Source organism: Vidua chalybeata, chromosome 7 (genome assembly GCF_026979565.1).
Source record: "Vidua chalybeata isolate OUT-0048 chromosome 7, bVidCha1 merged haplotype, whole genome shotgun sequence".
Classification (NCBI taxonomy): Eukaryota; Metazoa; Chordata; class Aves; order Passeriformes; family Viduidae; genus Vidua; species Vidua chalybeata.
The window spans coordinates 27,458,577-27,522,288 of record NC_071536.1 but is presented as its reverse complement, the minus strand read 5'-3'; the positions used below and the strand labels follow the sequence as shown (position 1 = coordinate 27,522,288).

The window sequence follows — 63,712 nt, the reverse complement described above, 5'->3', positions numbered from 1 at the left end:
CCTATTCCTTTCTGGCAAGTCTTTATCCACAGCACAAGAGTACCTCAGTGGGCAAATGATTTGTGTATTAGAGACTTGAAATTGGTGATTTCAGTCTTAAAAAATTGGAAACTACAGTATCTTAAACCATTGCCCTGGGTTGTGTGGGAAGGTGCTGAAATTGTCACATTTCTATTGGTCCCACGCAGGTTATTTTAAAGTTATATCAACGTGCCCACTGTTATGTGGAAAATAAAGTCTCTAGATTAGATATTAGGATATCAGGAAAAGGTTCTTCCACTAGAAGGTGACTGGACACTGGAACAGACTTCCCAGGGAGGTGGTCACAACACTGAGTCTGCCAGAGCTCAAGAAGTGTTTGGACAATGTCCTCTGGCACATGGTGTGATTCTTCGGATGTCCTCTGCAGGAACGGGAGCTACACTCGATGATCCTTGTGCATCCCTTCCAACTCAGGATATTCTGTGTTTCTGCAATTCTTCCACGTGCACATTTTTGACATTCCTGTAACTCCATTACTTTTTGTCAAACAATTCTTAAGTTTATCCCTGGATGCATAAGAAGAAAGTGAAATTACAGACTTCAGTACTGCACGTCCCACCTTGAAAGAGATGGCTTCTCCCTCGTCCTACTGTATAGCTGCTAAGGAGACCTAGACTGAGCCTCATCACCCTGGGATTTATTCACACACCCACCATTGTCTTGGTGATGTCAGTTTGCCCTTAAGTTTCCTGCAATGTGAGATGACTTGGTCATTACCTAATGGTGATGGGATATTTGCATGTGTAAGGTGCCTCCACACTCCGTCCCATCATATGAAGTTAATACAAATGTATTAACTCATCAATACAAATGTGTTAACTTGCCCTACAGGACTTGAAGAGACAAGAGATGGCACCTTGTATAAGCTGAAAATCTGGGATATCCTGGGGGAGAAAGAAATATTGAGGAAATAAATGCATTTGTAACTAGCAGTAGAGGTCAGTCTCCACTCACCTCACCTTACCTTACCTTGTAGGGAACTTGGGAGGCTTCATTATTTGACTAGGGAATTGCTCTGCAAAGAGAATAAAAAAGAGTCTTAGAATTTGTTTATAAAAATTAAGGGAGTAACGTGTTATTAGAATAATTGTACAAATTACTGTCATTGCAAAATTGCTTTTATGTACAAATATTCCAGTTGGGAATAATTACAGTCAGACTACATGTAGCTAATAAAAGAAAACCACACCCCCTTTTCCAGTCTATCTTCTTAGTTATGAATTTGTTGTGTGAATCATCTAACTAGAGCATTTCTATAAGAAAAACCTCATTTGATGGAAGCTTTACTTTGAAGCTAAGAAAAAATATTATTATAATAATAATTATAATAATTGCCAATGTATTCTTGTATTTTGAGTTTTTAAACATAGGGTTTGTGAAGGACTATGATCTTGTAAGTTGTGATTCTGCTGGGGTACTATGCATTCTCTGAATTAGGAACTATTGAAAGGTGTTTTGAGTACATGAAGCATCTTTAATTGTTTTCCTCTCAAGGAATTTAAAATGTCTCTAAAGTGTTTCAGGGAAAATGAGAGACTGTAATGTATTTCATGCTTAGTGCTGTCCTACAACAGATAAATGCCCTGGGGTGGAGCATTTGAGTACTTTCTACGTACTCAACTGTGTCTAGTAATTGTCCTGGAATTATTTCATGTCTGAAGAGTTTACATTGGAGAGGATGTGGCTACTTGACACTGTTACTTTGCCAACTCCAGATTATAATAAAGCCTTTCCTCTAGAGTTAAAAATAACCACTTTTCAGCTGGCTTTTACATAGAAGTCTCACTGGGGCAGGACAGCACATGCAGTAGAGCAGCATGCAGACCTTTTACCATGAGTCTCTTCAGGAAGTAGGAACTGTGGACATCCCACATGTGCTAGGGCATTACACATTTGGTAAAGACCTGGACATCGCCTTGAACAGGAAGGAGATTATGGAGCATGTACACTAAAACCTGGGTCAGGACCATAGTACCCCTTGCAGGATTTCATAGACTTGTTGAAATGTTGGTGGGAAGTGACCTCTGAATGTCTCTAATCTAAACTCCACCTCAAAACAGGGCTGGAACCTACACTGGGCTGCATCAACCATGGCTCTGCTGCTGTCATCTTGAACACCTCCAAGGATGGAGATGCCACAGCCTCTCTGGTAGCCTGTTCCCGTCCTCTGGTGAAGAAGTTTTTGCTAACGCTCAGTCTAATCTCCAAGTGACAGCTTGTGGACATTGCCTTGATCACTGCTGCTAATGAGAAGTGCTTGACTTCATCACCTTTTTTAATGCCTTTGTATAGTGGGCTGCTATTAGGACCTGTCTTGACCTCATCATCCTCAGACCCAGCAAGCCTAATGCCTTCAAGCTCTCCTCATAGGAGAAGTGGTCTATGCCCTGAATGTTCCAGCAGTTCACCTGCTGGATCTGTCCAAATTCTCCACCTTGAGGAGGCTCAATACAGGTGCAGTTCCACCAGCACCAAGGAGAAGGGGCGATAGCTTTCCTTGATCTCATCCATTACGAGGAAAGGTTTGCCTCATTTGTGGCAAGGGGGAACTGTTGTTTTGTACTTAATCTTTCAACAACACTTGGGTCCTCCTCATTAGGGCTGCTCTGCAGTCAGCTAGTTCCAAGCCTGAACTGATGCTTGGGGTTACTCCAGCATGGTGCAGTGCAAAACTCAGTGAGGTTTCTCATGGCCTCAAGTTTCCCAAGGTCCTGCTGATCAAAGCACAGGTGCTCAGTATACCAACCACCCCACCCAGTTTGGCAGTGCCTGCAAATCTCCAGAGGGAGCCTTCTACCTGTTGTTCAGGCTTTTAGGACTCCCTTTCCATGAGTAGAGAGGACACAGCCTTGGTCTGTGGGATCTATGGACTAGACATCTTCTGGCACCTCTTCTGCTTTCCCACACCCACCCTTGGCAAAGCTGGCTGAAGCAGACAGTTCCTGCTGCAGCCTGGCTCCTGGCCTCTCCTTTCCATGCAACTTCTCCCTGCTGACACCAGTGTTTGGGGCAGGGTGGCAGGCCAGGCTGGTGGGCGGATGTGGGATACACTCAGCCATCACAGATATTTTTGGCCCAGCTACAATTTTTCAGCTATAAAGCAAAGCTTCCTCAGGCAGCAGAGCTGTGAGCAGAGCTGGGCTGTTGTCAGCTCTGAGTGACAATGCTTCACCTCCTGCCACTGCTCTCCCCAAAGCACCAGGCAGTGACAGTCTGCCCTGCCCTGCCACCCTGATGTGTGAGGGTGTGATGCATTCATGCTGCTCCAGCCAGGACAGGAGTGCAGCACAGACGGTGACCTCGGGCAGAGGGACCATAACTAACCCCCAGCCATGTTCTGGGCACAGCTGTTTGCAGAGTCAGTGTCTGCTGCTGGCCAAAAAGTACATTTATTTTTCTGCTGTTGTTTTTTTTTTTTTTTTTCCCTAAGTCATGTGCTGCTTTCTTACTTGTGCTGTTGGCTCCAGAGGTCTCTGTTGCAGCAATGTAAACACGGCTACTGTGTGTCCCCACGATTGCAGCCTGTAGCTCACAATGAGACAGCCAATGCCAATAGATGTATAATGAGCATTTAAAAAGCACTTATTTTGTCATCCAATCATCCATCTTCCTCATTGTGTAAATATTTTTTTTGTTTCCACAACAAAATTACTTTAAAATAAATGTTCACCAGGAAGAAAGAAAATTTTGATTCTGGTGATAAAATCAGGACAGTCAAAATGATTAATATGACATTGGGGAGAGCTTGCAAATGAGGCTTAATTTCTGTGGCAAAAAGACCTCGTGGATACATCAGTGCTATGTTGTGCCTAGAAATTTAGTGGCAGCTGGAAATTTGATGGTGACCTCTGATAAGTAAGAAAATGGTGAGGGTTTTACTGAATGACTTGAATAAGAAAATAAGCCAGTCTGTGTGGTATTCTTCCTGATATTTGTTTTGCTATTAAGTTCAGTTAATGTGGTTCTCATTGTGTCAGGATGATTGTGTTGACAGCACATCACAACATATGAGCATCAGGGCATTTTGACCGTCAGGGAAGGGGACACATTGCTCCACACTCACGAGGTAGAGCAGGGAGGTGACTTTAATAGGATGGCTTTTGGAAGCCTTTGGCAGGAGACAGTCAGAGATTGTAAAGATAGAAAGAGTCCTGGTGAGCTTCTTTGCTCTCCTCTGTCAAACTGGCCACAGGACCTAAATGAATCCCTTTCTGTTCAACTTTTTTTTTTTTTTTTTTTTTTTTTTTTTTTTTTTTTTTTTGGGGGGGGTAAAAAAAATAGATTGTAATTATATCTAGGAAATAGGGATGGCGGGAGATGGCTTTAACCACAAAGTTTGGGAAAGTTATACTCATGGTTGGTTACATTCACTGCAGTCTGTTCTTAGTCTCACTTTATTAACTTGCAGTGTTTATTCTGTGGCTCTTGTATCTTTGTTTTGAGGTTCAGGAGCATATTTTATGAAATATTGATTTTCCATGTGAGTATTTATAAACAATGTTTGAGTCACCTGTTAATCTTCCTCTTGTAAAACCAAAATAAGTTCTGTGTTTCTGTCAGTATAATGCACACTTTCAAGACCTTTTTCAATCTCAGTTTTTCTAATTCAGTGTCCTCCTCCTTGGCTGTAACACCACAACTACATTCACACTCCTGGTGATAGCCACTGCCCAGAGCTTCTGTTCAGTAGAGGGCAATGGGAACACATCTAGGCTGGTTTCCATCTGAAAAGTGAACCAGCATGGAATAGATGAGGAGACCTTGAGGGTCAGTGGGCTACCTGTGAAAGCCTGTACTTGCAACTGGAAGCAGTCCCAAGCCCTGTCAAAGGCAAAGCAATGTATTTCCTAATTTAAAGGAATAAGGGCTGTGTAAAAGCTGTTCCTTTCTTCATTCATAATATCGCAGTTGATTAAAACCTCAGCTTTGCAGTCCTTTCTATTTTCTGGTGCCTTCAGTATTTTCCAGGGAAAGTTGAGCAAATTTAGCCAGTTATAGCCCAGTCACATTTCTTGGTTATATTGCAGAGCTTCGTTCAATATAACTCCCCAAGGATCCCCAAGCCAAAGGCTGGAAACCTGTGAGCTAAAATATACAGAAAAGCAACACAAAAGGCACATGCTGACTATTTTTTGTAAGAGCATATTCAGTGCTTGGGTGACCATCTCAGTAAGTCTCTGCAGCTCATTTCAGATCCCTGCAGTTCATCCAGATTCTATGGTCTGTGCATCAGGAGGGAGGTGGAGTAATCCCTGAATAACTGGCTGCTTTTGGGAGCACTTTGGTACAGTATAACGTTCACCCTTGATCCTTTATCTGGGGCTTTGTGAATGCAAAATTGCTAAACTGATATAGAACATCCTGTTAGACTTCCAGGATGTTTGTGATGGAAGTCATAAAGGTATAGAAATGTTCTGTTTCTTTTCAGTTTCATGCAAGTGAAGTGTTTCACTTCTTTTACAGATCTGTAGCCATCTCTACAGTGTTATAATGCTCACATCCATTTAGACCCTTGGCTAATGGGAACATTGTTCTTCCAGAGCAGAAAGGGAACTGAATATGTGACTATATCTCAGTCACTTCACTGCAAATTCCGCTAGTTTGGTTCCAGGTGCTGAAAAGCCTCTTGACTCTCCAGTGAAGCAGATGAAAGATATTTCCCACTCAGTGATTAGCTAAAGGGATTGCAATGAACAGTGAAGCAGCAGAATGAACTTTTGAACTGAACTCACTGGCACACTACTTGGGTTTTCAGGTACAAACATCCACAGGAAAAGACACTTTTTTAAAAATACCTTTTTTCAACACAAAAAGTATCCCAAGGTCCCTTCATAGCATTATCTCAAGTACGAAAATCCATCAAACAAAATAGTCAATCAATCCCTTTTAATCATATGATCAAAGTATTTTACCATGGCAAATTGAATAAGCATCTAAAATGAGAGATGAAAAGCATTCAGCACAGGAAAGAAATTACTTTAATCTGGGAGGAAGTAGGAGAGTAAAGGGAAGTTTGGATGACAAAGCCGTGGTGGAGAAGACTTCTTCACCAAGGGGTTGTGTTAAGATAAGAGGAAGAGCAGATGCTGGGAGCTCCAGAGAGGAGCAGAGGATGATTTGGCCTCTGTGATGTGATGGTTTCTGAAGGCCAGGAGAAGCTATTTGATGTTGTGGTACAAACTTCTGCACTGGGGGACGAGCAGCAGTTAGACCATAAAATGGCTGAGATTTCTTTCAGGAGAGGCAGACAAGGAAAAAAGAAGTCTTTTTCTTCATCAGATTTGGCTTAGAAAGGAATGGGAAGAACAGGAATGTTTAGAAGACAGAGCTGCTGCCAGAGTCTCTGTAAAATTAATTAGTAGATTTCACTTTATTTTCTGCATTCATCAACAGGCTAGAGAGGAAATGAGTGAGATTATTTTAAAGTAATTTTCACTCCAACATATGTACTTTCTAGAAGGATAGTAAAGAAAATATATCATACCAGACTTGATGGGATCCTTTGTTCCATACAGTGTGGCAATTTACTTTTACATTGGACTTCATATTTCCCCAGTAGGTGCAGCAAACTACTTAAACTGTGGAAGGATATTTACTATTTAGAAAAGTCCTTGGACGGCTCTGCAAACTTTGCCTTGTTTCTCTGTCCAAGAGCTATATATAGTCTTTGCTTAATCAAGGTCTCAGATGTTGTGTGAGCAGAGCTAAATATTTTCGAGTATAAAAAAGATAACTCCAGCCATTTTGCTTTGCTAGAGCCAGTGTTTGTCTAACTGTGTAGTAACCGAGGATACCATAAAGGACATTGATTTGTGCAATTTCTTACTCTGAAATTAATAGAGACAAGCAGATATAAGCAATGCATCCTAAAAACTTTTAGACTCATAACATCTCTGTAAAGCTGCTTAGTTACCTTTCAGGCTACCTTGTTTACCTCAAGATACAAAAAACCAATGCCTTTAGTTATATTGCATCTGACTCTATTGGGCTTGACCTAACTATGATCTGTAAATGCTATGACAATAGCAATATTCTATAATCATGGCAGAAGAATAGAAAATTCATCTGTCTGAAAAAACTCATCCAACGGTGAAATCTGACAGTCAATGCTGACAAGTACTATGAGTAAAGTGCCTTTTTCTCAGCTGAAATTTGACCAGGAACCTCAGGGGTAGGAAGCCTTCTCCTAAAGAACTGACTGAAAGATATTTAATGGTTCAGAGTAACTAAGGATCTGTTTCAATTTCTGCTGGTGGATAGACAGTGTGAAATGACTAAACAGAGAGTTCCTCTACCCTTTTGTTCCCCCCACCTCCAAACTATCAGACCAGAGAACAACTGGTGGGACATGAAAGTGCCCTGAGAGCACGTGGTTAGGAAAATGACAGCCTTGGGCAGCTTTGTGGGTGAGGATCAGGATCTGCAATTTGAAATGGAAAAGAAACAGATTTCTCCGTACTGTGTGGGGGTTGAGATAGAAAGGACAGGAGGGTTTCAATGGGCGAGAGGTGAGCTTAGTTTCTGACACTATTCTCCTCTTCATCCACCTCCTCTGGCAAACTTTGCCTCTTGCTCTCTCAATTGGAAAATACCCCCTGACACAAAGGGGGTTAACATGAGGCACAGGGGAGAGGAAGAGACAGCAGGGAGCTAAAGCCATCAACTGTGGTTCATTTAAAGAAAACAGGGACCTCCGAGGAACCTGAGCAGGACTTTCACACTGGTGTAGGATGGAGCGGCTCTGTTTTAATCACAGCTCAGAGGCCAGGCGGCAGCTTCAGCACAGCCGGGGATCGCCCCGGGGTTGCCGTGCCCGCCCCCCTGGCCCCTCACGACCCCTCACAGCTCGCTCCGCGCCAGGCCCGTCCCTCGGGGCCGGCGCTCCGCCCCGGGGCTGCGCGGCCCGTGCCCGCCGGGGGCCGGGGCTGGCGCTGGGGCGGGCCGGGGGAGGGCTCGCCCGGCTGCGGCGCCCCGGCCCGGCCAACCCGCGCCCGCCGGGGCTGAGCCATAAAAGCGCCGGGAGCCGGCGGGGCCGCGGCTCCAGCTGGCGGCAGCCGTGCCGGGCACCCGTGGGGTGGGCAGCGCGGCCGCCGCTCCTCAGCGCAGGGACCGCCGCCGGCCGCCCCCAAGATGCTGTTTTGGCACACGCAGCCGGAGCATTACAACCAGCACTCGACCGGCAGCTACCTGCGGTGAGTCCGGGCGGCAGCAGCCCTGGCACGGGGTGGATGTTCGGTCGGGTAACCCCGGCCGCCTGCCCGCCGGCTTCCCTCCCGGTGCCCCGCCGCGCCGCTCCCTCTGTCTGAGACACCGTTTTCCTTTTTTTGCTTTCTTTTGTTCCTTCTTTATTTATTTTAGCGCCTAGTTAGGCAGCTCTCTACAGCGTTGCTTTTTGGCTTGTGCCCGGTTCCTTCTCCGGGCTGGGTAGCGCAGCTCCAGGGGAGGAGGTGCGGCAGCGGCGGAGCGCTGTCAAAGGTCTGAGGAAAACGCCTGTTGGCAAATTGAGAAGGCAACCAGTTTTCTGGGGATGGGATTTCTTTCTCTGCGTTTTAGGACGATGTGTGAAAAGCGCAGAATTTCACTTTCTGAACTTGCCTAAACCAGCTTTTTCCTGCCTCCGCACAGTTGCGTTCAATTAAATGTGCCTAATTTAAGTACAAGGGCTGCTAAACAATAGTCTGTGACATGTGTAGCGCAAACCCGTGTTTCCTCCCTCCAAACGATGTCAAAGCAGGCAACTTTGGGAGTTCCCTTTTTGCTGAGTGCTTGTGAATTATTTCCTTTCTGAAGATGTAAAGCTCAGCCGTCAGCTGGTGGTAGGATTTTGCTGAATTGTGGCAGTGGAGAACCTGGCTGTGGCCCAAGAACCCTGACTTTCAAATGTACCCCCAAATAACCACTCTTGAGAGAACATTGAGTTTGTCTGGGGAAGCACTTTGAATGCAGATAATACTTCTCTCAAGGAGACATGCTATCTTGACTATTCCTGCTGCCTATCAGTGTACTTGCAAAGGAATTTTATTTTGGACTAAATAATAATCTCCCATTATCAAATGATATAATATTGGGAGATCCTTGCCTTCTGGCAGCTTTTTCATTTCTTCGTACAAGATTCTTCATCTCCTCCCACTATGTCAATAACTCAGTTTCACAACATGTATGTGGCAAAAGTCTTGTTCTCTTGCTTTGCACTTGCAAATCTGATTAGTTTAGGACAGTGAAAATGGTACGAGCAGAGGAGCATCAGCATATTCTCCATTAGAGAGTGTTTACGGTGGTCAGGCTGCTGCATTAACTCCATGGATTTGTAGCAGGAGTGCTACAAGATCATTAGGTCTAGGTCAGGCTTTACTCCACAATTTAAATTCTCTTTAATGGGCCAGAAAACATATTGGCTTATTTTTGCTGGCTTGATGCTAGCTGGGAGGTAAAGGCTATCTGTTCTGTCAGGAAAGCTGCTGGTATGGAGGTGACCTGTTGGTGTTTCAGGAACAAACTTCAGCTTTAGTGAGTATCTGCCTCTGTTAACATGGTGGGTTTGATCTGGGATTAAAATCCCTGTAACTACTTTTATGGCAACAATGCCCCCAGGTGTTTTCAGGGGAGGTTGGTTGAACAAGACCCTTGTTTCTTTATGTAGAGATGGCTAATTCTGGCCAATTCACTTTCCATGAGACTGTGTCAAGACATGCATTTTTAACGGGGGCATTTTTCTGCTGAGCAATGCCTTTCTGAAGGCTTTCCATACCCCCTTGTAGTGACTGTACAAGAAACTGAGATAGTACAAGATTTGACATTACTGTAAGAAAATTTTGTGTAAGTTATATTTTGCAGAGATCGAGAGCTTTCTGTCTATTTGAGACATCTGTGTAAGTTCTGCTGTACCTCAGTGGTATTTGTAGCTGGAGCAAGATGATGCTACAGAAAAATTCTTGCAAATTTTCATTCATTTTTAATGGAAATGCAGTATGTGTTTTACCCTCTGTTCTGTCAGCTGACTGAACTCTCAATTAACTTCCTTTCATTCCAGGTATGCAAACTAATTGTTGTTTAAGTCCAGAACTGTAAATCTTTAGCATAAAGGTGAAAATTGGGAGAGTTTTAAGGAGTTCAGTGTTTCATTTCTTTTAAGGATAGGAACTGCTGTAAAAGCCTGTTTTTCCCTAAACTTGATTTCCAACTTTTGAGTGAAGAGTTGAATAAGTGTTGTGATGGCTTATATACTTAAAAATTCTTTTGACCTTATTCTAAGTTCCCAACACTTATAATAAGGTCGAATGCTTAAGAAGGTCTTGACCCGAAGCAGTTATACTACAGGCCATTAGTTTAAATGCTTTAGGAATAAAAATATTATTAACTTGTGTGGCTTTGTTAGAGCTTTAATGTGGTGAAGTTTTCCAGAAACCAAGTCATGGATTCCTCCATGCTTGCAGAACTCAGCAATCAGACAGCTGTGCTGGCAGGTGTAGGGGTGCAAAGAGCCTGATGTGAAATATGGTATTTAAATTTTGACTTCCCCTTGCCTAAATATCTCGGCTGTTTCAGGTGACTGTATGTACAAATTCCTCACCCCTAACTGTTAAACCCAGGCCAGATTTTGTGCACTGTTTCTGCTGAACTGCAGAGGTTCTCGGGCGCTGGAGTTTTTGACCTGCTCTCATCTGTAAAGCCATAGGCATTCAGAGAACATTGTGCAGAGCAGGTTAGGAGCAAATGTTGGCATCCTTAGGAGCAAATGTTGGCATCCGGGCTGAGTGAGATGACTCCAGGCTGAGTGAGATGACTCCGGAGCAGTATCAGATCGTGCATGTGTGTGGAGCAATGCTATCTATTTCAGAAATCTACTGCAGGCATTTCTGTCACTTCATTGCTGTAGTAAATCATCGCTAAGGGAAAAAAAACCCTCTCTGTGGCAGCAGTTAGGCAAGAGCTGTGATTATGTCAGTAATGCCAGGAAGCAAATGGGGCTGGATGCCTTCGAGTGGCTGATAATACTGGGGAATTGGGGTTGGAAGAGAGAATGGAAACAGAGATGGGTGTTTCTTTTCTTCTATCTGCTCCTAAAACGGCACAATTTGCTCTCTGGCATTGTTTTCCATTAAACAGGAGTAACTGTGTTTGAACCAGGCACTTGAGCAGTTTACTCTAAACTGCTGCACTGTTTCACTGATGACCTGGGTAACCTTCAAGGTTGTGAGTGCTATGAATGGATCATTAACTGAACAGGCAAGGAAAAAATTCATAATGTCCTTTCAGGGTTGCGTGCCTGTACGTGCTGGATGGTTTTTCTTAGAGCATTTTGTGTATGGGGTTGTCAAAAGGAGCAGAACTGCAGCCTGTGTAAAGAGAATCTCAAGTCTTCACACATGTGGAAGAAATAGAGGAGAAAAAGAATCACTCATTCTGAATTGTCACCGTGTTCAGTATAATCCTCCTAATTTGGAAGGGTATTAATGTTTTAAGTAGGTGGACACAATGAGCAGCAGCGTTAGTGGCATAGGAAGGCTAATGTGGTTCTTCAGTATCAGACAGGCTGAGATAAAGATGCTTATTCCTGGCATCTCATTTTGTACTAATCAACTCCTCATTTGTTGAGCTCTCAGCCTTGCTAATACCAGTTCTGCTTGGGGATTAGTGTGGGTTGGGATCAGCCTGGGACTAAATCAGCAGGCAGGCCACTATCAGCGTTTTGTAAAGAAGTGGGAGCTGGGGCTTTGTGCATGTCCTAATGAAGCTGCTCCCACGCACCTGTGTGTGCCTTTACAAAGGTAGCCCAGTGCTGACTTAAGAGCTTTGTGATTCCTTGGGACCAGGTTTACTAGAATGCAGGGAGATATTATGAATAAATTAATCCAGCCATTCATGCCATCATTTACCTGAGTATCTCCTTTGTACACCAGAGCTGTGTCTACTTCTCACCCATGGCTGCTACTTGAAGACCTTTTACTGATCTGACATTTGGCTGTCAAAGTGCCTTTTCCTGCCTTTTTTTTTTTTTAAGGCTTTTATCTGAGAACTCTATCAAATATGTCCGCTAGGATGAAGGATCTATTTTGATATTTTTTTTTTCCTCATCAAGAAGATTGCTTAACTGAAAAGTAAATCTGATTTATTTCTTAAAAACTTGCATTAATTCTCAGACATACTCTGTTTTGCCAGGGCTATGTTCTTCTGTGTGCAGTGCTGATACCCTAGATGCAGAAGTTGCTTGGTTACATTAAACAGGCCAAATTCTTCCTCTTTTAGCCATTTTAACCAGGTGTTTCTCCAGAGACCACCCCCATTATCTCAGCTAATGAGAACCAGATGCAGATTGAGGCTAGAATAGTCCATAAACTTTTTTTGACTGTGTATAACTTGTACATTGCAGAGATGTCCTTGCGCTGCCGATCTTCAAGCAGGAAGAGCCACAGCTGTCTCCTGAGAACGATGCCAAACTGCCACCCTTCCAGTACGTCCTCTGCACAGCCACCTCCCCCGCTGTGAAACTGCACGAAGAAACTCTGACCTACCTCAACCAAGGTAGGGTCTGCAGTGCACTGAAGGAGAGGATATTTCCTGGGAACAGTTCATGAGATTTGATCCCATACTTTGCCTTACTGGGAGGGCAGTAGGATTGGAAAAGAGGGATAGAATTGGGGGGGGAGGGTGGAGGAAAGGAGGAATATTTAATTTTCTGCATTTAGATAGCAGATTATCAACTATTTTAAAATAATGAAATACCACTGATTTAACTGTTGACTTAAGGCAGTTCCCTTGGCAAAGTACTGGCTTGATCTCAGACAACTTAAGCTGCAGCCTCCTGCCTTCATCTCACAAGGCCAGACTGATGAAGCAGATTGGACTGGGTAGGGCTCTTACCACTGCAAGTCCCCCAGCACTGCTGGAGGGCATAGCCAGGGAATGATTTAGCAGGTATCCAAGGGCTGCTCTGAGGTCTGGGCAGAGACATCTTTCCAACAGGCTGGCTGGTGGCTCTGCTCAGTGCCTAACTTGACAAGTTGCAAGGGTTCAGGGCAGCAAGGTCTTCTATAGCCAACCTCGCAGAATAGTTCATACTCCTGGATAAACACTTTGTTTCTCTGTGTTCTTTTCTTTTCCCCGCTTTGGCAGCATTTGTGCAGACACATCTGTTGTTGGTGTTTGGCTGTCACTTTGCAGGACCTCCTGTGCATGGGTCTTGAGGGGATCAGACCTCTCAGTACACAGATTACGCTAAAACATATTTTCACTCAGTTTCTGCCAGGCTGTAAAAAAAGGGCCTAACAACAAGCTGAAGGCTGTCTGCCCTCTTACTGAGATCCTCTCCTGCCTCAGGATACTGCTGAATCTCTTTAAGCTTCATGCACTGAGTGGGATGCTCACTTGGGTGCCTCCCTGGATAGGTTTCTCTTAACGCCGGTAGAAATCGGAGCCCTGACCTCCCTTGGACTCTGACCTCAGGTGCAGCTGGCTGCTGGATCTGTGTTGACAGCTGGTAGACCCATAGAACCCCCACAGAAAGATCAGTGATGTACTGCAGGCTCTACCCAAGGAACCAGGTATTTCTGTCATGTAAGCTGGCACTGTTCTGTCTTTCAGGATTAAAAGATGCTTGGGATATGTGACTGTCATCTCAGTTTATTCATCTAAACACAGCAGATCCCAGGAGGTTATAATGGGGCAATATCAATTGTGAGATTGAGATGAGCCTTCTATGAAACACAATTCTTTCCTGTATTGGAATAAAAGATTTTTTTTAAATGTTGACAGCCAAGTATTTTAGCAGTGCCTACTCTTTTTACCTTGGCAGGGACAAAGTTAGACAACTCCTAGTGCAATACCATGAGATTTTTAAAAAAACTGTATGACTGGAGCAATCCATGTTTTCCTTTGCAAAGTAAGACTGTTACTGCCTTTTAGATAGACCATGTTGTGTTGGCTTTGCCCTGCTTACTATTGCAAGGAATTGTCTACTGCTACATCTTGACACTGCTTCCTGTTTCATTGTCATTTCTTGGATATCATCTATCTTTCATCCCTCAATGTGGGATGTGTCTTTGCAGAATACAGAAGAGCATGAAGCTGGGCAGGCCTGGAGGAGCAAAGCAGGGTTGAGGCTGGCAGGAGCTGTGCAGAGGGGCTGAGTTGGGAAGCTGGAGTATCTGGTTTCTGTTAGTGGGCTATTGGTGAACATTGCCATGGGTCAAAAAGGGATGAGGATTTAAAGGCTCTGTCAGAAAATGAGTCCCCTTAGTAGAGTTATGTTCTATGAGTTTGAGGAGGTGCATGAAGGGGACCTTGAGACAACTGAGGTTTCTGGAACCAATGCTTGTGACATGGGAGAAGAACTGGCTGAGTCCAAAGCACTGTGACCTAGCTACAATGCCGCATCTTGTGAAGCAATTTAAGACTATTCCTTATACCTTATCAGTTTGTGCTGGACACCTCTTGCACCTTAACCTCCCTCTGTGTTTATCATGGATTGGCCAAGCACTGTTACATAAAACTTCCCTTCTTGAGTGTTGTGATGGATTACTTCAGCAAATGGGTAACTTCATTAATGAATGTCCCTCTGCCCTGCCTGTGTGTCAGTCATGGCTGGCTTGTAGTAAGATAGATACAAAGACAGTGGCTGTCCCAGCAGCACCAGCAAAGCAATTCACATCCAGTGTGGTTACTTTCTCAAATTGTGAGTAAGGACTTGGTGGTTTCTCCTTGCTGGGTGATTCTTGCCACTTGCCGTTCAAATCTTCCTTCTCAGCTTTAGCTCTTCACCACTCAGTTATGACCTTTTGTCACTGTGAAGCAACTCTGCTTCCTGCCCTGAAACACATTCTCCACACATGACTGGTTCAGTGGTGATGAGTGGACCAGCTCAGGAATGTCCATATGCAGAACTGACTGCATGGAAGAAAGCTCTGTCAGACCTGGCCTATGGGCTGTGGAAAGCTGGAAGTACGGGGTAGCAAATTGAAGGCCAAGTTGCATAGCAGAGATAGAAGAGGAATCAGTGGAGAGTTTCATGTGAGATCTGAAAAGACTTCATGTGGTCTAGGAAGGAGGACTGTCCAAGTGGCTGTGTTTGTGTACAGGTGGAAGAGGGCTCCAGGCATGTGAGGCATAATGGCTTCTCTTGAGCCTTGCTTCTTGCAGGATAGACCCAGAGGTCTATCAGTGGTGTTGAGGAGGAAGAGGTCTTTGGCCTGGACTCTCCTCAAGGATGGGGGCTGAGAGGACTCTGGAGCTGGAAACCAGAGACCAGTGTTTGCACAAAGGGGCAGGGGAAGGATTTGCGAGGGAGCATAATGGAGTGAGCTTAGCTGTTAAGTTGACTTGGGGACATTCAACAGTGGCAGAGTCCCAAGTTTGTCTGCTCCAGTTTGAAACCATGAGTGTTCTCTGGCCACAACTCTAGAACCAGCCTGTAAATGAGGTAACTAGAGTCAAATCTGTAGCTTGGTTTCCAAAGACTGACTCATTACACTTGTCAGTCCCAATCTCTTTCCTCTCCTGCCTTCCCACATTCCTTGGGAAACTGGAGCCAAATTGAACACAGCATTAGTTTGTTGATCCTTAGGGCAGTTCCTTCATTAAGAGGTCTTTACAGGATCTCAGGAGGATTACTCATCTGATGGGACAAAGTACAGGCTTATTAGTATGGTGTCTCAATACCACTCCACCTTCAGTCTATGAGACTGGTAAAGGTGCTGTCCTTGCACTGCAAGCTGCTGCTGGCATTTCTCCCTTGGTCGGGGATCACATCTGTCAACAGAACTACACTGTCCAGAAGTCTGCAGCACAAACATCCTAACGGTTCTGGAACTAGCCTGCCTTTTAGCACTGTTTCAGTGTCTCTTGTGGATAGGGATTTTCAAACAAACAATCAACCAGCAACCATATTACAAACCACTGCTTCAGCAAGATGGCTTGATGCAGTGCATATTCCATGGTCTGCAGTCATATGGGGTGTGGCTTGACCATGGCTGGTTGAAACCAGTTTCAAACATGGACACAAATGGATGCAAGGAAAGGTGGTTTGAGAAATTGCAGCAGGAGGAATGTGGAGGAAACAAGTACTGTGTACAGTAGATCTGAATGCTAATAAATGTGAGGAATGAAGTAGTTATTTTAAAAAACAAAATGTCAAAAATCACAAAAACCTGAAAGTCATTGCCCAAGGGACTCAGCTGGTAGTGCCAGAACCACATGTGGACTGTGAGCTGTTCAAGTCATGATTTTGTTTCATGACCAGTGTTGGGCTGGCTCAGAACTTCAGTTGTTAATTACTTCAGCTAGAGGGAGGCTAAGTTTGGTGGCAGAGGGTCACTGAGAGCTGTGTGAGAGATCCAGCCCAGTGTTCCAGTGGTACTTCAGAGTAACTTGCCGTCATCTGCCTGTAAAGTGTTCTTGGGCTCTGTTCAGCTCTCCCGATCTGCAGTGTGTGACTTGTGGTTCTTGGCTGTGCAAAGATTTTAGCGTACAGCTGGCTAGAGTTTGGAAGGCTGGACACCTCTGCTTTATGGTGTCTTCCAAGAGTCAGCCTTAGCGCCAGTCCTAGATGGTTCAGAAGACAAGCCAAAAACCCAGGCCATGAGGGAAAACCACTAATATCTGAGAGAACGTGTGATTTTGGGAGTGTTGCTGTAGAGGTGCATTAGCAAACAATGCCTCATAAACCTAATGATGGACTTGAGTCTGGGTCACACCTAACAAAAGCCCAAATTTCAACCCCAGGGTGCTAAGGCATATATCCAGGTTCAAGATATGTGTGCATAAACTGGTACATTTTAAATGGTGCTGCCTTAAATCTGTTGGGTGTTGTCCTGCCTCAGCTCAAGTGCAGATGTGCTCCGGTTGCTTCTCCAAAGAAAGGTGCAGGAAGCACTGGGCAAGAGGTTGCTTTGGAGTAGATACCTAATTGTTTGGGTAGGAGATGAAATTGCTTACAGAAGGGGGAAGAAGAGAGCCTTTGCCTCCCTTAAAAACTCTAAAGCTCAAATTTAGTTGCCTAATCCACAGCAAGAGAACCCAGTTTTAAACACTGAGATTTACAGTAAATGAAAAAAGCTGTTTTATATTGACGTTAACTCCTACGTAATTGAGTTTTTATGGGGTCACAACTGCCTGGATGTTTATACTTTTCCTGGAATGGTTCTTTATTTGCCTAAATGAAGTGTAGAGAAGGCTGAGTGACCAGCTCTGGCTGGGTGTGCTTCTGGTTTAATTATAGCTCTGTTTATGGGGATATTTTTGCTTTGTCCCGTGCTAGGAACTACCTCTTTTCCTAACAGTGACTGCCATCACTGACCAGGCCCTGGGCATATGTAGGAGCTCCGCTGCTGGTGGCTTCTCCCATGTGGACAAACGCTCCACCCTTGCCTGAGATCACAGGCACAACAGTGGCTTTGTGCCATTGAGACTGTGAGTACCAGGTGCTCCCTGGTTCCTGCCTACCCACCCATGTATCCTTTTTCTGTAATTATGGGATGCCATACTGCTCCTTGAGCCCTTTCCACTCTGTTCTTGGGTTTAGATGGTTTAAAAATGAAATGGCTAACAATTCTAATTTGTCTTTCCCATTTCTGAAAGTGGCTTTTGGTGTTTTTGGTTCTTGTGGTGCACTTCATCTTTGGAGAAGGAATTTGTCCTCCTGCCTGACTTTGAAGACAGCTCTGAGTAGGTTCTGGTGTCTCAGCTGAAGCCATTAATTGTGCTAGAAGCAATTTCCCCATATGTTTGGCAACTCTGTCTTCACTTGGCAGCCCAGGATAAACAACCCTGTCTCCAAACCACACCATCCCAAAGCTCACTATGAATCTTGCTTCAGATGACAGGGCACCTCTGTGTAAGTAGAGCATCTGACTTCTGTTGTCCCGAGGAAGCTAGAATCTCAGTTGTCTTTTAACCAAGAGGCTGTTTTCTATTCTTTTTGTAATCCTTTCTTCTGTTGCTAACATCTGGATGAAATTCAAATGGGATTGTGAGCTTGCTGGACTGTAGCCTGTGCACAAATCCTACTGGAAACCCCTAGACTGCATTTTGTTTCCCCATAAATCTTCAATATCTGTGAAAAAAGGGAGTGCTCAGAAGTTCCTCAGAGTGTAGTAAGAAGTATGAAAATACTGGGAGGATTTTTTCCTGATTATTTCACATAATTTTTTTACTTTATGTCATTATCCATATCTGAGATTCCTTTAATTATGACAGAATTTTTTGCCTGTGATTTTACAGGATTTGATGTTTGTGTGAATGCTACTGTCAGTGTGAGGTGACGTAGAAAATTAGCCTCCTCTAATTTGTGCCTTAAAAGATCACATTTGAAGTAGCAGTAAGAAGCTTGAGAAATACTCAGGTTTGACCTGATTAGCTTTTTTTTGTAGGAATAATATACATTTTTATAAAAGAATATACTTTTTTTCCTAAAGAGGTAGGGCGGAAAGCACCTTTTTTTTTTCCTCTTATTTGCTTCCTATGAAGCATTTATTCTGTGTCCCTGAAACTAGACAGCAAGCAGTGAAATTGCTCCTGTCCCAAGCTTGGTGCCACGTTTATGACTGGTGTGGAAGGAACAGTCAGTTTTGTTCCCATCTCCTTTCCTGCCCTGTGGTAGCAGCCATGGGTGGGAGTGGGACTTGATTCTCCCAGTTTCCTATTGTAGAAATGTGGTGAAGGAAGGGACTTAACCTGAGGGCATCTAAGGGAGCTGCTAGGTGGGGTCAGGAGTCATACTCAGCTCTTCTGCATCCCTCGTCAGCACCCTCACCCAGGGCCATTCTTTTTAGTTATCTGAAACTCAAGTAAATATTACACACAAAGCTACTCCTTCAGAGCTATAAAACCTGTTGTCCAAATTGACTTAAAACAGGTTGAAACCAGAAAAAACCTGTATTTTTTACTTACATAGAGAGGGTTGAGGTTTTCTGAGCTGGACAGATGTGACTAAGATAATCCTGAGTGTTACAAGTACATGCGAAAGAAGTGGAAATACAGGAAGAAATTATTTTCACAGGGTAGGTATTTTTCCAGCTTTCCACTGGAGGTCCATAATTTTTTTCACTGATGAATTTGTATTAAAAATCAGCATTCATAACATGGTTTAGCTTAGGTGAGATCAAGTGGAAGTCTATGCAAAAGACACCCAAGTGCACACAGTGAAGTTAGCAACTAGAAGTGGTTTTGTGTCTGCTGGCTTGTTTTGTGCCCTTGATTCAAAGTGAGACTGTATTCTTTGGGGATTTAAATGGACCTCCCTCTCTTGAGTGGAAACCATTGTAAATGAGGAGTATTTCTGTTAGTGCCTGTTAGCTATAAAGTGTCACCACTGTAGAATAGGCCATCTTCAAAAGTCTGTGGAGAGTAGGACTCAGAAAAATGTTCATATAGTAAATGAGCAGTGAAATTTTCCTGCAGCAAACTTGGCTCTGAGGCAGCTCTTTGGCTTTCCCACAAGAAAGAGGTAGGGAAGTAGAAAAAGGAGGCAAGAAAAACCCTCCTTGAGTTGGGGGCACATTGTAAAAGGAGGAAAAACATAAAAGCAACATGATGACAATGAAGCTCTGTGGTGTGGTGGTAGAATTAGGAGTTGAATTGCTGTGCTGTGTTCCTGTAGCGTTGTTGCCCTGTTGGTAGGGGCAAGCAGAGCAGGAATCCTCATTGTTGAACTCCTGGGTACCAAAACATGGTGGAGCTAAGGGGGTTTTGTGCAAGGAGAGAGAGGCAGGAGGCAGATGAAGGCCCAGATTGTCAATGCTAAAGCAAGGTATGTGTAAATTGTGGTTCTGATTGCCACTGTAGAAGCAAATTCAGAAGGAGACCACACAAAGGAGTCAATGAGCATTGGTCATGATTGGGCAGCTTAGTGTAGATGCAATCTGGACACTGAATACCAGAAACTCTGAAGATATGGCAAGGAAGGAAATGCTGGCTTTACTGACCCTGCTCCATTCTCTGGCTGCTGTGTTGGAGATGGGATGTGGGGCAAGATGGGCCTGCAGTGTTAGAATAACTCTAGTGTTCCTTTTGCATTTCTTGGCCCACAGCTTGTCCTCCTTTGCAGGATTTCCATGTTCCTAGCATAGTGGGAACTTCCAGGGTGGCCTATTGTGTAGCTGGTGAATTCATAATATCCGCTGGATAAACATCTACAGCATCTTGTCAAATGAGGCTACAGTAAGCAACTGCAGAATATCTCACTGTCATTTGTGGTTCAGGGATTGAGGTTTCTGCTTTTGCTTCTTGTCCTGCAGTGTCCACACATGGGACACTTGAGCAAGTCTTTTATGCTAATTTTTATTTTTGCTTGTGACTGGCGAAAAAGGTGTGTGTCATCAAGCGTGCAAGTTCACATGCCAGCTCTGCCACTCTTGTCTGTTTACCCTGAGGGCTCATTAATCTTTTTTGTCAGAAAAATCTTTGTGTGTGCCTGATGCCCTGAATAATTGTGTTTGGTTGTTTCAAAGGTGATCCTCCTGCCTGCTGGATATTCTTTGGTTTGGTATGATAAATGCTTGCTCTTTTTTTTTTTTTTTTTTTTTTTTTTTTTTTTTTTTTTTTCACTCCCCCTCCTTCTGCATGGTGCATTTGACTGTCAGCATTCCTTTGCCTTTATCTGTGCGCTCCTTAGGATGTCCATATAAAGTTGCTAAATGGAATTTTTATTGGCTTGGCTTAATAATCAAACAGTTTCCAGGCTGGTTCTGTCTAGTGTTGTGTGGATCCATTCTGAGAAAGAGGACACACTGTTGGTTTTTGGTTTTTTTTTTCCTTTTTCCACAGGCTTGTGTTGGGGATATTGCTTATTCAAAGGTTAGGGTTTAATTAATTTCTGGAAAGGCTACTTTGTTAGATTAAGTAAGGCCTGAGTCATATCAGCCCGGAACATCAACATCATAATTGGAAATTAGTGCATTGTATTGGTGTATTGTGCAGAAAACCACAAAATGCATAGTGCAAGTGGCCCTTGAAATGTAATGCCAAAACAAAGAAAAGCAAACAGGATATTGTGGTTGTGTAGTAAAATGACCTTTGAACAAAATGTAACTTTGAGCTTGAAATAGTGATAATATTTTGATTCAGAAATTACCTAAAATTTCTATGGCTGTCTGAATTCAATGGAAATCAGTAAGCTGATAAACTTGTACCTTTTGAGCAGGTGAAATCATTCCTGTGTTGAACTAAATTATTTTTCATCTGTAGTAAGTGCTTGATTTTAAATTCTGCTGGCCTCACGTCAAGTGGCCATGCCCATATTTAACGTGTGCTAATTATCAAAGACAATGCAAGTTTAAAAAAATAAGCAGTCTATAAATCCTCCTTCAGATAGGTGGAATTGCTTCATGAATTATGAACCAGGAACTCTCTGGACCTGGGTGGTTACTATTTTACTGGGTACTACTTTGTTTGTAAAGCGAGTTGCTCAAACTCTAGCCTAGGAGGAGATTACATGAATTTCCTTTTGCCCAGAGAATGTCTGATTAAAATAGAAATTACAGTATATCGTCACCTGCCTGGGTTTTTATTGGTGCCCCTGAAGCTTTCTATGAAGTTGGGAGACAAACTGCATCTCAGGAAATGTGCTGTGGTTTTCTGAATATTTATTACTGTCCTGTTCTCTGCCTGAGGTGGGGAAGAAGGATTGTGGTGAGTGAGGGGAGCACTGGGTCGCACAGTTGTGCCGGAGGCTGCTGCAGCATCAGCTGTGCTGGGGATTGCTTGCAAAGTGTTGCCTTCGTTTCAGGTGGTGACGGAAGTGCTTTAGGTGCCCCTGTGCATGTGCCCAGTATTACATCTGACCTGGGCTATTCAATCAAATCACTGTAGTCTCAGCACTGGTATCCTCTCCTCCTGTCTCCAACTTTACCACCACATATTGACTTGGAAAGTTGTAGTCTGACCTGTATTAATCTGTGTTTCCATCTGAGACACATGGAAAAACTCAGTATTGGGGGAACTCTGTATTCCAGCTTTCTTGTGGGCTTAGCTAGTTGTAGTCTAACTTGGGAACTGGAAATGCAGATTGTTTAGTCACACTTACAGACATGTTTCTTTACAGATTTGGACACCTGACTAAGAATGATCTGTTACTGATTTAGTTTTAGCAGAAAACTGTCAGTGTGTGCCTGCTTATGCTGGTGAGTCAGTGATGCAGGATTCATAAATGATCTGTGTATCAGAGCCAAAGATTTCTTTGCCCTCTTTGACGCCAGGGGGAGTTCAGTTTCCTTCAGGTTAGATGGCTATTATTTGCTTTATTTTACAGAGAGGTTTTGTTTTCTAGCATCCAAGTGGTCATTCTTTAGAGCCTTTTTTCTCTACAGTAATAATTGCAGGGCTGAGATTGTAATTCACCATTTCACTTGTTTTGCTGGTAGCAATGGTGGAAAATACAGAGTGACCAAGGTTTGGAAGGTATTTTCCAAGGAAAAAGTATAATCCAAGCAGTTTGGTGCTATAAAAGTACAAGTATCTGAATGCTGTCCGTGCTAATAAATTCTGGGTACCATAAACCACAAAGCAATGAATTTGCTAGAAAGCTTTAAGGAGAATAAATTAAAAACCACTATGAGAAGATAGATATATAAGGGAACTTTGAGGAATTGGGACCAAATTCTCACTGACAGTTTCACAGAGAGGGGAAAATACCCTCATGTTTTCTGAAGCTTGGCTGGGAGCAGTCTTGTTTGATAATCATGTAGCAACTCAAGTTAAACATTCATAGTTCAAGGGAAAAGCAGTTAGCATAAAATACCATTTTGATTGAGGTTTTTTGTAGCATAAACTGCATTCCAGGGCTTCCATCAGATGACCCATATATCTTTCATCAAAGCATGTTATTTCCTCTTTGGCTTTCTGTTTAATATTAACTCTGTCTACACTGCAGTTTCTTTTTCACTGGTCTACAGGATCTGTTTCTGATTCCTTCTGAGGTGAATCGCTCCTGTCAGGTGGAGATGTATGGTGCCCACTGCCTGCCAGGCTGCAATTCTGCCCCTATCCCTGCAAGGGGGTCAGAAATGGCATGCTGCAGAGTTTTTGAGTGCTTGATGCTAGTTTGAAAGGAACATGGATGATGTTTTTATGCCTGTTATTTTCTTTTGTCTCATTGTAACTGAAGATAAGCAGATCAGGCTGACCAAAGTGTGAGAGTCTCAGTGCACAAGGGTGTCCCAAAAACCTGCTCATTCCTGAGATAATTGCTGAATGGCTGACAATGCTTCTGGTTTGACCATTGCCTTCCTCCATAGCATAGCTCATACCACTACATTTTGCTGTCCTTGTTACCCCTGAGTACAGTCACAGATGTATTTTACTGTCTCTTGCTTTCAAAACCCAAATTAATCTTCTGTAATGATTAATTAGCCTCATATTTGCATGGGAATCAACTGTAGGTGGAAGAGCTGCTTGGCTGTATAAATGGGTTCAAGATTATGAACTATATCACTCTGTAGCTGGTGAAGTGTATCTCCAAGCTGAACCACTGAGCAGCCAATTTGTACAACACTGATAAACATGTACAGCAGATGTGGCACTTAGGGACATGTTTTAGTGATGGACTTGGCATTCATAGGTTAATGGCTGGACTTGATGGTCTAAAGAGTCTTTTCTATGATTCTGAGAGAAAACCCATTTTTTTAACCTGACCTTGATCTTTTTTATGCTAACATAACAATATTGATGATGTACATATCTCTAAAGTTTGCCAGGTGAACAATAGTAACATGTGTCAATGGGAACATTAGGAAGTCTTGTGAGTTTAAGTGTGGAAGACCTCAATTTCAGGACTGTGGTTAACAACATCCACTTTTGTCTAGCAGTCTTCAAAGGCAAGTCACTTTTGTAATTTTGTTTTACTTATGTGCCAAGAGATGGGTAAAGATTGGTCCATGTTGCCATGGTTATTTTGGTACTTCATATGGTTTATTCTTTGCTCTCCCAATGCCCTAAGTCACTTGCTGGATTCAAGGGTCATTTCCTGTTTGCAGAACTCCTATTAACATCAGTAGGGCTGTTGTGCAAACATTTGGGGCTTCAGTATGGCCAGTCTTGTCCTTCCTTTTTTTTTTCCTTTTCCTATCTGCCAGCCAGCTGAATAAGCACAGTTATCTCTGTGCTCTGTGGATACGGTCTGTACTCATGTGGATGGGATTCTCAAAAGGTGCTCTGCCTCTCTGACACATCTGCTATCATAAGTCTTCCATTTCTAAATCCAGATCCAAAAATGTAGCATTTTTGTCTCTGCTGGTAGAAGCTGCTTAGAGGGAGATAGATCTGCTTTGCAGTTTTCTGCAGGGCCAGTTCTGCAGAGATGCTGGTTGAGCCAGAAAAACCAAACCAATCTCCTCCTTGGTGCCTGCCTTGTCATACCCTGTGCATTTTTCAGGGAAAGGGAAGATAAAGATAGAAAGATGAACAAGAAAAGCTAGCTATAAGGTACACATATGCTCCATTAATCCTAATGATCCTATCCTGCCTTGGTACTGGTTGCAGTCTTATTTTAAAGACTCGGTGTAGTACAATGAGCTTTTGTACTGTCTTAGTAATTTCTGTGTGTAAGGTATTGAGACATCAGTCTCCTTTGTCTGCTGTCAGCCTTGAAGAGATGTTATTTCATAAAGCAGTTAGCTGAATTCTGTTGAATTGACTAAATTCCTTACGTCAGGATGGTGGTGGGGTGGTGGAGTGTGTAATCCCTTCCCGGAGCTGGTCCTTGCACATGCTGTAATACCCCATTGCTGCTTCCACACACGTCTGAAGGAATATTTACGCCCTTGGCAGCAACTTTCCAGGCCTTATAAAGCAAATTTTGTTTTTGTGGTTCACCAAAACACCTTGCAGGCCTGACAGCTTGCTGAAGATGGCAAGATTTTCCCCAGTTGCCATTCTCTGCAGAATTGTTCTGGACCTGTTGTGCCAGCACCTCTTCACACAACCATTGCTTTGGCAGAATTGCTTTAGCAGAAGGGACAGACAAAGGCAGCGCTGTTACAGCCATGTGGCATGGGGGGACAACTGCCTCAAGCACCCTGGTGACTTTCTGGAGGGTGACCAGAAAACCATAGCAGCCCCGGGAGACAGCTATAATCGATGCCCTAATGCAGAGCTTTTAGCTGCCAAAAGACAAACCTTCCCCTCAGATTTCTGCTGTGCTTTAGTGCCTATCGATTACTGGGGCAAATGCGTTATGTTAGCAAAAATAAGCTTTCCCTGATCAAACGTATGCTTTATCAGCCACATAAATGCCAGCATGACTCTCTCATTGCTACAACATATTAAACACCTTGGAAATGTTTCCTTAAACTCTAGGTCAGTCTTATGAAATCCGTCTACTTGAGAATAGGAAATTGGGAGAGTTTCAAGATTTAAACACAAAATATGTAAAGGTAAGGAGAAATATAGATTTCTTTTATTCCTGCTACTACATACAGCCTTTAATGAAGGGCCTGACCTTGCTCCCACTGAGACAATGGAAAACACTTTGCCATTGTTTTTAATGGAAGCAGGGGTGATGGAGTTGAGTGCTAGTTTCATGGGACTATGCAGCTTGGCTTTGCAGAGCTTCAGGGGAACCTTTATTCTGTTTGTGATCGTGACCCCAGAGTTTCACTACGAATGTTGGGTTCAGGGGAATCCCAAAGTTCAGTGGTGAACATGGTCAAAGCTGTGGAGAGGCAGACTTGTCTCCCTGCTGAATTGCAGCAACATGCCTGGGTTGTTATGTGACAAATGGAGGGCCCGGGTGTTTACATAGTTCTGCCAGGCAGATTCTGTATAGCTTCAGTTTACTTTGGTAATGGGCATAACAATGAACATACAGAACTTGATCATTTGGTTTGGGGGACTTTTTCCTGTTGTTTCCTCCACTGCCAAAACAGTTCAAATTCAAAAACATTGGTCTGGACCCTGGTTCTGGATCCAACCTTCAATTCTTGACTTTCTGCCTCAGGATTTCCTTTGAGAAGTGGGAACTAGTTGCAAAATTAGTATTCCAATTTAGATTTCAAATGTTGTCCAAGTTTAGGTTGTTCCCTGTTTGTCTTTTGGCCCATTTCAGGTAGTATGTGGATTGGGATTCCAATTTTGCAGGTGTTCCCACTGTGGCTTGTTTGCATCTGGAAGCTAGGGTTTGATTTGGGCATTTCTCAGGTTCACTGGCAAAAGTTGCTCACTTGATACAGAAGTCCCCAGCAAGAGTGTGGGCTTGAGAAACTGGGATGTTAGGGGTCATTAACTCATGTAAGTGTAGCACTGTGAATATACAAAAGAACATATTAGTTAGGAGTACTTAGGACTTGTCTGCCCTGGGGATTGCCCTTATTCCAGCCTTTTTTTCTCCAGTTTTTGGCATGGCTGCACCATTGCAGACCAGCCTGCTGTTACAGACGCTTTCCTACTCTACCTACTCTTGTTTAACTACTCTGGGGCAAATCCAATGACTGGCTCTTAATGGCTGGAATAAAGTTTAATTCCCACTGGCAGGGTGTCTGGACATGTCAGCTCCACTGGGGCAGGGACAGGTGAGCTGGCTTCTACATTTGCAAATCAGAATGGGATAATACTGGGGTTGGGACATGGTACAGTTGCATTAAATATTATCCCCCTATGAGCTTTTTTGTGGAGGGGGAAGTGTGTTTCTCTCAGAGGGTCCCTTAGGAATTTGATACACATGGTGATGGGTCTCTTAGGTAGACCCTTCAACTCTCCTCATCAATGAGGGTGAGAAGCATAACAGATCAGCTTTTGCTTCTACTCTGGAAAACCAAAGTCACCTTGAGACATCCAGTCATCTGGATCCCATTGTTCATACTGCTGTCTTTTTTTAAACAGAGTATAATTCGTGTAGTTTTCCATGACCGCCGCCTGCAGTACACAGAGCATCAGCAGCTCGAGGGCTGGAGGTGGAGTCGGCCTGGGGACCGCATCCTTGATATAGGTGAGACTATTTCATTGTGGCACCTCTGCAGTGTTGGGGAGATCAGTGGTGCATGGAGTGTTTGCATGTGTGTTTAGGTTTTTTAGGAATCCTGTATGTCTTTGGGAGGGAAGGAGATCTAGCACTATAGGTCCCAGGTAGAGATGTCTTTGATGGCTTCGCTTTCACATGCATGTTCTGATTGTATGGAAATGCTTTCTCTTCTTCAATTTAATATTTTTAAAATTTTAGGGGTTTTCTTCTACAGATATCCCGCTGTCAGTTGGTATCTTGGATCCCAGGGCTAGCCCAACCCAGTTGAACACTGTTGAATTTCTCTGGGATCCGTCAAAGAGGGCTTCAGCATTCATTCAGGTAAGAGATAAGTCATATTTCTGTTGTAGATACAGTGGTTAGATACCTCTTAAAGACCTGGGGAGACAAAATAGCCAGTACATGAACAAGAGAGAAGGATGGTAATGATAATTACTAAGTCATGATAATCATGTGTCATTAATTTGTAGGATACTCACTAAATCAATTTGCTGGCTACCTGTTAATGTTGGAGTACTACCTGCCACTGCCAGGATTTTCTTTAAAAAAGTACTCAGACACGGGTGTTGCTTTCTAAGCATAGGTTTTGTTTTGGGGAAAATGTTTATAACCTGTTACTTTTCCTTGCTTTGCTCTTTCATGACTATTTCTCATTCTGAGCATCAGCGATCTGTTTTTAATATGAATGAAGGATTTACTTAAATCAAAGGATGCTTTTCCTGATGCCCTGTTTCTTTCTGAACTGCTTGTTCTCCTGATTATTTTGTTGAACAGAAATGAAAACATATGAACTCTTCTGCGTCTTTTAGTTTTTTGAGAGGAGCCAAAACCTCTTGTTCAGGCAGTATCTGAAATTTAGATGAGCACAGATTCCAACTGTCTCCAGAGATGAGCACAGTTTCTGTTTTGCCAGGTACATTGCATCAGCACAGAATTTACTCCACGGAAACATGGAGGAGAGAAAGGGGTCCCCTTCCGAGTGCAAATTGACACCTTTAAGCAGAATGAAAATGGTGAATACACAGAACACTTGCATTCTGCAAGCTGCCAGATCAAAGTGTTCAAGGTATGAGGTGGTTTTGGCTTTGTCATCAACTAGATTAAGGCACAGGAACATGCAAAGATTGAAGATGGTATAGGAGCGATGCAAATATTGGAGTAAAAGAACGGACTTTTAACTGGGAATGCTTAAGATCTCAAACAGACTCCAGTGCACATGATGGTATAAACACTGAACTACACAGCAGTTCCAGTTAAAGTGTTGCACTAAGACTTGTGCCAGTCCATTGTACTTCAAACACTGCAAAAATACTGAGATATTTAGGGTATCCAGTGTGTTTTGATGCTCCTAGGACATCAAAGACATCAGGGCATCTTCAGTTTCTTTGATTGAACCCTCCATGAACAATAAGATTTCATTTAGGAGATCTTAAATACTTTGTTGTTGTTGTTGGAGCAGAGTTTGTCTCTGTGATACCTGGAGGAGAAAATGACTGGGAGAAAGAGCATCTTAGAAGCTCCTAATCCGGGCATGGCAGACCTATAGCTGCTTAATGACAAACTCTCCATAGGCCTGTTTTCTCAAGGGATCTGCTGCTCTAGTTTTGTTCTGTCAGTAATATCTTTCTTGTTTCTGGAAAGATAGTACAAATGCCAGTTGAGGTGCATAACTTACAGACTGAAATAGTTGGAATCACATCTCAGGACTGTGGTCAGCCTGTTTCACAATTGCAGTAGGCTTAGTGGTGAATGTACAGAAACAGTAGGGATGCTTGATTAATTCTTTTGTCTAGAAAATGCAGATCTGATCTTGTTTCATATGTAGAATTCCCATAAAACTTAAGGAGGCTTTTGTGAACAGATTAGATAAATCTGTTGGCCTCTGTCTCCAAACTTGTAATGCTTGGCATAAGGGAGAGCCTGTGCTTGTACTTATAGCCTAAAGGAGCAGACAGAAAGCAGAAGACTGACAGGGAAAAAATGGAAAAGAAGACCACCCAAGAGAAGGAGAAGTATCAGCCTTCCTACGAGACAACTATTCTCACAGAGGTAAAGTGTTATAGACACATCATGCTACATCATGTTGGGAGATAAATTTAAAAGAAAACAGCTTCTGAGCCCTGGAGATTGCCTTGCGGAGACATGTGTGCTCAGATCTGAGTGAAACTGAGAGTGGAGTGAAATTATAAAATGACTCACTGCTGAAATTTATGAAAGATGCCAAAGTTTCTTATGTCTTGGGGTGTGAACTAACCCTTAGCAACCTGGCTTTAAAAAAAGAAACCAAAAACCAACAACTTTCTCAATTTTCACCACTATGCTCCTGGGCACTTGTCATGGCCCTCAGGTGCCAGTTGTATAAAAATATGGTTGTCTGTATTTTTTTTCAGAACTGCTTGGCAAAAGCTCATGTTGGAGATGGGACACTTGAGCAGATGAATAGGCTGTCTGATTAAATTATTAATCTGTTTTTCTGTGAATGTGTCTATGAAGCTGTTGTTACATGCAAGATTCTGGGTTGTACTCTAGCAATATCTTGTGTCTTATATCCTGATGCATCTGCATTCTTTTTTTTCTTTTTGGAGCAGCTTGCTGAACTTCCAAAAATGATATTAATTATTCTTAATTTAAATCAACTTCCTATTTGTGAGATCCAATCTCTCCCACTCCATTTTCCTCATGTTGCCAGGAGCAACCAGCATGTTTTCTGATTGACAGACCTAATTCTACTGAGTTGGCAGATCTCAGACTCTCCCTGTGGGCTCTAATGCACTTTGACATATTGCGTGGGGAAATGTGGGTTGCCAAAGAGTTAAATATTTGCCAGTGCTTGTGGAGATCATAAAATATTTGCTAGTGTTTGTGGAGATGATAAAGCTCCAAAGCTACACTTGCTGTCTTTTTATCATTGCAAACAAGGCCACTACAGAGTATTTTCTTCAGCTCTTGGTGGTGGGGGGTTCAACAGGGCTAGATTTCTCCTGCTGATTACTGTGGCTTAAATTCAGAACAGAGTCACCAATTCTATCTGGGTTACTCTGGTTTTACACTACTGTCATGGAATGTGGTGTCTGACCTATATTTTGTGAAGGCTTTTAGTATCTTTGTGTCTGCCTATCTTAAATTTTCTCCATTTAGTACCCGTTCATGACTGGAGCTGTTTGACTAATAGCCAGAGGTTTCAGCAGGCTGATTCAAATTCTGCTCTTTTGCTGGTATAAACCTGAAGCAATGCCACAGGAGCATTTTTGTCTCTTGCCTGGATTTAATTAGAGATTTATAATTGAGACCAGGGGTATTTCTGTATCATTGCTGCCTTCAGTCTGAGTTGACTTACTGGCGTTGCTCTGACTTACAGCTGTGCACACTTTGGCCCAGTGTTATTTGGGGACAGGCTTTGTGAAATGGGAGAAAGAAATGTGGAATGCGCAACTGGAATCAATCTTGGCCCCCTGACAGCCCACTTGGAGAGCAGTGTAGAAAATCCATGGCCTGTCTCCTCCTCCCAGCAGGAGTGATGAGCTGAAGTTAGTGGTGTGGCAATAACATGAATGTGGTATTAGAGGAGAATCAAATCCTTTATTTCCATCCTTATGAAAGTTTCCCCGCTGCCTTTCTTCCAACAGTGCTCTCCCTGGCCAGATGTGCCTTATCAAATGAACAATGCTCCATCTCCAAGCTACAACAGTTCTCCCAACAGCTTCAACCTCGGAGATGGGTATGTAACAAATACATGCTTTATCTTTCCTGTTGATATGGTAGCCTTTGTGTGTCCATGCATTTCATACCCTGCAAGATGATGTTAAGGACCTCCCCCCTTTCTAGCAAGGAGAAAGTATTTTCCAAAAGCTTTTAAGACCTTCCATCCAGGAATTCCCTGTAATGCAGAGTACTGTTTGTATGTGCCTTGTTTATGTGGTGGCTGGAAGGGGAGCATCAGAGGCCCTCCAGGGCAACTCCTGGCAAGAACACAGCATGCCCTGTACCACCAATCCCCAGTACCTTCTCACAAGTGTGTTAGAGGCTTTCAGCACCTCTTCAGAGTTGGTGTTTCTTCCTTACTTTCTGTCTTGAGGTAGCTTGGGGTGCTCAATTCCTAGGTGAATGACATGTAAAGAAATCCTGTTTGGGGCAAAACAGCCTGGGTTTTGAGATGCTATTTCAGAACAAAGGACTAATGAAGACTAATGTTTAATTCATTAAATAGCCATCATACCAAGACAGCTCTAGTGATTCTGAAATGCTGAAGATGGTAACTGGTGTCAGAAAGGTACAGCAGTGTCCCTCAGTACTTATCAGTCCTCCCTTCTGCATACTTCCCCTTAGGAATTAGATATAGGTCTTTTTCTTTTGGTAGGACTCTGCCATCTTATTCCCTTCCCACACAACTTAATTAGCATGTTGTATTAATCCATGTTGTATCACTAATTTTCAATGAATCCCCTCAAACTATGAAAAAAAACAAACACTGAAATTACAAAATTTTGTGTTAGTAGAGAAATCTGAGTATTTTTTTCCTTTGGTAAAATCCCTGATATGTTTAGGAGTCCCGTCTGTGTTTAGGAGAATTTAGTAGAAATGTGGTTTTGCATGATTTATGGCACTTGACTATGTTAAAGATAACACCAGGGTTGAATAATAAGGTCCTTTATTCAATTTTTGTAAAGAATTATTATTAGACAATGGATTTAGTTAGGATATTTCTGGCTCATAGAAATTTCAAGTTCAGCGACCCTGTAGGTTACAGTTTTCTTGCTTAGATTATGTCACATTAGTGAGTCAACCATATGGAAAAGCTTGATTGAGGTCAGTAAGCCTGAGTTTTTTGTCTCAGTTTTGAGGAGGACCTCAACTGACCAACAAAAGACTCAGGTAGAGAGGTGGTTTTTTTTTTTTATTCTTGTTCCAAATTTTGAACACCTTTTTAAAGATCTGATAGACAAGTTGGATGTAACTTGTGGAAGTTGAGTCAAATAGAGGAGGGGGAAGAGGATGGACACTGCAATGTAAAATTTAAAATAATGTGTTTTTTTTCTCTTCCAACTTTATATAATTTCTTTTAGCAACAGTTCTCCAACCCACCAAATGGAGCTCCTGCCTCCCAGCAATGATGTAAGTACTTGAGATCATGTTAATGTGGTGCTTTTCTCTTTTAGGACACTGGTGAACAGTTCATTTCAAGACCTTCTTATTCTTTTTGCAATGTAGCATCTCCTTCCTTCTGCTTCTATTCAAGATGCCCAGCAGTGGCTTCATCGTAATAGGTTCTCTCCATTCTGTAGACTCTTCTCAAGTTTTTCGGGTGAGTTTAAACAGTCCCAAATATTCTGGTTGTTTTCTCTTCTGTAAGTGCAGCTCATGTAGCATCTGCTGCTGGCCACTTTTGATGGGATCCTTGGTCTGATCCAGTGTGGTTGTTTTTTGGTTCTTAGATTAGTTACCATTTGTCAAAACAGTTTGTAGACCTACAGAGTAAGTAAAACTGGAATGAAATAAGTTAAGATGGAAGGGACTTCCTAAGTTCATGAAGTGCAACTTCGAAGCAAGTCCAGGGCCTTGTGCAGTTGCCTTTGAAATCTCAAAGTCTGGAAATTCCACTGTCTCTCTAAACAACCTCTTCAAGTACTTAACTATTTTGACAGTGAAAATGTTTTTTCTTGCATCTAATCAGCATTTCATCTTCTATCTGCTGCCTCCCATCCTGTCCCTGTGCATGCTTAAGAAGCATCTGGCACCTTCACTGTACCCTCCCATTTAAGTAGTTGTGCACACCAGTAAGATGGTGGAAGGGGCAGTTGTTAGAGGTGCTGAAACCATGAGGAGACGCTCTCTGATTTGCAACATGATTAAATAACTTGGTGAATGTGACAGTTACAGAAGACCAGGTCATTTTAATGGCCAGTGTGAAATATCTAGCTTGTTTATGAGTTGGCTAGAGAATTTTCCAGTGCAGCACAGTTCTTTTGGCAGCTTACAGCTTTGTTTCACAGTGATTGATTTAAAGGGCACACCTCTCTGAATTTGCAACTTCTCTGTATAAATCTATCTGGTTTAGCTTTGTGGATTCTCTACACCCTCTACCCCTGCCCTTTTCTGCTGCCCATATATACTATTTGGAAGCTAAGATTTGCTTAACTTCTGAAGGAAAATCAATTTGAAATATGTAGGTGCCGACTTACTGAAGATGTCCAAAGAAGATTTTGTTCAAATCTGTGGGCCTGCTGATGGAATTCGGCTTTTTAATGCAATTAAAGGAAGGTTTGTACTATTTCCTTCCTATTTTATGATCCCTTGATAATTTCAGTTTTAACTGGAAGTTAATCCTGGAGCTGTAGCATTTAGACTACCTTTTAATACTTCGGAGAGGTTTTCTCAGGGACTGGAGATCCCAATGATATTCAAGTCCAGGCACAGCTCAGAAATGTTGCCAAAACAAAGCAGCATAATGAGAATCTCTAGTGGTTTATTTGCTACCAGCTGATAGCTTGCATCCATTTCACGAGATACACAACCTACAAAACCCTGTGATGTTCATAAATTCTACAAGTGACCAGGATTTAAATCAGTAGAGGCCAGTATGATGAACTGCTTAGCAAGTGCTGTAAACTGTTTATTCTTACCTGATCTTGAAAAGATTAAGGTTCTCTGCATCACCTCCCAGGGGTCTCTTGCTAGACATCCTAAGCTGTTTAGTCACCAACATCAAGGCTATCCCGTAGTTTGTTACTTTTGCATGGCCTGAATGATTCCATCTCTTACTGTGTGATAGCTGACTTGGAACTATTTCAGATCTACTAAATACTGTTTTTGATTAATCCATAGAAATGTGAGGCCCAAGATGACAATTTATGTCTGTCAAGAACCAGAGCAAAACAGGTCCCATCTCCACCAAAAACGAGAAAATGGAGATGGCAGTCTTTGTGGTAAGTTCTTATTTATGGAGTTTGCTAAACACTTACCTGGTGAGAATGCTGCTTTCTGCCTGAGCTCCTGAGTGGGACAGCGTGGTGTCCTTAGTGTTTGAAGGGATCCTGTTTATCCCAGTTTTGCCACTTTGGTTATGGTTTCATGGCTACAGATTCCAAATGGCAATGTCTGCCTGGGGGACAGACCCAGCTTACAAATTATCTGCAGAATGCCACAGCAAAATCTCTACTCAGTTCTTAGGAGGGATAACAGCATTACAAAACCACCCTTCCATCCACAATTTTCTATAGATTGTCTTGTTTGAAAAAATTCAGGGAAATGGAAGTTTGGTAGGTCTTAAAGTGAGGTTATAATTCTTGAAAATTCAAAGCTTTTGGAAATTTGTCATCCCTCATTTCACAATGTACAAGCAAATGAGAACAAAGATTATCCTTAAATCTTGCATTTAGTAATAAACAGGCACAGCTTTCCTACCTGGTAGCTATAATTTGGATTAGATTTCTAATTTTGTTAATATTTCTAATATTGTTAATACTGTCATCCATAGTGTTACCTTATACATTGTATGTTTTAGTTTGTGCCTATGGGATCAGTGAATGATATCTAATAAAATACTGCTTTTGTGTGACGTAGCATGTGTTTTACTATTTGATTGAATTCTTTTTTAAAACTTCAAAAACCAGTAAAAGATTACCCAAAAATACAAGCAGCTTTGTGAGAAGGCTGTTTTAGTGCCTCATAATGCAAGTTGTAATTAGTCCCCATGTTTTCCTCTGGGTAAAATTTGTGTGTGTTTTAATTGCCTGCTGCATACAAATAATGAGTATTTCTCTGCAAATCATCAAGCCAGATATTTGGGGGATGCTTTAAAATACTAATCTTGTTTATTCCATTTGAACCTTCATCTTAAACCCATTTGGTTGTTGATGCTGAGTGTCTTGGTGCAATCTGTATTTGCTGTTCTGTAGCTGCTTTCCACTTGTTGCAGTGTATCATGCAATCTTCTTAGAAGAGCTGACCACGCTGGAATTACTGGAGAAGATTGCAAACTTGTACAGCATTTCTCCACAGCAGATCAATCGGATCTACCGGCAGGGACCCACGGGGATCCACGTGTTAGTGAGCAATGAGGTAAGGGGGATAAAGGGGGCTGCATCTTTGTCAGAGATGGAACAGTTTTCTGGCTTCTTGAAGTTACAATGAGCTTCCAAATTACGGAATCCATCTTCAAGGGAGAATTGTAAAGCCATTAACCCCAACAAGTTAAAGTAGCAAATCAGCTTGCCCAGCACTGATTTTGGTGTGGTTTCAAGACCTTTTCTTTGTAAAAGATGTTGGAGTTCTTGTTTGCTTTTTTAGAGCAAAACAAAACAAAATTGGTCATTTATTGTGCTCTACCTGAAAAGAGGTTGTGGCAATGTAGGACTCTGTCTCTTCTCCTAAGTAACAAGTGTCAGGATGAGAAGAAATGGCCTCAAGTTGTACCAAGGAAAGTTTAGAATAGATATTAGGAAAAAAAATGTTTATTGAAAGGGTTGCCAAGCATTGGAACAGGCTGCTCAGGGAAGTGGTTGAGTTACCGTCCCTGGGGGTGTTTAAAAGTCGTGTAGCTGTGGCACCTGGGGACGTGGTTTAGTGTTGGGCTTTGGGCTTGCTGGTGCCAGGTGAATGTTTGTGCATGATGATCTTAGAGGTTTTTTTCCAACCTAAATGATTCTATGAATTTCTTTTCATTTTGGCTACTTACACACATTTTGAAGTGAGGACCTAAAGTAAGAACTTTTAAAATTAAATAGGTAAGTTGCCCAAGGAAGGTAAGTTTTAAAATCTGTAGGGCAATTAGTTTTACATCTTGGCCCATGTTTCCAGGCACTGGGTCTGTCACTATATACACTGTAAGCACACTATAATTTATGGACCTCTGCTAGTGTTTGTGTCCCATTATATGATGCCTTAATTTAGTCCATTCCATTAGCTTACAGGTTAATAGTGAGTTGCCCTTCTTCCTTTTTCCTCTACTAAATTACTTACTCATTCATGCACCAGAATCACTTAAGGAGCTTCATTTATAAGAAGCATTGTTAAAACAAATGAAGCAGAGCATAGGTCTCAACTGGAGCCTAAATTGAAGGCTGTAATGCTTATTCCTGAAGTCTACTTGCTATTCCAGCCTGATTAAATCTGAAACTTTGATGCTTTATGGATGCAAAGTGCTTGGAGGCAGCTCTTGGTAAGGGAATTGCATGAACCAGTCTGGGTATAAGGCTCTAAGTATTTGTTTAAGTCAATTATTAACAAGTTATATTGCTTTTTTAATGTTTTTTTTTTCTTGTTCTAGTACTATAGTGGCAAGAGTGTGGTATTTTGTGAATGTACTTCATGCATCATTAGGCAAAGAGACACAAACTGGCCAGAAAAGTTTGATTTGAAGGAGTAGTGGCTGGATGTTAAATCCAGAAGAGTATAGGGAGATCAGTCCAAGTTGAAAAGGGTATTTTGATGTGAGAACTCGCAGTTGAAAAATGCACTACTTGAATGATACTCAGTAGCTAGGAGAAGGCTTTTTCACAAAGCTGGATTTCATGAACTGGTCAGAGAGGTTCTAGTCACACCTCCCTTCTCTGAATTTGTGTCCAGCATTTGCTTCAACTGTAGGAGACACCTCCTGAAGGTAATTCACCTCCTCTGTCCCACATAGCTACTCTTAAGATGGGAGGAAGCATTGACTAAGGATGAATCTTAAATGGGCTTTTCATATTGGAACTGAAATAGTCTTTATCTCTTTAAATAAAGGTGTCACTAGAATATGCACCTCTTCTGATAATCTAGTTGCCTCTCATGAATAGCTCAAATAGCTTTAGGTTCTAGTCTTCCTTCCCATGATTTGCTTTGCCTCTCATAACAGTTTCACTACAATTCTTGTTCCTTGAGAAAATACAAACAGGTAAATTAATGCTGCAAGCACAGCATCTGTACTATTGTCTTATCAAAATTGCCAGATGGATGCTGCTGAGGTGGCTTGTCAGTAGCAATTCCTTTATTCAGCAGAGAGTCCATTTCTTGGTGTTTACCATTTCCAGGTATTCTTTAAATGCTAATGTAAGTTCAGCTGAGCTCCCTCATTTAGCTGAATATGTAATTACCACTGTTGGATTTTTAGGAAAAGGACTACCTTAATCCTGTCTAAACTAGTACAGCTTCACTGAAAGCAACAAAGACCATGATCTTTAATAGAATAATTGGAGTGGTATGGGAACCTTCAGGATCAAGAGCTGCAAAGAGGATGGCAAAATGCTGAATAAGCTAGATCAGTTTCAAGCAAGCACATTCAGTGTGAGCTTCCCTTAAACACACTAGCAACTGCAAGGACCTTAATTGATCAGTCATGCATGTTAATAATCTCGTGGGCAGGGTTACTCAGGACTGTGCAGGACTAGACACCAAATGCAGTTTAATACCTCTCCTCTAAGTCTATACTGGCCCTGAAAGAAATGTGAATTTAATTACTAAAAGTGTGTTGGTTTTTTTTTCTTCTGCCCTTCAGATGGTACAAAACTTCCAAGACGAATCCTGTTTTGTTATCAGTACATTGAAAGGTGTGTATTGCTGCTGCTGTTACCTGTTACTCTAAAGATAATTCCTCCTTTCAATTGCACTAAACGTTATCACAAACTCAGTGCTGTTATCCTGAAAAGATAAGTAATCTAATCTAGTGTAAGTCAAGCTGTTGACTACACAGTGCTTTACTCCCAGTTACACTGTTACAAAAATTCCATAAATCCATTGACACCACTGACCTAAATGAGCAGGAAGCCTTCGAGTAAAATGATAAAATATGATAGTATGTAGGGTTTTTAATGTAAATTATTTGACTTAGATGTCCAACATTGGTTTTCATTAGTGGGTTGTGAAACAAGTGTATGAACTATTGCAAAATACCTAGAAAGAAAATTTGAAATTCTGTATCTCTAGTGTTTCTTAAAAGCAATGAAAATATGCTTTGTGTTTCTTTTTTACAGCTGAAAGCAATGATGGCTACCACATCATTTTAAAATGACCATGCTGCACAGAGGGACTTTAACGGCCTAAAACTTAGTGCCTCACTGAGATTGCTACAAGCTAGACTGGAAACATGAAGAACCTTCTGGATAAATGCTCCTGTGAACTAAGAATTACCAAACAGCTTAAGAAAAAACTTGCTTTTACAGATAGAAATTTTTGGTGGTGTGTGATTTCGGTGGGTTTGGTTTTTTTTGTTTGTTTGGTTTGATTTTTGTTTTGGTTCTTTTGGTTTTTTTAAGCTGGAGCTGAGAACATCCTCAAAGCTTGTACATGCTTTTTGCTCCCTCCCTTCCTCTTCAGTCTTAAAAACTGTAGAGGTTTCTGCTCATTACTTAGAAACATCTGCCTTGTACTAAAGGGAAATGAAAGATAAACAAATCCCAATTCTCTTCACCCCTCATGTTCAGATGAATTGATTTACTTACAGTTCTGAGTGCTCTCTTGCTTTCAACACACACCCTGATGCTGATGGATGTGGACTCCCCAGGGCTCCTCTTGTACTCTTTGAGGTGGAGGGCTTGGGGCTACCTGCCAGAACAGATTGGGCAATGCAGGGGATGGGTTTGGTGCCCAGCCTTCACCCGAAGTATCAGCTCTGGAAGCCCACACTTAGTTGTTCTCCACCTGCAGATGTACTCAAAGTCCAGAGACGCTGGTCCCTCCTGACAGACCTTCTGTAGTACCAATTCAGCAGAACAGTTCTGGGGGGTTCAAGAGAGGACAGACAACTTGAGGCAAGTGGTTCAGTACCATATTATTATCTTTAGCTTCAGAGTAGTCTCCTTGAATGGAGCGTATGAAGGTTTTCTGAGGAACTGTTTTGAGCATTGGAAGCTATAGTGCTCATGACAAATTCATACTATGGATTTATTCTACTCTACAAATTAGTGATTAACTGCTATCTTTACTGTAACTGGGAATTAGAAGTTATAATCTTAATGGATTTTCATCCTGTTACTGAAGTAAAACTGTTTTGATCAAGACCAGGTAACAGATCATCTTAGTTGCTGCTTCTTACATTCTTGCTCTTTCACTTTTGACTCCTGTTTCCCATATCTTTAATTATGATCAGCTCCACCCTCCCTTGGTCTTTTGGGACTCCATCCAGGCTCCATTAAGCTAAAAAGGTGGCTTCCACTGAAGTCAAAGGCAAACTGGATCACACCTTTCTTGCATGGATTGAGCCATTTCACTTTTGACAGCTAAGTAATACGGCTGTTTCTCCAAACTGAGTGTCCATATACCATCAAAATCTGATTCTTGAATGTTTTCATTTCATCCTGAACTAACATGGAAAGCTGAAATACCAAACATTTTCCTGGAATGGAAATTTTTTCAAAAAATGAGAAATTGTCAGCTGGAAAACACTGAATAAAATGTTCCAGCCTTTTGAAATGGAAACATTTAATTAAATCCATTTGGCCCTTAAAGCAGCATCAGTTTGAGCTACTGTTGCAGCCCTCAGAAATTGTCATTCAAGTGCCTTGCGCGCTGTGTCTCCCTTGGGGCTGAGCTCTTTGGCTGAATTACAGATCCCATGATGCTCCTACCCTGGGTTAGTCAAACAGGGAATGCGTCATGAGGGCTGGAGAGGTGCCCAGGGAAAGAGGGGGCCATGGAGCCCTTGAATTACAGCTCCCAGCTGACACTGCAGGAATTCGGACAGTCAGGGACTGATATTTCTCTGACAAAAGTTATGTGTTTCAAGTTTTCCCAACAGAAATAAACAGCAAAATATTGAGAAAAGCAACCTTTTTTTCATTAAAGCATCAAGTTTTGTGCAAAAAACCCCACCCATCCCCACTGATTTTTTTTTTTTTTTTTTTTTAATACTGAAAATAATACTAGAATAGAAAACTTGTGTTACAATGGGAAAACCTTCAGCCAACTCAGCTAATTGAGCAGCAATGCCTACTTAGGCACGATCTTGCTCAATTGACTGCCCTGGATGCTCCATGAATTGTAGGCATGCAAAAATGATGTCTAGGCTTTGGGATATGGAGGTTCCCCCTTTTGAAATGAAGGAATTGAGGCTTCTTGGTTGAGAACCAAGCTGTGTAGGTGAAGAGGAGCTCCTGGCCATGGAATCCAGGTTGTGGCCACACACAGCTGCCTTCCAAAGAGTGAATGAATTCCAGATGCCTTTGTGAGCAGGTGGGACCAGTGTGCCCCTGTTTACCAGGAGATGCTTGATTAATTTTCTAGAAGGTGCTTTTGAAGATGGATGTTGGCTGTGGTTTTTCATCCTGCTCTGTAATACTGACCCAGTACATGGTATGGCTGTCACTGGCATGCAGCTCAGGTGAATCTGACATCGTGGGAAGGGTTCTAAATAGACCTTGAAGTTGCCAGGAGCATAGCCTGTCTCATATCATATCCACTTGGATGTGATAGCCTTGTAACTGAGGGGACACAGCAATACTGATACACAGTAGAGTGAAGAAAGGATAGAGGTGGCTTTGCTGCCAGAGTTAGGGACTGAGAATTGTTTGCTTGTTATAAAATGTCTAACTTCTTGATTCTTCTAAAACCCAACTCTTGCCCGTAAGGAATTATATGCCAAAGTCCTCATAGTGTTTCAATAGCACTTGCTTGATGAATTTTGAACAAAAGTCTCTTAGGGCCTTGCTGTATTTAGATTTTTTAAAATAAATAAAATCATTTGAGGATGAATTTGACAATAGATCTTGCTCCAATGCTCTAAAAATATATACCAGAGTAAACAATCCCATAGACTATATATGTTTTCCTATGTGTTGGCTCTGTGTGAGCCTGTTGTAACGCTGTATGGCTTAGGGTTGTGTATGTAATGCCTACCCTTATTTGACAGAGTATTTCTTGTCCTTGTTTAACCTCTGTAGCTCCAACAGAAATTTGGAGGTTTGTGGTTAAGTAACATACACATCCATGAAGACACAGCATGGCTGGTTTGGTGTCCAGGAGATTGTTGAGTTACTTCAGCTTAGAATCACAGACTGTCTTGAGTTGAAAGGAGCCCTGAAGGGTCACAGAGTCCAATGGCCCTGGTCCTTACAGGAGTACCTGATATTGATCCCTGTGACTGTGAGTGTTATCCAGAGCAGCCAGGTGCTCCTTGAACTCTGGCAGGCTTGGTGCCATGACCAGGGGTAAGGGAAGTCCCTGAGCAGCCTGTCCCAGTGGCCAACCACCCTCCCAGTGAAGAACCTTTCTCCAGTGTCCAGTCTGAACTTGCCCTGATTCAGCTTCACTCCATTCCCTTGCTTCTGCTGCTGGTCACCAGAGAGGGGAGATCAGCACCTCCCCTCCACTGCTTGCCTTGAGGAAGGTGCAGAGAGATAGACACTTGTCTCACCTGTGTGTCAGGTAATCCTTGACTGTCCTTGGATCTGCCATCCCTGGAAGGACTTGTTTGACCCGTTTGTGGAAGTGAGAGCCTCCAGAAGGAAGCTTTTGTTTCCTCAAGAGTGGAGGAAGCATAAATGTTTAGTCTGGGATAGATACCTAAATTCTAGATAGACTAAAGGCAAGGGAGGTGAGTAGCTCCCACTCATCTAAATAGCATTTACTTTTTTATTAAGTGCCTGTTACACTTATTTTTACTCTTTTTAATTGTTGTTGCTTCTATTTCTTTCTTAAAAAGTAAGAAAACCTACTCAAAGTGATTTAACTGGAACTTTTTTTCAGCTATATGTGAAATTTGTGCAGCAGAACTTTTTAAGGACTGGGGCTTAGGATAACACCGTTTCCCAAGCTATCCAGCTCTTCAGTTGTGTGTATGATGACAGCCACTAAGAGTAAAGGTGGGCTTGCTGGGGATGAAAAGGCAGAATCATTATGTGATTAATACCAATATGACTACCCAGTACTGCGAAGTATAAACTTGCATTCTTGTCAGATCTGTACTGTCTGTTTGAAATTTCGTAAATTCTGGCATTTTCTCAATCATTGAGTAAAATGATAGGGATCAATTAATATGACTCTGGTGATGTCTGGAAAACTCACAGTAATGCCCACGATACACAACTGCAGGGCAGGGAAAGGGCAAATGACCTGTTGATAAAATCTTGGCATCTGATTGAGGTGGTAGGACAGGTGCTATTAAAGTTAAATTAGTGTTCTTTCTGCTGGCCCTGAATGGTTAATTGGCTAAAGTAGAAATAATCATTCAATATGGAAAATACTGGAGTTCTCATTGTCTTAGAGTGAAATTTAATTGGCTGAAGTTTCAAGACTCAGAGGTGGTGAAAGGATTCTTGCATTTAAGAAGCCCTGAATGGCACTCTCCTTATAATGTAACATATACATATATATGCATATATATATACACATATATATCCACATACATACTGTACTGTATCAACACATATTTGTGCTGAGTACATGTGTTCTTTGGCTTTAACTGGTACTCTGCTTTGTTTAGTTGCAGTTCAATGTAAAAGACTCTGGTTGATCAAGCTTCAAAATCTAGCCATTCCTTGGGTAGAAATGTAAAAGTCCATAGTAGCAACTAGGTGATTTGGACATGGTACACTTGGAGTGATGTAAGTTTGACTTTCTGCGATACAAATCCCAGGCCTTGGTGAAGATGAGCATATTCTTTCACTGACACTGCAGTTCTACATTGCAGCTTCTGAAAATTAGTTAGAGTAACAGAGAAATAGATTGCCCAGTGCTTGGTGAACTAGTAAGGCTACTCCATAAGCAGAACAACCATACGATGACTTTTCCTAGCTCAATGTTGTATTGCTTAAGCATTGGCTGTAATTCTAACAATCATCTGGTGGATGACTGAAACAGGTTTTTTTTGTCTCTTATCTGTTGGGATTTTTTTTTTTACTTCTCAAAGAAATGCTTATATTCAGACTGTAGCTTCTCTTTCTCCTCCAGGTATGAAATGGTTTAACTTTATGCTAGTAATAGAAATATTTTCATTAGATTATAATCTGTTTGACAGCACAGGGTACTCAGAGTGGGGAGTGTTTGGCTTTGATCATCACTACTGTGGGTGAATATGAGAAGGCAGACTGGAGGTGTATCTAACATCCTTGGCTCTCTCTAACAAATGGGTTAAGCTAGTGCCTAATTTTTTTGTGCATTTTTGATTTGTACCTTTTATTTCCCCCATTTTTTCCCCCATTCCCTCAAAATTCTGCTCCCTGGTGGAGGATGCATTGGTGACCAGATGGTGTGCCCAACTTTCTAAAGTAGCCTGCTGTCCCGGTTTGCTTGGGGTGAGTGTTTATCTTTCAAAGGGGAGTTACCTCTCTCCACTGACAATGCAGCTGTTAGAGGCAGGCAGTGCTGGCCATAAAGTTGGCATGATGGGCAAGGGCCAGTGGAGGTGGGTTGATGGGAGGCTGAGGCGTACCAGTTGTGAGTAAATACTGCCACACTCTTCGTCTTTTCGTTTGTTGGTTTTTGGGTTTTTTTGTACATGAATAAATAAAAAAAAAAGCATATTTTGCACTGGCTCTTGTACTGTTGTGCAGAAGAAATCTGTATTTAGAATCTGTGCTCCAGTCAAAATGCAAATAAATCTGTTTGTAAGAAGCACGGGTTTGGTCTCTGGTTTATTTGGTGCGGTTGGGCACAGGAGAGCCTCGGCATCGGCTGCTGCTCAGTGTGCAGCTGCGAGAGGCTGGGCACCATCTCGGGGTGTGGGGGACCAGAGTTTGCAAACTGCTGGGCAAAGAACATCGACGCAGCCAAATGTCCTGTAGCGTTTTCTTCGAGTTGGGACTGACTTCATTTCCCCACAGCACAATGCAGTGACCAGCTCGTGTTTAATCCAGGTCAAGGCACGAGGAGAAGCGCCTCGTTCCTGCAGGGGCTGTGACAATGGGCATGTGCTTTACAGAAGGCACCAGCTGTGTCAGATGGCAGCTGGCTTTGGTTTTGCAGTGCTCAAAAGGCACCGCCATTTCAGAGCCTGATCCTTGCTGACATCAGAGATGAGCAGAGTCCCGCCTCACAGCAATGCTCTGTCCCATTGAGCAGCTGTGAGACACATGCTGGCAGTGAGGTTTGGATTGTGGAGCATTCACAGTGGTTTGGCTGGAAGAACTCCAGTATCCTCTAAGGTTTAAACCATAGATCTAGTAACTTACATAGTCAGGAAATTAGCAGATGTTCAGAGTAATTTTCCAGTCGGAGAAGATGGAGCCCAATTTGGAGATAGAATACTCTTCTAGCAGCCAAACCATGTCAAGGCAAAGTATTGAGAATGGATGTACAACCCATGTAAGGGTGCTCCTTAATCTGAATTGACCTTGAGTAATTTCAGCTCCTTTCCTTTGCTGAAGAAGTATTTGAATCTCAAAATTAGAAAACACATCTTGGGCCTTAGGCGTGAATAGCAGTTCATATGCAAAGTGTAAGGGCACAGAAAATGTTCCTAGGTAGAGGTTTAAGACAGTTTAATATCTTTTCCTACCAGTGACTTGGGCATCCCTGAAAAGAGGAAAGGGACTGTCTACCCCAATTTCTATTAGCTTAAAATTGCTCTGGAGGCAGAAGTCCAACCCATCTGATGCCTGATACTGCATTGAACTGCTCCATGCATGGTGAGGCAGCATTGTGTCCCACAAGACTGCTGGGTTCAACACAGCTTCAGTATAGCTTCAAATCCACATCCAGGCAGCAACAGGGAATTTGGGAGGGTTGTTCCCTGAGGGCAGGATGCTGGTAGGCACTTGAGGGTCCAAGGCTGGGATTTGGGCTCTTCAGGGCTAGCTGGAGGAGGGGGGTCACTGGTAGCAAATGCTTGGTGACTTGGTGGCTGTATGAGCCCTGCCAGCTGCAGGGGCCATCCCTGGAGCTCTTGGGAGCTGGCAGTGAATCCCTCCCTGAGTCCTGCAAGGTGGAGGTGCCAAGGGGGTGTCGTGTGCATGGATAGTTCCTACCAAACTCCATACAAAACTATCCCTCTTCTGTAAGCTTGACCCATGTGCTGGCAGGGGTTAGTCAATGCAGAAAGGAACACTAGAAAGCTAGGAAGGTTTTTACCTAATAAAATGTGTTCAAGGACTGGGAAAATGGTAATTCTGCATGATTTAGTCTCTATGGGAAACACATGTAAACAACCTCAGAACAGATCCAGAAGTTAGCAGCAGCTATAGGAACTGTTAAGAGCTTTTAATGGGTGAGGGAACAAGACTTAGGACTGGAGTTGTTTAGTCAAAGCACTGGCATAGTCTCATCTAAATCCTCAACAGGAAGTAAACATTTTAAAATTATTTTTCTAATTCCCAGAACAATGCAGTCTTTCAGCTAGATTAGTCAAAACTATGGAGCAGGCAGAGAAATACCGCCTGTCATACTCCTTCTGTAAAGAAGCTAAATGCTTCCAGGCTTACCTGAGTAGGAAAGATTTGACCCTGCAATAAATTAAATTGTTGAGAGTTTTTTTAGTATATTACAGCAGAGGCTGGTTGTCCTGATCAAACTGGAGTTTCAGACAAGTGTTGAATCTCCTGCTCCCCAGAGATGTGTGGCCCAGGGAGACAGGACTGTCTCATCCTATCCCATCCTAAATCTTCTATTTTTGGGTGTTTCAAACAGTGCCACTATCCATTTTGCTGTCTAGAAAAGCCTCAATTCTGATTTATCTGATATTAAGTAATAAGCAAGTATGATGCAGCTGGAAAAAAGTTTGATTAGCAAGAATCCAAAATTAGCTGAGCACATTAGTGCACTGAAAAATAGTTTTTCCAATGGTGAAAATTTAAATGCTGAAGACTGTGATGTAGAGAGAAGACATGCTAGAAATATTATGTTGGATAGACTTAAAAAAAAAAAAGGCAATGCTGAGAGGAATTCCTCCTTGAAAATATTTTCAAAGCCTGCTATCTCCCAGAAGAAAGTTCTTGGATAGGTTGGCACCACTTTGGGAATTAAGATGTCCATGACATCACCTAATGGTTTCACTTGTGGTAGTAAAATAAGGGAAAAATTAAGTAAAAAGATGAACCCATGACTCAGTGCAGGTAGGAAATCCTGGCTGAGGGTGCGTGGCCAGAGCACCCTGGAAAGCAAACCCAGCACAAAGGCTTGGAGGCCACATACATTGAGCCAAGTGCGTGCTGCTGCACAGCTGTCCTGAGGACAAAAACATTGTCCCAGACAAAATTATTCCAGAGCCGCCCACAGTTTCCCTTTTCCATTAGATTCACCTCATTTCATGGCAGTGCCTAAGAGGCCACAACTCTTGTTCATCCAGCAGCCATAGTTATTTACTGCCACATGCATGGCTTGAAAGAAATGAAGACAGAAATGTATCCCCAAATGAAAACATGGGGATAATTTTGGTGATGGTTGAAGTGATTACTGGGGGAAAAAAAGGAGAGACATTCTTATTTTTCTAAAGCTTTGGTTGCCTTTTGGTTCCTCCAGCCCCTGCCAACGGCTTTGCACTTTTCAATTCTCAAACAGTTGAATTTTTCATCATATAATTCAATAATTTTGAAATTATAGTGATGGTTGAGTTCACTGCTGGCCAGCTACACAAGCAAAATAATTGAGAAAATGAACCTTCAAATTATTGGAGATTTCCACTTTAAAACAATGAAACAATTTTTTCTCTCTCGTGAACACCACCAAGTGGTGTTAATTTGTCACCTTTCAGGCTCCCATGCCCACAGGTGATGACCCTCTGTCTCCCTTTGTGAAAATGTCCTTAAAAATATATTTTAGTGCAAAGCGCCTGAGCCCCAGTGGTGCAAAGAGCATGACCAAGAGCCCAAACTCAGAGCCTGGGCCAAAGAGATGGATGTGTTTGTCAGGGCTCGGGGCTGTGGAACAAAACTAGCCTGGCACTTGCTTATAAAATTAAATTCTTATGACATTACAGCACTGTGAAACTCAGAAACCCCCAAACCACTGGACTGTTGGTACATTCCTGACTGGTGGCCACCCCCCTTGGTTGAACGAATATGGGAATATGTGGGGAGGAGATTTCAGGTTTGAGAAGGGAATAAATATAAGACATATACATTTTAAAAAAGAAATTACATTCTATACACCCACTAAGCACAGGAAGAATGGTAAGAATTTAAATACCATGGCAGCACTCTGCCACATGTGTGTTGTTTGCAGTGTCTGATTTTTAACTTAATTCTCCCTGTGGAGATTTATAGCTGAAGCATGGATCAGATATTAAGTAAAATATTAACAGGCCGTTTTGATAATCAGGAGTACAAGAAACTAAGCCCCATCCCAACAGAGTGTCAAAGCTACACTAACAGGGTCCTTTTTCAGATGTTTCCTTGTCACCTTAAGCAGAGTGCCAGGTGGGTGGAGGGCAAAGAAGTTGACTAGCAAGTGTTGGGGAAGAAATTGATGGCCCTTAATTAAGTGACACTTTTTCACCTACACATTTAACTTTTTAGGAGGTCTTACGAGGAAGCCAGGTCTGAAAATACCCTTTTTGCCAAAGCTGGGAGGATATCCTGGGAGGTGCAAATGAGGCAGCAGGTGTAGCTGGCAGACAAGGAACCCTCCCTGCACCTGCTCAGGGGACCTGGCTTAATAAACCACATGCTTCTCTCCCTCAGTGGTGGAGCTGAGGGCAGAGTAGGGGCATCATTTCAGGTGAGTGGTTAAAATATAAATTGACCTGCTTTAGTTTAAAGCCATTATCTCTTGTCCCATTGTGATGAGCCTTGTTAAAATGTTATGTTTGCCCTTTAAGTATGGAAAGCTGCAATAAAGCTCCATAAGGGTCTGTACCAGGTCCTGCAGCATGAAAATCCCTAATGCTTTCCCCACCCTTACATTATTTTCCCCACTTCTCTGGCATGGTTCATGCCAGATGTGATACAAGTTTTTGCTGTTAAACTGCTGGGAAAGAAGCTATGGCATAGTTTGGAGAAGTTTTGTGAAGGGAACATCTAGTGATGTTTTTTTTTTTAGTGAGTGGTGCTCCATGTTATCTTTCTGCTGTGTTCTTTAAAGGTCTGTGTGGCTTGAGGTTTTGCCTGTGTGGGTGTGTAAATGAGACAAATCCTGAGCAATTCAGAGCAAAAGTCATCTCATCTGAGCTGTCCAGGGGATAAAAATGTTCACACAGGCAAGTAATTATCTGTCCTCAGATCGAAGGGCCAAAGTCTTGGTGTAGCCAGCAATATCACCTGCAGCTGTAACCTGCACTGATCCCTCCTGGTGGGGCTCACCTGAAGGTGCTCAAGGAATTGCCAGCCCAGGGCTGGCTGAGCAGTGCTTGGCACTGGTGGGAGCTGTAGAAGGATGCAATTAAATCAATTACAGGCTAGTGATTTTGCATTCAATGGAATAATTACTCTTGAAAGATGGCAGTATGGGTGCCACTTTCTCCCAGCCTTAATATCAGGTTTCACTATCTTGCCAGAAAGTGTAATTGACGTCAGCCTGTGTTCTGATAAAGGCTGTAAACTCATAAGCTCATAAAGTAATTTAGTGTGGAAGGAGTCTTCAAAAGTCATCCGGGCTAGACCTTGCTCAGAGTAGGGATAGGCCAAAGGCTGCTTGGTGTTGTGCAGGATCATCAAGGGGAAGCCTATGGCCAGTGCTAGCCAGGAAATCCAACCAGAGATTATAATATCCCCTTCTTGCCTCAGATAACTTAAGAATCACTAAGAAAATATTTTTGTCTTTCCAGTGTTGGGTGGGAGAAAAGTAAAACAACATAGGTGTGCTAAGCCATAATTATCTTTCAGTTCATCCATTAAGAATGTCTATTTAAAAATTATATTTTACTTTACTTGGGATTTATTTATTTACTTATTAATTTTCCCCAGCAAATAGAAAAAAAATATAACTTAGCAACCACTTTCTACCAACTTGGGCAGTTCTTGTGATGGTGTGTTTGCCAGCTGAAGGTGGAGCTGGACACTAAAAGCTCAATGTTTTACTTGCTAACAGTACTGCTTCACAATGATGGGTGGGATTGGCAGTGTGAGGGGTTTGGGAGGCTTTAAATTGGGGTGAAACTTCAGTGGATGAGCTTTTCCATACTGTGCAGATGCCATCGTGCTCCACATGTGCCTGGCAGAGCAGTCTATATTTTGGGGAGCCTGGGGAACCTGTGCTGTGAATGCATTAAATCTCCAGTCTGAGTTCTTGTGCAATTGGTTGTGTTGTGTGCTGCAGATTCTCAGCTCTGTTCACTTGTTCTGATGTCTCTGGATGGGAGAGGTTGCATTAACTTGGCTTTTTTTTGTGCATGATGTAAAAACACACAATTAAGAGGAGAAATGGCTCTGGAGTTGGTGGATAAGAGATGCTTATCCTTAAGTTACAGTCTTGATGTGAATAAAGATGTAAGCTGTTTTCAATGCTTTTTAATTTGGAGGGAAAGGCTGCAACTGGCAGGGCTTTCTACCCTGAAACTAAGTCTTACAGGCTGAGCCTGGATCATGGGCTATAAGCAGAAGAAGCATTACATGGATGCCTTCATGTGTCTTTGAGGAAAATCCTCACTGTGCTCCTTCAAAAAGGGGCAAATTCTAGAAGGAACTTGATGGGAAAACTCCTAAATCACCCAAGACGTGACCATGGGCTTCACACTGAAGAGTCCTGTTCTAAGTGCAACTCTCTCAGAAGAATGTGTGACACGTGCTAGAAAGGGTTTTAACCTTAGAAAGATATAAAATGTGGAAAATGGCATAATCTGATGATGATAATAAAATCAGTTATATATTTCAGGTTTTCTCAATTTAAAATCTTGGCACATTTTCTGCTCAGAATAATCCCTGCCAACGTTACTGAGCACCTGTAGGTACTATGGTCTGTTCAGTAGTAAATGCATCATGGAATTTCATTTCAAACTTCCTTCAATCTGCGTTGACTGATAAAGCTTCTGAGAAAGAGAAGACTTATTCTGTTTTATAGTAATTTTTTTGAGTAATTGATATTTAGGATGAAAATACTACTTCAAAAATGCAATTCAACAAATGATAAATTTAGGTTTTGCCATTCAAAATTACTCCTGCCTCATTTTCAAAATGGGATATTTTGGCACTGACTTTTTTCCCCTTGACAGAGTATTATTTAATTCATTGTTCACCTCAGTAAATTAAAGGCAGCAGAGCAGGGTAGAACACCAATTGCTTAAGGTACGTTTTTATTTATCAAGTTATTTAGCCTGTACACTTTGTTCTTACTGCTTTGAGAACAAAAACTGTTTTCTGAACAGGTACTTGACATGATGGCTTGACCACAAGATCCATGGAATTATGTTTGATAGGTCTGGATGCCTCCTGAGCATTGTTGCAGCATCCCTGGGATCAGCTCAGCTAAGATCTACAGTGTTAATAAGAACTTTTTTTAGAATTAGGTTTAAGGCCAGTCTTCACTAACTAAACTGTAACATTTTATTTCTTTACATATTTTTAGTGGAGTGCCTTTAAAAGACCTTAAAAAGACATGGTGTTTGTCTGGGGGAATTTAATGTTGTTGAGTTTAGTTTTCTCAGCATATAAGAGGCAGCCATGCTTGGTATGTTCTAGTTCTTGCAAAAGTTGCTGAAAAAAGGGCAGGATTTTTTTTTTTTTTTTTTTTACACTTTTGTTATGTTCAGATAGACTTTTTGGGGGGGTTGATGATTCCCCCCCCATAATCTTTATGAAGAGGGAAATTCTGTAGTGCAAAAATAGTTTTGGTCTGTCAGAAACCTGTGGCCATCACTGAACTAGGGAAGCATGGCTAAGCCACAGGGAGAAGGTGGGATGGGTGTGACTGCTCGGTGTTTGAGCTTTGCACACACTGCAGCCAGAAGCATCACTTCAGTGGTCAGTGAAATAGCACTGTGTTACAGAGCTGGCCAGGCAGTGCATCCTGCCACACTGACCAACATCTGCCCTTTATATTCTTGAGTAAGAATTTTTCTGCAGCACTTGATACCCAGTAACAGTTCTCTTTGAAGGGCTTGCCTGAGTATTTAGATATTCACAAGTAGATCCAAACAATTAATGGGTTGATAAAATATTTTCCACAACAAACTATGACTGAGCTGTAGGGTTGGTTTTGCTGGACAGCTGCAAAAATGCATGAGGTATATGTTGTACTGCAGCTGAAACTCTTGGATGTTTGTATCAGCCTTCTTGAGGGTCACTGGAAAAAGACTTAAGAGATGCTGCTGAAGAGAAAGTCCTGCTGTAGCAAAAAGTACGTGAAGTTATTCAGGAGTACTCATGCTTATAGCAACTCTGTCTTTAGATCTATTGATCTTTCTTTGTGTGTGCCCCTTTTCCACCTAATTTGGCACAGATCTGTTGCCAGTTGCTTGCTGATATTATGATGTAGGGGTTGATAAGCATTTGCCAGCATTCAGAAACTTTCCATTCCCACACTTTGCAAGCCCTGGCCATTTTTCAAGCCTGTAATTTGAAGCTTTTGAATCATGGAAGTACAATGACAAGTGAGGGAGAATCTGTTACTACTGATATTTATCTGGGAGCCTCCTTTGTTGCAATTACCAGCTGGAGAGATAAAAAGTGTGGTGCAAGAAGTGTGTTTGGATGATGGTCAAAAAATAGAGGTTAGTGCACTCTACGAGAAGCTGGGAAGTGCTGGATCAGCACCAAGCAGTCACAGCATATCACACTGTACAGGCTGGGTCCTCCACATGGGAAAATGAAGCCAGGGACACTCCTGGGACAAGGAGCAGAGAGCCCTGGCTTCTCCTGTTCCCACTGTCACTGGAAATTTAGATTTCAGAGGTGGAACTCCCTGCCCTGTGCAGGCAAGAACAATATTTGATCTTGCTGCACAGGTAAGGTAGGAGACATGGACAGTCACCAGCAAGTGCTCTGACATTTCCTGTCTGTGCCCCACATGTATTCAGAGACTTTGTGATCCTGTGAACTAGCAAGGGGTAAAATCCTCATGTAGACATAGTGAGCCTGTTATTCACTGCTTTGCTGATCAAACCTTTCCTCCTCCCTGGCCTTGTACATTTTCTGTGTTCAGGTGTTGTGTGTCCAGTCAGTCCAGGAACTGATGTGTGTGTGTCAATGACCGCTCACGATACACTTGTAGGTAAAACATTTGCCATGTGCTTCCTCTTCTACAGGATTTTGTTTCCCCCCTCCCCCTTTATTATTCTTTCAGGTTTTCTGCATGTAATTTGCCCTACTCTTGCTGCTGATCCTGCACTGTTTGTCTTTGGATGAGCTGTCTGTGCTTGGGATGGGCTCTCACACCAGGACGTGTCTGGCTGCTGCACTGACCCACTAAGATTCCTGCCCTGCATTCCATTTCTGCCTGGGCTGTGGTGTAAGCCCTGTGCCAGTGTCTATGCACAGACTACCCAGGTTAGAAATAAATGACTGGTTGTGACTTGGAAGAGTTTCTTGATCTGATTCATCCCATAGCTACAACAATGGGTATATTGGTCCAAGACAGTGTGTTTGCAGTGGCTGGGGAAAGAAAATGCACATTCAAGTATGACAGTAGTAGCCTCAAATGAAGAGTGTGTGTCTTGTCCTCTTTCAGACAATACCAGAGAGGTCAGCAATAAAGTTGTGCTACACCCTGGGGGGCTGGTTTTAGTTTTCAGTGGAGTGTGAATGAGGGGCCACGTCTCCAACCTCTGTGAGTAACCCCTGTGATGGTTTAACTTCACCATCTTCCTACCACATTGCAACCACAAAGCTGTGGTTGCCCTCTCAGTCCCTTCATCTCATCTCCCAGGACATCTCTGGCACAGGTGGTGTCAAACCTGGATTGTGAGAGGGGTGAACACTTGAAGAAGAATGTTTTAGGCAGGGTCAGTTGCCTGGTCTGATCCTTATTGCCTCCATCCCAGGGTGCTGAAGCCCATCAGCAGGAAGAGCTGGGGTGCATGGCTTGGCTGTGCCCTGTGAAGGCCAAGGCTGACCCTGACTCTTTGCTGCTCCATAGGGAAGTTGAGCATGAGCTCATCAAGTGGTTTGTGTATCTGATTGAGGTCCTCAGCCAGGGATGAGGCAATTAATTAGTGAAAACTCACAGGCCCATAGAGAGACAGAACCAAAATCTATTGAGGGAGCAGGCAGCACCGTGGATCCAGAGTTGCATGTAGATTCCTGCAGCAAGTACGGTGCAGCCCCAGCTCCTTACACTTCAACTTCCTTTAAAAAACAGTGTCAGTACCATTATTACTTGATATGGGCTACTATTTAATCACCCAGTGGAGCCCTACTATTTTCATGCTTCCACTAAGTACAGCTCCTTAAAAGACAAATTCATGGTCTCTTTTTATTTTCCCTTGAGACAAAGCTGTAAAATGGCCAAAGCCCTTAGTGTCTCACAGTGAATTTGTTAGTGCTCTCAAAACATCACACTATGTAAAGCTTTAGGATTGCTCAAACCAAGAAACCTGACACAGAGCTCTCTTTTTTTATCTGCAAAAAAAAGACATTGTGTCATGGATTTTTAGGAATAAAGCTGCAAAACAGCTTGATGTGGGCTTTTCTTTCAACCAAAACGATGTGTTGAAGCATTCCAGATGTGTCAATTTACTGAAGTTCATGGAGTGTGTAGAAGTCTTAAGATCTTCTACCTGCAATGCCATATAAATGCCAGCACCACTAATTTTGCTTAAATGCTTATGTGCAACTTTTCCCACAAGGTTTGACTCAGAACTGCTCTTTTGAGATGAGTTATGGGTGCATCAATTCCTAGCAAGACAGCGTGACCACAGTGGAGACCTAGTGCATGTGCTGGTTGATCATCACAGGTAGCCCTGCTGTGGCAAAACTACTTTCACATGGGATTTAGCACTGCACAAAACAAACTGGGAGATGTGGTGGCTTGGCAAAAGCAAGGTAGTTGATGCACAGACCAAATCCTTAGCCTGCAGTATTTTTTTTTTAGGTATTAACTGGGAAAATCCCCAAATGCAGAGCACTTGTCATTCTGCAGGGCAGCATGGGAAAAATGAACCAGTTTGCTTTAGGCTCCTCACAGACCTTTTCAAACCCAAATTCCAATTGCAGAGGCAGAAATTCCTCCTTGTAAATTCTGAATATGGGCAGTGGTAGAGAAATTGTAGATTTTCAGATGTGAAGAAGAAAGCTGCTAGTAACACCGGATTTGAAAAATTGTCTTTCAGAACAGAAAAAATTACTTTTTTTTTCTTTTTTTAGTATGACTATTGCTTGCTGAGTGCAATTAGTATTTTTTCTGTAGAATTAGCGAATAAGAATTGATTAGTGACTATTTTCTTTCTAGAAGAATGTACTGTATCATCAAAATTTCTGATAAAGGAAAGTGGTTTGAGTTATCCTATGATGATAAACTCAAAGTCAAGAATAAGACCAATTAATTCTATGATTTCTTGCTATGGAAGAGATGCAGGCACATGCTATGATTTGTGATGTTCTTCACATCACAATCTAAAGGTGTTTCTAAATGCTGTGGCCACTGTTATTGTTATGACCTATTGTGAATCAAGATGCATCACTTGATTTTTCACTCATATCCACTTGATCTAAAGCAATTGGATTCCCTGAGGAGATGCAAAGATTTGTAGGTGAAGGGTAGGGTACAGGTGATCGGGGCAAAATCTGTGGTAAAGACATCATCTTTTGGTATTATATTTAGAAAAAGTTGGCAGGTTTTGAGGCATGAAAGAACATTTTCAGCAGTACTGCCTGACTGTCCTGACAGACAGTGCCTTGCCTCTGCCTTTACACCATCACAACCACTTCTGTTTTCTCAAAACAGTCACTTTCATGGTTGTCTTCAAGCATCACAAAACACTTCTTGTTTTCCCTGCAACTCAAAATACAAACAGCATCAGCATTGGTTTGTGTTCAGCAATAATCCTGATAAGACTTCTCAGGAACCTCAACAGAACAAGTTAAAAGTAATTTCACTGACGCAATTCTGCAGCATACTGAAATACATCAAGTTGTCATTTATGGCATACTTATTTTCTTTCTTTGTCTCAATCCAAAGACATAAATAATTGTAATGGATTATTTGTGGTGTTTGAAGAAAAAAATGTTCTAATTGTATGTTTTAGGTCTCTTTCACTTTTGGCTGCAAGGTCTGTAAATAATTAAACCTACTAGACTCAGAAAGAAATGCATATGGAAAGAAAATATCTGGAGGTAGAACTTTAAATCTATTAAAGGGAGTGAGGAGTGAGTAAATAACATATCAAGATGAACTAGCCAGGGGATCACAGGCTTTGGGCCCTGGTTTATAGGCCTATTTATAGGAAGAGATAGACCTGAGGTCTACATAATGACTTACCTGAAAATCAAAAATCTGATTTGAAACCATCTCTAATGAAGATACAGATCAACTGAAGAGATGGTTTTAAAATATCATAGGGTTAGTAACAAAGAGGATAAATGTGACATTAGTCTCTTTGAAATGCTATGAATTAGGAATGTAGATAATGATGGTTGGAAATATAATTGCATATGAATTATCCTACTGATGTGGGAGAACAGAGCAATGGTTACACACTGTAACCAGCTCCTGAATGGCTTCCAGATAATATTGGAAGATAACTGTTTGTACAGCTGGATCTTCTCTATCTGCTTTCAAACCACTCTGCAACCATGTGAGAAGATTTTATTATATTTTAAATCTGTGTATCTTCAGAATATTCCAATATTTGGAGCTTTGGAGCTTGGAGAACAATTTTAATTATTGCATAGCTCCAAAAACTCTGGACTGGAAACATTTGTACATCTCCATGGAAGGAATATAATTCCTAAAATGAGCCAAGTCCTTAAGAAATGAAAGTGTTTCCACTCTTAAGGCCCTCTAAGAAAGCTCAAGACAAGGTGTTCTTCATTCTTTTAATTTTTTTTTAAATTCCTGAGTGCACACATAGCAATCTGGCTGTATAATTGCAGAGCTATTGAAATGAATCTGAGAATCAGGATGTTATTTTGGTGGTGGATGAAACAATAGTAAAACTGTCATAAGAATGCTAGGGGTTTTGGATAAATTATAGAGTAAACAAGGTAGTGGCTTACATGCTTTGAACAGTGACTATTTTGGTGGGTTTTTTTTAGTAACAGTAATTTTTAATATATTTTACCATACACACATTCCTTCCATTAAAAGGCTTGGCCTGATAAAAATATAGCCTTAATATAAATTGATTTTTTTAAATTCCACAACATCAAGCTCTTAAGAGAAGAACATAGTGGTGACATCCAGAATGCAGAAATTTTTTCTTGGCAGTGGTGAACATCAAATCAAGATTTATAACAAAACAAACATATTTTACTGAAATGAATTGGAGGCAGGAGCTGGTCAGGATGAGTAACATGCTTACAAAAAGTCTCAAACTTCTCTGTCTGACTGGATCCACCCAGAGAAAGTTCCTTCAACTCCTTCAACACCCACAAGAACTTAACTGCAGAAGCACCACTCATGCCAACCACAAGAAAAGCAAAAGGATGGGAATGGAAGTGGCTGTTGGTGAAAACAATGGTATCTGGCATTTTGTCTAGTATTGGAGAAGCTGCCTTGATGTTTTTTTGGTGAGAAAGAAGGACATGCAGAAGATGCTGTGCTAAAATACTATTTGTAGTTGCTCTGATGGGGAGCCCTGGGGAAGCCCCCTTTTTTGTCTGGACCCAAATCTCCTCTAGCAGAACTGGCCCCTTTCCTTTGTGCTACTGCAGAGAAAGCAATGACAGCAAGGCTGAGCAGGAGAAAGGATGGAGTAAGAGCTGGAGGCTGATAGCTGCTTTGGGATCTTCTTGCAGGCTTTGGTTATTGCATTTCTTCTTTATTATTCATCATTTTCTTTCTGGCTTTTTTGTTTTGTTTTTGGTTTTTTTTCATATTCCCCCCAACTTATGTCAAACTGTCTTAGATCACAAACGCCAAGGGCTAGTTTGAGTTACACTCCCATTACATTTTCAACTCCTGAGCATGTTGCCTAGCAGTGATCCACTCCAGGACAAGTCTGAGACTCAGCCTTGATATAGCTTGGCCCCTTATGTAAAGGGTTTTTGTGACTGCACTGCCAGGGAGAAGGGCAGCTGCTTGTAAGGAACCAGCTGGGCTGTGGGATGTGAGCAGCACAAGTGTGGCATAGGTGGATGATGGAAGATGTGGAGGTGCTGGCTGCATGCAAGCAGCATGAGAGGGAGCTTCCAGGGAGGAAGCTGTCTGGGATGGGCTGTGAGCACAGAGGGCTGTGTGAGGGGACAATACAGGATATCCCCTAAGACAAACCTAAAAAATACTTTATTCCACCCTGCAAGCCTCAGGGAACTGCTTGGTGCAACTTGCTGCTTGGATGCAGAACTGAGCCCTGCTTTGTTCACAGTCACACTGGGCTGTAGCTTGTGCTCCTGTACTTTTGATGACTGACTGATGTCTCTCAATCATGGTGTTTGAATATGCCTGTGCTTTCACTTCTCACCTGGCTCCCACCTGCACCTACTCTACATGAAGGGGCCTCTCCACTTTGCAGCAACGCAGAGAGGCTTTGTGGTCTGGACAGAGGTGCAATAGGAGCCAACCAAGCCATTGCAGAGCAGTGCTGCAGTGCTACCCTTGTTCTCTTCCCTCTTTTGAGGGAAGTGCCTTGCTGTTCAGTTTCCACCAGCAAGTTCTTGCAGGACAGACCCTTTGCATCTGACAGTGGTCTGATGTCCTTGATGCTCATGTGGTTGGCTGGTGGGATGCTCGGGGAGCAGTGTCTTCCTCCTTGCTTCTGCAGAAATGTTGCATTTCTGAAATGAAGTATGTTGTTTGCATGTCAAATGGCACGGGGCATTTTCACAGCTCTCCTGGCAGCCACAGGCTTGGCGTATTGCAGGCTGAAGAGCTGCCAAGGGCAAGCGTTCAGAAAAAAAAAATAAAAATAAAAAAATCCCTTGCAGGCAACTGCCAGAGTTTGGTGCCAGGTTAATCAGAACTCCCCATTGTCTCTCTGAGACAAATGTTCTGATTAAATCTATTGTTGTTGGGCTTGATGGGACAAAGTGTTACTGAGTTACATCACAGCTATAATGTGGAAACTGGAACACAGCACAATTTATGGTGGAATGTTCCCTGGTATTGTTCAGAAATATCACCACAGAAGAAGTTTGTGGGAATGATTATTTGAAAGCTGCTGGTCTAACAGTGGCTTGAGCCCAGCTCCAGGGTGTCTAACTAGGCTCTGCTCCATAGCTTAAGTAAACTACTTAACCTCCCTGTTTCTGCTTTGCCCTTTATGAGCAGTGGTGTTAAAGTGTTTGTCTGCCTTCCTGCAAGGATCTGCTCATGTTTCCAGCTGGCTCTGGTTTATGCACCCGCGCTGGTGTTGCAGACTCCTGCCGTTTCTGTTGGACTGGGGGTTTTCTCTTCTTTCTGTCCAACCTGGTCATTGTGTTCTCATCACTGCAGCATCTCAGAGATTACTTGGAGTGACTCCGAGTCCTGCCTGCTGGGGCTAACATGGCAGAGAGAACCTGGCACCCACAGCTTCCACAGTTTGCTCCTGCAGGCCTACAGTCCAGTGCCATGGGAAGAGCACTGGGACTCCCTGGTCTTTAAACAGTGCTGGCTTAAGGACTATGTGGTTCTTAAACATGGAAAAGAAGCAGGTGTTGGTTGTGCAAGAGGCAACACTGATGAGACCTCAAAAAACTATTGCAGGACATGAAAGAGGTGGGAATCAGACTGTCTTGTCTAGCCACCTTATGTCACTTAATAAAAGACATATATCCATGAGACATGTAGTGCATGAGATTGCATCCAGATTTCGTGGCTCCCATCCATCTTCACACAGACTGAGTGCTGCCTGGTTCCTGGTTGTCCTTAGCTAATGGGGCTCACTGAGGTGCCATAGCACACTAGATAACTTGAGCAACCTTAGGGTCATCAGTATTAATCTGAACACTGAAATTTGGAGAGAAGGTCATATGTCTCTTTCTCACTGACTCTTTTGTGTAGCAAACAAGGTTTTCATGAGCACATTCTGACATTTGATAATGTCATTTCTGCAAAGTGTCATTGTGTTGGAGATCAGGAGACTTAGGAAAGCAAGTAACAGAGCATACAGGGGTCTTCAATGAAGTCTGGCTGGGATATAGCTGGTCAGGTTTACCATGATAATGGATCATAGTATCTCATCTTATGTCTGTAATTTTTTGAAGATGCTCTAGGCTCCCAAACTCTGAGGAAAATGTTTACATGATGCCAAACATTCTCAGCCTTTGATGGCTCTCCCTGACCTGGCTGAGTCACCTGTTCAGATGCCTTTCTCCCTCTTGTGCAGCTTGGAATGGAGGAGAAACAACACTTCCCTTTCCTTCATCTCATCTTGTCTTTGCCTTTACCTTTTTTCTCTCTGTTTTTTTGTTTTGTTTTGCCTGGGTTTGGGGAGATTGGTGAGTTACAAGCTAAAAAAATGCAGCCTGTGGCATCAGCAGGGAGCTTTCATATTGTAATCACCTGGGTTGTGTTGTCATAGGTTTGCTGGTATTTTGGCCACAAACGCACCACTCTTACTTAAGACACAAAGACCATGCTGCAAGTTAATTTTGCAATGCAGTATGTGCTTAAAAAAGAAAAGGTTTCTTTTTGTCACACGTGTTTAACATATAAGCTAATTAGAAAGGAATGTTAACATATGGCATTAACCACCAGCTGCAACATAACAGCAAAGCTAAATTTGGTAATAGTGAAGGGGCATAACCCAAGTACCCAGACCAGCAGACAATAGTTAGTGTTACCAAAAAGGGTTTGTGATATCAAAACAAGTGGGAACAGTTCAGCTGGCAGCTTGTAGATTGACATTAGGATCAGACGTGTAGACAGAAATGAAAAAATAAAATGAAGTGACAGAACAGTTTTGAAAAGAGACTGCATAGACTGCATGGATTAGTTGCCTCATCAATTGATGAAATTAGTTTGAGTACCAGCTGGTGAAGTTATACCAATGATTTTCATGAGCCATGACAACTTATGGCTTATGGGCTACAATGGAGCAAAGTGCTGAAAATGTGTTCTGTGCTGTGAGGAATGGATTCAAGATGATGTGAGCTAGGACTATGTGGTGTGTTCTCATCTCTGGAGGGGAAGATTAAAACAGTCTAAAACTGTTATAGGAATAGCATCTCAACATCGTCGCAAGTACACCACACGAAATAAAATATTAATTGGAGAGCTTCCAAAGATGGGAAATTATTGACCCAGAAACCCTGCTTCTTTCAAAGAGCAATGAAATTAGAGAAGTTCATAAAGACACTAGGAATGGTAAAAGGAAATTCTACCAGCAATGAACCTGATCATGGGTCCTAAGCACTAAATATTATAGCAAAGTATAGTGAGGCAAAACAATGATCTGGGTTGTTCATGTAAGAGTATCTGGTAATGAGATTTTTACATTGATGAACGTCAAAGAGAGAAAGTAGCTCAACATACAGAAGGAGTGAAGCCTTCCTGAGGAGAAATAAGGGGGGAAAGTTTAATGTGTGCAAAGGAAATAAGATGCCTCCTAACATTAAGGAAGAAATTAGTGGTTGATGGGAGGAATGAGGCACTAAACTCAAGCATTCAGAGAAAAATAGATGCCAATTTTTTGACTTGGGAATGCAGACATTGCATGTGGTGGATGACAGTATCTGCTGGGATGTGACAGTGTAATGCTGTTACCAAACACACTTAATTAACTGGGTATTTTTCTCAAGATCCAGATTTGTTAAATGTCTGTAACTCCTATATTTTTATGAGATGTACTATATTCTGCCTTTTCTAGAAGACATTTATTAGGCAGAGACTGTCAGTGGTCAGAACAAATGTTTCCTTGAAGATGAATTTATGATATTTTGGATGTAGTCAGATGATAACTTTAGCTAAGCTGAACAGGACTTAGGAGTCACTCCAGGCAGATGTCATTGAAGGAAACCCTCAGTATTCAGTGATGCAGCTCCATACAGATCTGCCTTCCAGAAAAATGCCATCTCCCTTGCCTGAGAAGCTGAAATACCTAAAATAGATGGTGACTTAGGAACTGCATGGGACCAAAAGTAGTTGTACTGTGGCTGCCAGACCCAGTGCCTGATCCTGCTGTGTCTCAAGGCCTGGCAGAGATAAGATCTTGACATACAGAGTCTGGTTTTCCATGTCAAGAAAACTTGGATGCATTGGCCTGGAGGAATCTATGGTATTACCCAATAAAGAAAAATGGACCTGGTCTCAGTAGATCAGGAAGTGCCTGGTCTTGCACTGTCTGGTGCCGAAACCATTCCAGATAAAATGGTAATCTGTGCTTAGGAGTCATCTTTAGCCCTCCAAAAGTCAAGTATCTTGTCTAAGTAGTGATTTCATATCCCACTATGGTCAGCTTGCATGGAGCAACTAGTCCAGCCTAATTCAGGTCGCCACACACATTTGGGGTGAATCCTGTTTAAATGCAGAAGGAGCCTGTGTGACCAGCATACACTGGTGATGAGCTTGTAAGTGCTGGAGAGTGAATTAGTTGAGCCAAATCCTCCTTAGGTGTATCCCTATCTATATGAGGATCCTATCTTTTCTGGAAAGTGGGGAATTGCCCCCACTCTTCTCTGAGTGTCTCCCTGTGCAAAGCTGCAGTTTTCTATGCTTGGGTGGGTCAGTGTGATGCTCTTGAAGTGGGAGCATTCCTGCAGCCTCATTTCAGGCAGCCTTCTTGTTCAGTTTGATATTACCTGTTTCTTAATATGTTTACAAATCTTGACTTCCTTTTGTCCTGGATTCTGCTGTTCCAGGCATTCTTATTTTCAGCTTTGTGTTTCACAAAATGTCTGTTTCACAGAAATGTACCTTAGAAGGGCTAAACATTCATCATCAAAATCCTTCTAGGAGTTATTTAATTATTTTGAAAATGTTTTAACGTGGCTTGTTGGATTGCTAGAAGTGAGGCCAAGCAGTTATTTGCCTAAACAACACCTTAAGGTGTTTAAAAGCCAGCAGAGCTGTAACCTATGTGACTGCAGCCCTGATGTCAGGTGAACTTTGTCCAGTAAAAAATACACCTGATACAAAATAATTGCTGTGTTATCTCCAGTTCAAGGAAATGAAAATAAAAATGCAGATTAATTTCTCACTCCAAGAACTGCACGTGCATTGAGCTAGGAAGGACACCTTCCCTTATTCCATCTGCATGAGGTCTTTGCCTGTGCTGCCAATTTGACTGATGATGCCCATTGGTTTGAATGGCCCAGTGGGTTCCTAATTTCTAACTATAGTTAATGTTCTTGTAAACATGCTCACAGATAAGATTCTCCCTTGGAAAAAGTCCTGGTATCAGGATTTCTGCCAGGCTTTTGACTAGTCTGTGGAAATTCAAGTTTGCTGGAAATGTTTGGCATGACATTTCAGTTGAGTCACCACCCCTGGAGGTATTTAAAAGCTGTGTAGATTTAGTGATTAGGGACATGGTTCAGTGGTGGACTTGGTAGTGCTGGGTTAATTGTTGGACTCTGTGATCTTAGAGGTCTTTTCCAACCTAAGTGACAGATTCTGTGATTCAGCTTGTCACTGCAGCCTGCTGTACTCCCTGCCTGCTGCATGGTGCAGCCATGCCTGCTGTGTGGCTATGAGAGGGCACTCCTGTGACCACCTAAACCAGCATGGTGGCACTCCTTTGTCTTCCCCAGTGTGTGGAAACTTTCTAGAGTGACAAGTGACTGAGGATTTTGCGTGCCCAGCTAGAGACATGTCATCAGGCACCCTGATTTTTATCTTATGGGTATTTTAAAGTAGTGACACATAAATTCATGTGTCACCTGTAGGAAAGCCCCTGTGATTTAGCAGTAGGAGAAACCACAGACATATAAGTGCATCATGAGGGAAAGCTGCATCACCACGATGCCTGAACCCCTTGACTGGCACCTCCCTCCACCTCCAGCTTTGTGGGAGGTAGTTAATGCTGAGGTGAACTGAGGACACATTCCCAACACTCATACTTTTATATATGTGTTATCTGAGATGCAGTTTGTATGTGTGAAAGTATAGTAACCCCAGACTGATGGCAATCAGTATTATTGGCAAATCGTATCTACTTATTGTCACTGTTGGGAGTACTGTACAATTAGAAGGATTTTCATAGCTACCCAGAGCAGTGTGTCAAGGATCATTTCCCCTTGGCTTTCCTTGCAAGAGACTGATTGCTGATAGAAAGGACATAAATTTTGACCTGTTTGAGCTGGTTGTAGCCAGTTTTCCATAAACGCATTAACACCAAGGAATGCTCTTTAGAGCAGATGATGAGAAGGAATGGCATCCATTCAAACCAACATGGCTGAAGAAATTTTGGGTATGTTTTTGCATAATGAACATAATGTATGCATATGTGTGTGTTCTTACATATAGGTAGTACTTTAATTTACATAATTCTCAGTAAATAATCTTGACTCATTTTTCAGCTGTCAAATACCTATAGAAATATCAACCAAGACTGCTGTCTTGGTCGTTTGCTCAGTATTATATAGACTTTTGTTCTTCTAGTGACAAGATGGAAATTATTCACATTGATATGGTAACTGGAAGTTTATTACTGTTTATTATTTAATTTTTAGAGATAGGACATACAGTGTGCTGATGCTGGCACTGACTGGAAAATGTCTTCTTTCCTTTATCACAGTGCTTGTTTTACAATGGCCTGCCAATAAGTTTTTTAAAAGTTCTGAAAATATTTGAAAATCAATATATTCAACAATATATAATCCCTATCAGAGCATCAACTTCCTCTATGAAACACAGATTTCCTCTGTCCTAGTTTTAAATCTTCAAACACCTATGAATAGAATTTCATATATGCCATGCTTGAAGAGGCTCTAAGTT

General features: G+C 42.2%; 1 protein-coding gene across 1 annotated transcript; it reads left to right on the top strand.

The window, feature by feature from the left end:
• The first annotated feature begins 8,066 nt into the window (after positions 1–8,066).
• Positions 8,067–43,507, top strand: TFCP2L1 (transcription factor CP2 like 1). The gene is made up of 15 exons (XM_053947726.1): positions 8,067–8,234; positions 12,413–12,564; positions 25,327–25,403; positions 26,848–26,953; positions 27,201–27,307; positions 27,900–28,052; positions 28,925–29,035; positions 30,613–30,704; positions 32,050–32,098; positions 32,195–32,288; positions 33,154–33,244; positions 33,809–33,909; positions 34,902–35,044; positions 37,458–37,509; positions 37,933–43,507. Exons 1-15 carry the CDS (start codon positions 8,173–8,175, stop codon positions 37,968–37,970), a joined length of 1,428 nt encoding a protein of 475 aa, XP_053803701.1. The 5' UTR covers positions 8,067–8,172; the 3' UTR covers positions 37,971–43,507.
• The last annotated feature ends 20,205 nt before the right edge of the window (positions 43,508–63,712 follow it).

Bases quoted from the DNA above. Each gene is read 5' to 3' on its own strand.
- TFCP2L1 (XM_053947726.1), top strand. From the start codon at position 8,173: ATGCTGTTTTGGCACACGCAGCCGGAGCATTACAACCAGCACTCGACC. The intron at 28,053-28,924 runs GTATGAGGTGGT...TTGTACTTATAG, and splicing joins GCCAGATCAAAGTGTTCAAG to CCTAAAGGAGCAGACAGAAA. The intron at 33,245-33,808 runs GTTTGTACTATT...ATTAATCCATAG, and splicing joins TTTAATGCAATTAAAGGAAG to AAATGTGAGGCCCAAGATGA.